Here is a 53,944-nt window from a genome sequence, read left to right on the forward strand (position 1 = left end):
TAAAGGGCAGTGAGAGGGATTAGGGCAACTCAGCCTTTCTACAAACAGAGGGCCTTTACAATAAACTTCCTTTTATCTTTATAAACTGTTTTCTTTCCCTAAATATGAGTGCCAATATAAGGTAGAAGTTTTTATCAACTATTTTCTTTCCCTAATATAAGTGCCAATATAAGCTAGAAGTTTTAAGCCATTTGGGGGGGGGAGGTTCTCATTTGTCTCCCTTTAGAAGATGCCCCATATACTTTCTGCTTTCCGTGGTGAGAAACTAAAATGCGTCATTTTGTGTGTTGTAACAGTTCAAGGCGCATAGTAAACAAACTCTGTGTACCTCCATGATTGTCATCTGTTCCAAGATATTATCAAGCCATTTCTTAAGGAAAACATTACTTATATCAGGGCAAGCTCCAGGACAAAGGTGGGCCTATAACAGAACATTTGGAGACATTGTGGGCTCAATTGTGCTATTGTATGCTTTTAGCTGTGTGCCATTGCCTTACGTTGCTAAAGATGTTTTTATCATAACATGATTGATCAGTGTGAGACGTTACACCCAGTTACAGGAATCATTTCACATTTGCAGAAAAACAACAACAACACCCTCAGGAGAATTCTATGAAACATCAGAGAGGTGACTGAGTGTCCATACAATGGGGTGAGGCAGCAATGAGGTGACCAGAGACATTCTGCCGGGCCTTGCCATGCAGCCAGAAACTCTTGGTAGCCTTGCTAACCGAGGAGCAGTGCTCATCACACACCCATGCCATCCGACCCAACAGCATGGCTCCCTGCAACTAGTCTTCTTGAAGCTAGAATTCACAGAGAACAATTTGTATGTTTAAAATGTATGATTGAAGGTTTTTGTCCATTGCACCTTAAATTTTACAAGTTTGGTGACATATGTATACATGTAATTTGCCATTTTTAAGTGTGCAGCTTGGTAGCATTATGTTTACAGTGCTATGCACCTAGCACCATTTCTTTTTATTATTTATTGCTTTTTAAAAGATTTATTTGTATTGGCAAAGCAGAGTTACAGAGAGAAGGAGAGATATAAAGAGAGGTTGTCCATTCACTGGTTCATGCTGCAAATTTCCACAACAGCCAGAGCTGTGCTGATTTGAAGCCAGGAGCCAGGCACTTCATCTTGGTCTCCCAAGTTGGTTCAAGGCACATCCGCTGCTTTCCGAGGCTATTAGTGTGGAGCTGGATCAAAAGTGGAGCATCTGGGGCATTAACTGACACCCATATGGGATGCTGGTGCTGCAAGATGGAGGTTTAACACACTGTGCCAGAACGCTTGCCCTCCCAGGCAACATCCTGACTGCTTGCCCAGATGTTCAGCTGCTGGCCCAAGACTGGAGGCATCTCTGGGACTCCATGGTGTGGCAGTGATGGTTGTGTCAGCAGAGCTTAAATTCCAGAACACTGCAATTTTTTTTAAAAAAGATTTATTTATTTTCATTGGAATGGCAGATTCACAGAGAAAAAGAGACAAAGATCTGCTATCTGCTGATTCACTCCATACATGGCCACAATGGCTGTAGCTGAGCCGATCCAAAGCCAGGAGCCAGGAGCTTCTTCCAAGTGTCCCACACGGTTACAGGGTCCCAAGGCTTTGGGCTGTCCTCCACTGCTTTTCCAGACCACAAGCAGGGAGCTGGATGGGAAGTGGAGCAGCCAGGACATGAGCTGGCACCTTATGGGATGCCATGCTTGGAGTGGAGGATTACCTAGTTGGGCTATTGCACCAGCCTCTGTCATTTCTTTAAATTTTCCCCCTAGGTACATCCTTGGACCTTTATTTGATGAGTTATTTTTAAATTGCGCAGGTAATACAGGAATTCAGTCTATACATGGAAAATAGAAACATAACAGATAAGATTCACCTCTCCGCTGACTACTGACCAGACCCAGAGCTGCCCCCATCACACCAAGGTCCTGCTGTGCTGGCAGTTTTGTGCTATGAGTGACACATACTACAGTGGGCCCGTAAGACTGGTCACCCGGTGAGTGACATGAAAAGGCATTTTAGTGTGCCTGAGTATATATGCTGTATTGCTTGCACAATGACAAAAATACCCAAAGACACCATTAAAGGAAATACCCCTGGAGCTGTGGCACCGCAAGTTAAGCTGCCACCTGGGATATCCGCAATCCAGGTCAATGCAGGTTCCAGTCCCGGCCGCTCCACTTCCAATCCAGCTCCTAGGAAATCAGCAGAGGGTGGCCCAAGCCCTGGGGCCCCTGCTTGCCCACATGGAAGACCCGGAAGAAGCTCTTGTCTTTCGGCTTTGGCCTGGTCCAGCCTCTGCTGTTGGGTAATGACCCAGAGGATGGAAGATCCTCTCGACTTCTCTCTCTTTCTTCCTTTCATCACATATATATGAATGACATATATAAATATATATTATATTATATACATAGAGAGAATGTGCCCCTCCCCCCTGCTGTGGGCAGCTGCCTCGGTGGCGTTGCACCTACGCCAGTGTTACACTGCTGGGAGACAAGCAGCTAATAACTGGAGGACATTCCAGACCTGGTTAATGCCAAATTTATGTTAACTATACCAGTGTGTCAGCATAGTTGCTTATTCTATTATTATTAAGATATGTGGTAGGGGGAGCAGATGTTGGCACACCAGCATGTTGACAGATGGGGCATGGGGACCCACACACAAGCATGTATAGGCCCTGGGCAGAAGGGCAGGACCCCAGGCTGGCACACCACACCACTGGAAGACTGGGCTCGGGGATCTGCATGCTCGTGGGTGGGGGCTGTGGATTGCTCAGGGAAAGGGGTAAGGGAAGGGGATGTGTGGGAGGGAGGAGTGCTGAGGGAGTAGTTACAGGCAAGGAATGACCTTCCACCAACCAGGCCTCTGCACTTGCAGATTAGAGAGGGTACAGAGACCACATGGTTTGGAGGAGGGAAACTGGAGGACCTTTGTAGGTTAGACCAAGGCACCCACCCACTCACATGGGAAACCTGAGCTGGGCTTGTTGGTATCAACTGCTTCCCACTGGTGCACACAAAAGCTAGGGCTGGGAGGCCTGCCTGGCAGGGCTAGCCCATAGTCGCCTCCAGTGAGTTTGGGGCAGGTGGGCACGTTAGGCTGGGCTGTGACACTAACTGGCGTGTGAGAGAACCGGATCTATGGGGCATATGTGGGCTCACCCCTGTGGGACTGCAGTACCCACAAGTTTGTTCAAGAGCTGGGGGTGGCGACATGCTGGTCTAGGCTGCATCACCCGTCAACATGAGCTGGGACTGGGGGCAGGCTGGGTGGAGACAAGCTGTAGCACTCACTGGTGAATGCCAAGGTGAAACAGGCCATGCTGAATTGAGCCACAACACGCACTGGTAATGATGTGGTTTGGTAGCTGGGAGCAGCCTTCCCTCCCCTTCTCTCCCCTGTTAGATATAGGAAAAAAGGAAAGAAAAAGAAAGTTTAAAGTATGTGTCCCACCCACTTTCCCCCACGCCTCAACCCTCCCCACCCTATTCAGTGGTCCTCATGGGTGTGTATTCTTGCCAACTACGTAAGCAACATCAGAAATAAAATTAAGGCAAACAAAGAATGTACCACTGTTGTTAGATGATGCCTGCCTTGATGAAATTTAGGGGCTTTTATCCATGTGTTTGCCTACACTTGCACACACACACACACACAAGAACACACAGAAGCACACACATACATACACAGGCAAACATATACACACAGACTCACACATACAGATAGACATGAGCACACACACACGAGACGCGAGCATACACACGCACATGCGCTCACACACACATGATGGACCCTCATGGAGTCCTTGGCAGACTGGGTGTGGCCGGGCTTCACTTCTGCTTTTGCTGAGTCCTTGGTGTCAGGCCCAGCGACCTTTCCACCATTCGGTGATATGCCTAAACTCGCCCCTTTTCTTATCAGGACACATTACCATGGCAGAAGGGCAGGTGCAGGGCTTGGTGAGGCCCTGCCCCAGGAAACCGTGCCCCTGGTGCCTTAACCCTATCCTTGGCCATCCTGTGCACTCCAGGGTCTGGGCAGGGTGCAGCCTCCCAGACCCAGGCCAAGGGCTGGATCTGAGTGAGTTTGGGGACCGTGATCCTGGCCATCAAGGTCCCTTCTCTTTACTGAGCTTGATGGCCAGCTCCAGAGAGCCCAGCCCAATCCCGATGTCCCCAGCCCCTGGTGAAGGACCTGCTGCCCTCTGCCCTCACTGTTCCCGCTCATGTCCATGCTGGTTGCCCAGTCCTCAGAGCCCCTCTCTTCTTTGCCCTGGGTCTTGGGTGGGAAACAGGCTTGTACGATCTGACTGGGGTCCCAGACTACACTGACCGCTCTCTGCCCCTGGTGCCTGCTGCCTCACAGTGCTCCTTGCGCTTCCTGGAGGGTTGGTGTGGCCCTTCACCCTGGAAGTTGGGAGCACAGAGCCCAGGGGTGTGTGGGTGGCGGGGGCATGGGAGGCACAGGGCTCCCCTGCACCTGAGTCCCCTCTCCTCATTACTCCCCACCTCACTATATCCGTGCACCTCAAGGTTGGCACTGAGCCAGGTTTCACCCATTCTGAGGCCAGCCCCAGCACCCCCTACCCACCCCAGGGTAGGACCAAACACCTGGCTTTGGGCCTTGGCCCCTGGTACAAGTCTTCCCAAGATCCTTGCTTGCCTTCAGAGCCCAGGAGGCTTGGCAGCGCTCTCTACTGGCTGTGTCTGGAAGTGCAACAGCCTTAGAGGGATTTTGGTTCTGGCCTGGGTGCCCCTGGGGCAGGTCAGGAGGTTATCCCACTCTCCAGATGCAGAAAGGCAAGCTCCAGGTGATGCCGGCATGGCATGTTTGCCCTGGGATCCCTTGATGCCCAGCTACAATGTCTCTTCTTTTCCCTACTTTTACTTCTAAGGCTCAGGCTTACCCCAGCTTACCTAGATGGAGTAAAGAGACCTGCCTGTGACCCCCCCATCCCAGGTCTGAGGTGCTGGCCTGCCTACTTTGCATTCTCTGCTGGCTCCCAGGCCCTCAGAGCTTCTGGCACTTCCTCTGAAACTCTCCTGGGCCAAATCTCTCTCTTCCCTTCCCACCCCCTCCCTCCTCATCACCCCTCTGCTGCCTGTGACTTCCACTGCTGGGCACCCAACTGGCCCGTGGCTAGATAATCAGATTACCAAGGATCCAGAATAATCTATTCCATATGGCCTGCCAGCTCTGTGGCTCCAAGGGCTAAAGGTGTATGTCTGTAGGGGTGGGGGTGACAGGCAGTGGGCGGTACTTGGAGCTCCTGTGGTTGAACTAGGGTGTCTGGATGTAGCCTGGTGTCAGGCCCAGAGGGCTGAGTACTGCGGAAGGCCCCTCTCCCATGCCGGGTGGGGGTCCTGCTTTGGAGTTCTGGGAGGTTTCCTGTTTACACCCAGATTTTCCCACTCCATGCTCTAGAGGTATCCTCTGGCCTCCAGTTGCATAGCCAGGCTCGGTGGGGCCCAAGAGGAGAAGAGGGACAGCTCAGGTCCTCCAAAGAAGATGGGCAGGGTAAGGTGGGCAGGTCCCCGACATTGGCCCCAGCTCTACTTCCACTAATTGCTCCATTCCTGCGTTCTCCGAGGGCACCATGGTGCCAACTCACTGCATGAGCTTAACCCTGCCAGGCCTCAGGACACCCTGTGCAGCCGGAAGACCCTGTGCAGAACTGGGATGGAGAGAGCTACCCAGGGGACATCAGTGGCATAGGCCAGGCTCCTGGCAGATGATAGTCGCTCCCAAGGAGGGGACCTGCTGATGCCGGGCAGACTGGCAGGAGGGCAAGTTGCTTCCTTCTCCTGGGGGCCACTGGCTCCAGCCAGGTGGGGGATCAGGGCTGAGGGGCATCCTTACTCACACCTTTGATTAGCACTCCTCTGTCAGAGGGGCTGGTGGGAAATGAGGGCACGGAGGCCAGAGAGGGGAGCAGTGCCTGGGACCCAGTGGGAAGGCTAGGCCTGAGCTGGCAGGGGCACCTGTCCTGCCTGCCCCCCACCCCGGCCCAGGCTTGAACTCTTGCCTCTGCTCTGCTGGGGCTGCCCCCCAGCCTCGCTTCCCAGCCTTACACATTGGCAGGCCAGGGATGGCTCAGGAGGGCAGCAGGGGAGCAGGAGCCACTGGCTCGGCACTTGTCAAAACACAGGCCCCATGTGTGAAGTCCTCATCCCAGCGGGAGCCTGCTGCCCGGAGAACTCATTAACTCCACAGCTTCCCCAATGAGCCAGCAGAGAAGGACTCTGATAATGATCAAAGCAGGAGATGCAGGCTTTGGGGGGCCAGGTCTGAGGCTGGGGTGCTCCTGTTTCTCCCACCCCCCATGCAGCCCTTGCACCAGCAGAATAATTGCAGGGCAGTGGGAGAGGAAGGGGTTCTGGCACGTTGGCCTTGGGGACTTGGGGGTACAGTCTCGGCGACACACCCAAGAGCTTCCCATCACGCACCATTCACGGGTCCCTGTCTGGTGCTCAGGCAGAGCTGGGCTGCAGGTTAGCTGTCAAGTCAGGGTCTGTGGTCTTCAGGGCTGTGTGTTCAGTGTGAACCATGTGCTTCCTACACACAGACAGCCTCTCATCCAAACATGCCTTGCTGCTTTTGTACAGAATAAGAGACATTCATTTAAAAAGCTATTGGTTTGATTTTTTAAAAATATTTATTTATTTTTATTGGAAAGTCAGATATAAACAGAGGAGGACAGAGAGGAAGATCTTTCATCTGATGATTCACTCCCCAAGTGAGCGCCAACAGCCAGAGCTGAGCTGATCCAAAGCCAGGAGCCAGGAGCTTCTTCTAGGTCTCCCCTGTGGGTGCAGGGTCCCAAGACTTTGGGCTATCCTCAACTGCTTTCCTAGACCACAAACAGGGAGCTGGATGGGAAGTGGGACCACTGGGACACAAAACAGTACCCATATAAAATTCTGGCACATGCAAGGCAAGGACTTTAGCCAGTAGGCTACCGTGCCAGGCCTCCCCACCCCCCAAATTCTACTTATTTGAAAGGTGAGTTCCAGAGAAAAGGAGACACAGAGATAGCAAGCAGAGACCTTCCACCTGCTGGTCCACTCCTTGAATGACCTCAACGGCCAAGGCTGGGCCAAGCCTAACACAGGAGCCTGGAGCTCCATCCGGGTCTCCCACATGGGTGACAGAAGCTCACATATACTGGCTTCCCGGGTGCGTAAGTGGAGAACTGAATGGGAAGTGGAACCAGGATTCAAATTGGGATTCATATAGGAAACTGGTGTTATTGGGGTTGGCTTAACCCAATGTACAACCATGAAGGTCTCACAGATTCATTTCAAAGAAGCCAGGAGTGCCATTATCCCCCCAGAGCAGGCAGCTGGAAGAGCGAGGGCAAGACAGTAAAAAGCCATGGATCCCTACTGTGCCTGCAGAGCTCTCTGGAGCTACATGCATGCTGTATATGTTTTTTCTTTTTCTTTTTTAAAAAAATGGGCTAGCACAATGGCTGAATTGGCTAATCTTCCACCTGCTACATCCAGCATCCCTTATGGGCACAGGTTTGTGTCTTGGCCGCTCCATTTCCCATCCAGCTCCCTGCTTGTGGAAAGCAGTCGAGGACAGCCCAAACCCTTGGGACCCTGCACTCATGTGGGAGACCCAGAAGAAGCTCCCGGCTTCTGGCTTTGGATCAGCTTAGCTCTAGCTATTGCAGCCATTTGGGGAGTGAACCAGCAGATGGAAGATCTTTCTCTAACTCTTCTTTTCTCTGTAGATCTGCTTTTTTCAATAAAAATAAATCCTTTGAAAGATTTTTGTCTGAAACTCAGATTTACAGAGAGAGGACAGAGAAAGAAGCATTTTTTTCATCTCCTGGTTCATTTCACATATAGCAATGGCTGGAGCTAGATTGATCCCAAGACAGGAACCCAGGGAATCGGGTCATCCTCTGCTACTTTTCCCAGGTGCAGGGAGTTGGATCAGAAGAGGAGCAGCTGGGACATGAACCGTGGCCCATTTGGGATCCCAGCATTTGCAAGGTGAGGATTTAGCCATTCCTATATTTTCAAGTGTAACACAAAAGTAGCACACTGCACCATGTGGATTTTCTCAACTGCTGGCTACCCTGTGAAATCGGAACCAGGCAGGAACTGGGAATTCCAACACTCAGAAAGTCAGAAGTACTGGGACAACAGGGACCCTGACCTCTCAGGCTGCTTCTCCTTGTTCCTGCCCCCTCCAGCGCACAGCCCACTTTGCCGAGTCCCAGCGTTTACTCTCCCGGTCCTCATGGCACTGAGGAGGCCCCAGCCCTGGGCCGCCAGGCTGGCTCTGTCTTGGACTTGGAGCTCCAGGAGCGCTTCTCACAGGGTCCAGCAGGGGTGGATTTCGCCGACAGCCGCAGGCTAAGAAAAGGTCTCTGGGCTTGGTGCTCCTGGCTGTGGTCCCCAGGGCTGGGTGGGCAGCCCTTCTCATGGAGGTGCTCCGGGGCTGCTGTGGCAGGTGCACAGAGCAGTGGCTTAGCAATCCCAAGAGCAGCAACACCAGGGCAACAGGTAGCAAGGCACGCGGCCTTCACTGCTTCCACTGGGCTCCCTGTTGGTCTCATAGGGCCAGAAGGTGTGGGAGGGCGCAAAACGTCAGACTCTAGGCACCCAAAGAAACTGAGAGAATGCAATGCCACACACAATGCCACACACCTTATCCTTCAATGAAGCCACCCCGGTGGGACAGGCTGCCAGTACCAGTGGACATCCATTTGTGGACGTGCAGGTGGACAAGGGCATTGTCTACAGGGAGTTTATGTCCTTCCTCGCCCTGCGCACGTGGGTCCCACCCCTGCGGTGTGTGCTGCCGAGGCCTGGGCCGGAGCTGACAACCCCGCCTTGCTCCTGTTGTTAGTCAAAAGCTCGTATTTTCTCCAGTTACTACCTGTCACCTGCCCTTCTTAGATTGTTTTCTTTCTTCTGCTTTTTAAAAAAGATTTATTCATTTTTAAAATATGTACTTATTTTTATTTGAAAGACAGATTTTACAATGAGAAGGAAAGACAGGGGGAAAGATTTTCCATCCATTGGGTCACTCCTTCAGTGGCCGCAATGGCCGAAGCTGAGCACATCCAAAGCTAGGAGCCAGGATCCAGGAGCCAGGAGCTTCTTCAGGGTCTCCCACTCAGGTGTGGGATCCCAAGGCCTTGGGCCGTCCTCCACTGCTTTCCCAGGCCACAAGCAGGGAGCTGGATGGGAAGTGGAGCACCTGGTACATGAACTAATGTCCACATGGGCTGCTGACCACAGGCACAGGTTGAACTTGCTGTGCCAAGGCCAAGGCTCAGGTCTCTCTTCCTGAGCTTTATGGGGCTTAGAAAGTTACTCTTTAACTTTCCTTTTGTGCAGAATTGTCAATGACCCCTTGGAGTTCTGCCAGAAGTTTTTTTTCTCTGGCTCCCTCACACTTTCATTGGGCAAAAACCTGTTAGCTTGTTTCAAGCTAACAGGAGTCTTAAAGGTCAGTTAGGCCTCAGAGCTCAGCTGGTGGCAATTGTGCCAACAGGCCTGAGTGCCCATCCTGCCAGGCTGGGGTGTCCCCCTGCCAGCGACCTGGCCAGCTTAGGAGGGCTTCCTCGGAGGAGCCATGAGCTCCTGTTTGACCATCTGAAGCAGTTGTCCTTGGCCCGAAGAGGAGCCTGTGCCCTGTTACAGGAGCTGGATGTCTCCTGACCCCACTTTCGTGGGCCTGCACCACGGGAGGGTTACAGGAGACCAGGTGGGCGCCTCAGCCCCCACGCACTTGGGTTCAAAGAGTCAGCCGGCCTCTGAGCCTGCTTTGAAGTGCAGAGGCTGAGGTCGACTGGAAGAGGCCACTTCACACCTCCGGCTCCGCATAAACAGGCTGCAGCCCCTGAGAGGAGCCCCGGTGCCCGGCACTCTGCCAATCCTGGGTCCTCTCGAGTGCCTGGAGCCTGGTTCGGCCGCCGCCCTCTGACTGCGGCAGCCCTGAGCCCGCCCGGGCAGCCCACAGGTTGGCGGTCAGGCCCGGCGGGAACGCGGCTGGACCCTGCATGGGAGCGGCTGGGAGTCTCCGCCCGCGTGTCTTAGGGCCTGTGCCAGGCCAGACACGCACCACCAGCCGGTGCTTGCCGTGCCTTGGTGTGGCATGTCCTGAGTGGCAGGCGATGGAGCTGAGACGCTCGCCCCGGGTTAGTCCCTGCTGCAAACCATGTGGCCCCTACTAGCTCTCAGAACGATGCAATGTGTGAAGGAGAATGGGGAGGTCATGCCGGGGCCCCTCGCCCCGTCAGTGGAGATCTTCTGAGGGCCCTGCATCCGCGCTGTGTGCAGATCTGTCCCCTCTCCCGGCAGCTCTTCCCCAGCAACGTGCTAGCCTTGCTGGAGACCTAGATGCCGATGTCGCCTCCAGATGGGCACCCCCAGGCCTGGGGAGTCCACGGACAGCGGACGCCTGGCCTCTGGGCTGTGAGCACCGGTGGCGCTGCAGGCCTGAGCGCCTTTGAAGCCGGCCCTCACACTTGGAGGAGGGCACCACAGAGCCCTTGGCACAGGCGGCCACAGAGCTGAAGGCCTGTCCTCTACCGGATGGCACTGTCCAGCCCCTGCCTCGGTGGTGAAAGGACTTAGGGGGCGCGCTGTGCACAGCCCCGAGGACACGGGCCTGGTTTGCCTGCAGCCTGGCTGGGAGCCTCTGAGCAACAGCCAGCTGGGAAGAAGGGGTGCGTGGGCGGCCTTCCAGGCGACTGCAGTTGGAGGCAGTCTGGTGGGGCGCTGGATACGCCCAAAACAGCATCTGGGTTGTTACACTGCGCTGAGGTTACAGGGAGTTCCTGCCCTTGGGTTTCTGCTGGCTCCCCTGCTACCAGGCACCAGCTCCAAGGGGCCCAGAGCCCTCTGTCCCTTGTGGTCCAGCTTCCTGGTCTCTTCCCGTGTGGCCCAGGGACATGAGTAACCTCAGGGAGCCCAGACCTGGCCAGGGAGAGCCCAGGGCCCCCTGGCTGACCTGCAGGTTGTTCCCGCTCCTCGGGTGTGTTGATGACACAGGCTTTGGTGTTTGTTTTCTGTGAGTGCTTTATCAAGATGCCACATAGCACAAAGTCACTCTCTCAGAGGCACCATTGGGGAGTGGGGGTACCACGGCTGCTTACTTCACAGCGTCTCTGTCAGCCCTCCCCCCCAAAGAGCCCCATTCCCCGCTCCTCCAGGAGCATCACTCCCTGCCCAGTCTCCTGTTTGGACGGTTCACCCCATGTGGCTAGTGGCTGGTGGCTGGCCACATCCAGCACGCCCCAGGCCTTCCCGTCTGCTGACCCACTTACACACTGTCCCCTCAGGAGCGACAGGACCCTGCTCCTGCAGACTGGGACCCCAGCAGGGCACACCCCGGCTGCTGCAGGGAATGGGTTAAGCTAAGCCCTGTGGGGCTGGGGGTCCTCTCACCTCCTCAGTCACCCTCTCCCCACCCCCACACTTCCTTCCATATCACGGTTCTCCCTCACCCACCCCAGAGCCCTAACTTGGGGGAAGTATCATCCTGGAGCTACCCAGCTAGGAAAGTCTATTTGCATGGCAAAGGTGGAGTTTAAGGATGGGGAATTAACGTTATTAGCAAGTCTTTTCACAGATAAGAGGGTTCATTGGCCTGACCTTCTCCCTGCCAGGCGCCCACTGTTTATTAGCACCTGGGTGTGAATTCTTATTAACGGGGTCCTGCTAATAGCGGAGGCGACCCAGGCTTGGGAACACCTCCCACTGCTCCAGCAGCCCCGCCCCGCCTTCCTATGACAGCGACAGTGACAGGAACACGCCATGGTGTCAGGGTTCGAGGAGCCTCCCTCGGAAGGCTAAGGGAGAAGCGACTGAATGAGACGCCAGCCTACTCGCCCAGCGGCAGCCGCGGGGTGGTGCCTGTCACAGCCCGGCGTCAGCTCTCTGCAGAATCAGGGTGACCGGCCACATCTCTGTGATTCCAGCTCGGGAGCGGCAAAGGGGCGGCCAGCTGAAGGGTGAGGGTGTTCGCAAAGGGCTTGGTTGGGGCAAGAGTCTGGCATGGCTGGGGTTCAGCCTGGGGCCCAAGGAAGGGTCCCATGGGTCCTGCCCACCCTGTGCTCCCCACAGCCTCCACGTCCTATTCTTCAGAGCAGGACACTGGCAGTCTTGGCTTTCACAGCTGGGTACCTAAGGCTCTGCCTTTGCAATCTATTTCCAAGCCCTTGCAAGGGGGGGTGGCTATGTGCTGTAAGGCCCATCTTACTGATGGGTTGAGGGATTTGTCCCAAAGCAGGTGCCTGGCTAAGGGGTGGGGACCACCAGGCTTTGAGCAGAGTCCTGGGAAGTGTGTGTGTGTGTGTGTGTGTGTGGGCAGGTGGCTCAGAGGGGACGCCATGCTAGTGTCATCCTGAAATAGCTGTGCTGGAGTCGCTGTAGATGCTGATGCAAATGAGGCTGCTAAAGTTAATTGCTGCTTTTTCAAGAATTAATGCAAGGGATCAGGGGAAGAGGGGGCCACCGTTGTCTATGGTAGCATGGTTAGGGAGCTGGGATGGGTTTCCAGCAAGTGAGTAACTGCTGTCCTCTGGTTGCACATGGTTGCCCCCTCCCCCGCCCCCTACCAGACTCTAAGGCCCAGATCCGGGAGTGCTCTGTCTGCACCCCCAAGTGCGGGCCCTGCACTTGCACAGCCCTGGGAACTGTGTCTTCTTAAGTCTTGTACCTGGCCACTCACTGGGCCCCACTGGTCCTCACTGTCCCAGTGGCTCTATCGCCCTGGGGCAGGTGTGGGGACCACTGACTTGGCCGTCTCACCTGGAGAGGAGAGCCTTGGCAGCACCCCATGTGGACCTCTCGTGCCTCTGGCGAGCTCTGGCTCACAGGGACGTGCAGAGGGGCCTGGTTTGGCAGCGAAGACTTTGAGTCCCCAGGCCAGCTCTGTTAGGAAAGACATGGACACCTTCCTCCAGGTGGCCCTGTCACTCTCTGTCAGTCCCTGGTTGCTGGCTGCTGGCTGCTGGCTGAGGTTTGGGGCTGTGAGCAGCACACTGAACTGCCGAGAAAGGGGCCTAAGGTGTAGGTGTAGCCAGTGGCCAGCACACAGGGCCAGGCTGGCAGGGGCAGCAGCCAGGAGGGAGACTCCGGTGTTACTACTACAAGGCTCATCTCCCTGACCCACCACATCTGTTGCTTGCAGAAGGTGGTTCTGACATGGAGTTAGGTAGCAGCAGTGAGCTTGTTTTTTGCCTGACAAAAAACTTCACTTGGGGGCATTTTCAGTGAGTCAGAGTTGATGCCATAGAGAGGTGTCATGTCCACGAGGAGGAGTGTGAAGGTGACCCAGGGGAGGAGGTGGTCCACCTCGGGCACTAACCAAGCCCTCATCCTCAGCCCCAGGCCTCACCTGGAAGCCCAGCTTAGGAAGCTCTTCCAGGAAGCCAACATGGAGCAGGGAAGAGTGAGGAGACAGCCCAGGCAGCAGGCCAGGAGTGTGACTCACTAAGAAGCAGGAAAGTGGCTCTCCTAGGTCCATGACACAAATGGTCCCCCAAGATTGAAACCGTTAACTGGAGGAGGGCTGGCGTTATGGCACAGTGGGTTGTGCTGCTGCCTGTAACACCCACATCATGTGAGAATGCCAGTAGCTGCACTTCCTATCTGAGTCCCTGCTGATACATCTAGGAAAGTAGCACAAGATGGTCCAGGCCCTTGGGTCCCTGCACCCATGTGGATGCTGTGGATGGAATTCCAGGGTCCTGACTTTGGCCTGACCTGCCCCCCAGCATTGTAGCCTGTTAGGTAAGATTTTCTCTTTGTTTCACCCTTTCTCTTTGTTTCTGCTTTTCAAATATAAAAAAGTTACTATTATCATTTTTTTTAAAGATTCATTTATTTTTATTGGAAAGGCAGATTTACAGGGAAAAAGAGAGACAGAGAGAAAGATCTTTCATCTGCTGATTCACTCTCCAAGTACCTGCAACGGTCAGAGCTAAGCCAATCTGAAGCCAGGAGCCAAGAGCCAGGAGCTTTTTCTGGGTCCCACACAGGTGCAGGGATCTAAATGGGAAGTGGAGCAGCTGGGATACGAATTGGCGTCCATATGGGATCCTAGCATGTCCGAGGCGAGGATTTTAGCAACTAGGCTACGGCACCAGGCCCCATTATCATTATTTTTAAGAAACCATTAGATGGGCCCTGCTAGGGTCTGGACGATCAGCACGATGGATACACACCACAGCAACACTAGAGTTCGTAAGCAAAGCCGCCGTTTATTTAGGTGATGCATCTGCTCAACCAGGGCCCTGAGTGGGACCTCCGCCACCTCTGGTTCTGTGAGTGGCTTGAGCTGCGGCTGTTCGTCACAGGGTCTCTCTTGTTCCCGGTCACTTTCGGTTGTCCCGCTGCAGAAGCAAGGAATACCTCCGCAGACGGCTCCAGTGTTCGTGCTCCTGGATCTGCTTCTGTTTCTTCTCCAGCATCTGGAAGCTGAGGCCACAGAGCCAGGCATGAGGCACCTGCCACACCTCCCAGCCCCCAGCACGCAGGCTCCCAGTGCAGGGCACAGTCCTGCCTGCGTGTGCAGGCCAGGCCGGGCCAGAGCAGGAACATGGCCAGCTTTCACTGACGGAGTCGCAGGGCGGGGTGAGAGTGAACTGAGGACCTTAAAGTCTGTGTGCAAGCGAAGTGTGGTAGCTGCATGCCAGGGAGCATTGTGGGGCCTCGCACAGGAAACCCTGACGCCTTAGTGTAGCATGGTTGGATGCGGAGGACACCATGCCGAGTCACAAAGAGGCAAGTCTGCTTTTCTGACCACATTTCAGCGAGATTTTTGCAAAATGTAAGTTTTGGGTGATTTGGCATCTGCTTTCTAACCATCCAGTGGGGAAGATGATGGTAACAGGAAACAAGAGGATGGCCACGGAGCACCCGGCAGATGTCCAGTAAAGGCTGCTGCAGGTTAGTAAGCAGCAGTGAGGCTGCTGGGATGGGAGCCCTGCTTAGCAGGTGGCCGTGTGGGAGGCAGTCGAACAGTCAGGACCAGGACAAAGTCTCAAAGACCAAAGCAGTGGCTTTGCCCAGGATGCTTCAGTGTCCTGCAGTCTTAGCCTGGCTTGCCCAGTCACGCCACCAGGGGGCGCAAGAGTCAGCTTCTGGTGTCAGCCTGCACCTCAATGTGATGAGGCTCTTCCCGGAACACGGACAAGGCCAGCATCCCACACTTCACACCCCCTTTTAGCTAAACAAGCAATCATCAGAGAAGAACATAGGATGGGGCACAGCACTGGTGTGGCTACTTAAACTGGAGTCTGGAGGCCCGTGCAACCAGTTTCAGACAGATTTATAGCTGGCCTTTAAAAATATTATTTAAGGAGTGGGAAAGAGCAGAGAGTTGCAAGCGAGTGCATGAGAGAGGCAAAGAATGAGCACAGGCACTCTTATCTGGCAGTTCTTTCCTAAGATACCTGTCAGGGCCCATGGCCGGGAGCTGGTCTCTCCCATGGGTGGCAGGGACCCCGTCACTGCACTCTTTATGACTGCCTGCCACGGTTGAAATCACCAGGAAATTGGAGCCAGGAGCTGGCCGTGGGACCCAGGCACTCCAAGATGGGAGACAGGTCCCTTACCCACTAGGTCCACCCTTTCCCCTATTTGGCTCTGAACTTGCTGCCTGCACTTGGGCGCTGGAGCTGACCACGCCCTGACTTTTGGGAGCCTCAAGTTCCAAGACTGAGAATCTGCCCAGCCCCTTTTATTATGACACAGGGGTGTCAGTACTGCTGTGCAGTGGTGGGCAGTGGGCTGGCCTACTGAGCTGGAAGTCTTCACTAACTTAGTATTTAATTCAGCCTTCCTGGGATGCTTTTTGTAGCATCCAGGACCTAAAAAAGGGTGTGTGTGTGCCATGAGAACACGGATTCTGAGCTGCAAGTGCAACTTGTGGAGGGGCCAGGAAATTCCCAGGTGGCTTCATACCTGCGGAAGCACTGCCCCCTACCTTCATACAGGTACCACGTCAGGAGAGGAGTACACTTACGCTTCCTCGCTCACAGAGCATGGCTGGAGCCTGCTCAGAGCCTGCCTATGGGAACATCAGGGGAAATGCATCCAAACAGCATGAAAGGTGGGTGGGGGAGTGGCTGCCTGAGAACACAGGGTGAAATGTGCAGCAAGGCTCCCGGGATGGTGCCTGCTTGCCTGTTTGCTGACATGGGAACAAGCTGACATTGGCCCCCAGGGAGCAGAAGCTGGCGGGTGGAAGCGCCCTGCCAGGGGAGAGCAGTTGGAGCCCAGGGTGCCACTGCCAGCCAGGACAGAGGTGGTAGGCGACGGCTGCCATGTGCAAGGCAGTCCCACTTGGGCCCAGCCACCCCTGCGGGTGCAGCATTGAAGAAGAAGGGGACAGTGCCCTGTTCATGGGCAGCTGGTCCTGCCGGGAAGCCCACTGAGTACTTGAAATGCCTTCTTGTCAGTATGGAGCACAGGGGGCCCTGGGAGTTCCCCATCAGAAGCAGGGGGCACAGGAGAAACAGGGGGCCCTGGGACTGCTCCCTGATACTCTGGGAGAACACACTATCCAGAAGAACCTGGCGCGAAGTGGACTAGGTGTGAGGCCACTGCAGGCTAACAGCCTAGACCTGTGCACACCTGTGGCTGTCCAATCTCTAAGTGATTCCAGGAGAGGGCCATGCTGCGAGAGGCAATGGGATCTGGACAGGCCCACCTTTGGGGGCCCAGGGATGATACTCAAGGGGGTCAGAATGTCACCCCAGAACTTCATTAAAAGGTCAGCTGATGTCACACAGGGTCAGCGCAGAAGCCCATCTGGTGGGTGGAGGCGTCCCATTCTGCAGGGAACGTGGAGAAGGAGCCTGCATCCCTTGGTGTCATGAATGTTCTGCCTTGTCATGATGAGAGGTCTGGCTGGCCAGAGCCCACAAGGCCAAGGCCTTGGGGCGCTGGGAGCAGTGCCCAGGAGGCCAGATGCAGAGCAGCGGCCTACAGCAGGCGCCTGGCCACCCTGGCTGGTAACCTTCCGTCCATTGCCACAGGCCCTGTGCCTGGCAGTTTCACCCAGTTTGGGAGCCAAGGACACTATTTTGGATACAAGAAGTAAACAGGGGGAAAGAACTCAATGGGGAGCAGGTCCCTTGGGACACCCTGCCTCCGGATGGCCAAATGGCCATGAGGTCTGGGCTGTGGGTGGACAGGGCCCCCCAATGCCCTCTCAAAATACAGCAACTGGGAGTGTTTCCACTGCTGGGGGTCCCTCTGGGGAGGCCTGGTCACTGCCTCTAGAGCAGGCAGAACGGCAGAGCCCCAGGTCATCCTGGGGGGTGCCACAGGCAAGGGACTGGAGTCTCACAATCAAGGCCAAGCAGATGTCAGGGCCAACCTAAGGCAACCAGGAACCTGGCCAGCACCTACCACCACTGTGGGCCTCTCTTCACTCCCCAAAGCTACCCCACAACCTCCTGGGCTCATTCAGCCCCTAGCCTGCCCTATGGATCGGGTCAGTTGGGCTGACTAGCAGAGGCTCCTGCGGGGGTCAGGGACCAGCTCTCTGCACCCCACCCTTCCTAGGCAGGGGCTGGCACTGGGATCCAGGATGAAGCTGGGAGGGAGACAGACATGGCAAGGGACCCATGTCCCAGACTGGGAGATGTTCTTGTCCATCCCTCAGGGTTCCACAGAGAAGGAAGTGGGTTGGCACAAATAGCATATTTGTAAATGGAGTTTTCTCAAAATTAAAAAAGAAATCATTCCGTTAATACTTTGCAGTGACCCAAAGCCAGATTCTACAATGTGAACGTGAGGGTGGGTGTTTGGTGTGGGGGTCCAGGCATCAGGTTAGACCCTGAGGTCTGATAGCACAGTGCCCAGCTTTGCTTCTGCTTTCGTACCTGCAGACATGTTCCCAGGGAGGCATCAAGTGACGGTCCCTGTTCCCCACGTGGGAGACCTGGATGGAAATTCTGACCCAGCCCTGGCTGCTGTGAACACTGGTGGTGTGTGTGTGTGTGTGTGTGAGAGAGAGAGAGAGAGAGAGAGAGAGAGAGAGAGAGAGAGAGAGAGAGAACCAGTAAATGGAACATCTCTTTCTTCTTTCAAATAAAGCGAAAACAAGTACTTTTTAAAAATTCACTTTCCATGTGCTTTCGGAAGGCCCCTCATGTTAATGGCAGGGCTGACAACTTCTGGCTGGCTTATGCACATTTTCATTTTTGTATTTTCCTGTTTTCCCAAATGTCTGCAAGTTCTTATGGAACTCACAAACAACAAACACCTTTCTCAACAAGAGATCATTATTCTGATGTGGTACTTCTATGTTTGAAGAGTAAGCTATGGGCTAAACAGTTAGGAGCTTGCCTCCTGGCTCAGTTGCCTTGGGTGAGGGTAAGCCTGCGGCCAGGTGTTGGCCATGGTGCGTCCCAGCAAAGCAGCCTGCTGGCCCAGGGGTGAGGCGAGGCTTTCCAGGCCAGAGTGGACAGAAGTAGAAGCAAGTTCAATAAACAAGGTCTCGGGCTTCCATCAAGAGCACCAGGAAGCTGCAGGCCAAGGCTTCCCCAGGAGAATTCCTCACAGCCACGACCCAACAGCATGCCAGAGTTGACATTTCCACCCGTTGGAAAGGTTTATTGATTTACTTCCATTCATTTAAAAAGGGGAGAGAGAGAGAGATCGATTCCATCCACTGCTTCATTGCCTGAATGTCCACAGCAGCAGGGGCTGGCCCAGTGCAAAGCCAGAGGCCAAGAACACCTGGGTCTCCCATGTGGGTGCCAGGAACCCAGCACTGGAGCCATCACTACTGCCTCCCAGGGTGCGCATGAGCAGGGAGCTGGATTGGCAATGCAGGTGCAACTCAACACAAGCACTCTGATACAGGACGTGGGAATCCCGGCCTCACATCTATACGAGCACCTGCCCTCTCCCTCCTCATGCACGCTGTAGAAAAGTTGCAAACACGGAGAACACGCAGAAAACCGCCTCTCCTTCCATCCCCTGGGCAGAACCAGTGTTGCTACTGGTGGACATACTTTCACAAACTCAATCAGGACGCTCAACGTCTTACAAACACTTCTCAACTTTCTATTTTGAAAAACTTCAAACCCAGAAAACAGCACTGTACTCCCCCCTCAGCCTCTCAGCAGCCTATAGCCCTCCAGCTGGGTGTCTGCATGGTCTCCTGAGCCACTTGCAAGTAAGTGTGGGCATCATGGCACGCTGCCCACTGGGGCTGGGGAACCTTTATCTGCCCACAGCCACCTGGGTCTTTATAACATTATCTGCAGACCACACAAAATGATTAACTTAAAACATAGCCTGCTGCAGACTTACAAACTTTCAAGTCCTGCTTGCAGGCGCTCTGGCAGGGCCAGACCACATGAGTTCCCAGGCTTTATCCGGCTCCCAGGCAGGACGCTGCCAGTCCTGCACCTTCCAGGACCTCTCCAGCCAGGGGGCAGCAGGTGCAATTTGCCGTGAGGAAGGGCTTATGCCCACCAACCTCAGCTCGGTGTCCACTCTCCCTGGGGGCTACTGTCCTGTCCCGAGGAGTGGGCATGCTTCTGTGAGATACCGAGAGCCATGCAACCAAACCACGCAACACAGCAGGGACATGATGGGAGCAGGTAGCACGAGTGGAGATGGACAGCAGAGAGGTGATGCCACCTGGTGGTGACATTTTGGCTGCAAGCAGGGGACACAGCAGCATCCAGACCGGGCCACTTTAAGTATGTCACACCTCCCGTCGTCACAGACAAAGCACGGACACTCTCGGGGTACTAGCACGTCCTCCCAGGCGCTCAGTCCACTGCAGTGATGTTTTGGAGCGAGTGAGCAAGCTGATCCCTGAGAGGTCACGTGCAAGAGAATTCAAACCAGAAGCTCTAACCATTCCCCTTTGCTTCACCGGGGGGACGGGGCTAGTGGAAGGAGGGGGCATGACGGTGACTCGGAGGTCACATGACACGAGGACACTTGCCACAGTCATCCTGCTCTATAGTGGCGGTGTAGGACAAGGATCCAGGGCTCCCCGCACAACCCCATTCCAGCCCAAGCGTGCAGTGGATCATCGTGGGAGTCATCCACAAAGATGGACTTAAAATGGATCGAACGGTTTGGTCTGGAGACCAACACCCCCATTAGGATACCCACGGCCCAGGTACCCGGGTGTGAGTCCCAGCTGCACCCCTGATCCCACCCTCCTGCTAAGGTGAGGTGTGGACAGGGACCTGGATTGAGTCCTTGGCTCCAAGGCTTCTGCCTGTCCCTTTTGCTGCTGTCATGGACATCTGGGGAGTGAACCAGCAGATGAGAACTCTCTCTTTCCTGTCTGTCAAACAAATAAATATATGCCTAAATGCAAATCGTTTTGACAATTGAAAAGATGGTCTGGACAGGAAGATGCCATCTTTTCCACCAGCCGGAACTGTTGACCCGTGGCCACCCGCCCAACGGCCAGTCCCTCAAGTGCGGCTCCTGGGCTGGGGCAGGTGGCGCCCGCCCGCTGCTCTTACCTCTTCCGCAGCAGCAGCTCACACCTGCGCTCCAGCGGCAGCGCCTCGGGAAAGGCCAAGGTCTCGCTCAGATCCTCTGGAGGGGTGACGGAAGTTTTGGAAAGATTTTCCAGGAGTGGGTAGGCCTCAAAGTTAAAGTAGAACACAGAATTTCGGGTGTCGCCCGCCTCCTCCACGGATTTGGATTTCGTTACATCTGAACAGTCTCCTGCAGTGAAACCAGCACAGCACACACTCTGTGAAGTGGCTGCTCCCCCAGTGGGGACCCCGGCTGAGCTGGGAGGGTCAGAAGGAGCCCAGAGGGGAGAGTTTGTTGGTATTTCCGCAGGTCCCCAAGGTGTGTGTTTCGACCTGGAGGGGAGCCAGAGTGGGGAGGGGGCAGGATGGGGTCATTCTGTGTGGGGCTGGAGAAATCGGGGGGGAAATGGTGGCAGCCCCCAGGTCTGGGCCCTTGTGTACCTTGCAGCAGGAAAAACGGAAGCTGTAGAGACACGAGAAACGTGGGCTTCCAGGGCCCCGTCACGTGAGGGGGTCTGGGCGGGGCAAAGGCACAGACGATCTCTGGCTTGGCCACGTTCATAAGGGATATGGAGCCGTTCCTGGTGAAGATGAGCACCTGGAGGGAGAGTGATGCGAGCCGGGATGGCGCCAGACTTGGCCTCCAGCAAGACAGGGGAGCAGGACACCCAGTGAGGTTCAGATAGCGCTCCACTGTCTCTGGTTAACCCCACCCCGCGAGAGTTGCTGTGGGAGCTGCAGAGACAGGTGCCAACATCCTGCACCTCACACACCCCTCCCCTGCATTGCTTCCCCTTGGCTTTCTTTTTCTTTATTTTCTGGTTCTCTGCAGCACCACGCCGCCCAGGGCACCTTGCTCAATTCCACAGCTTCCCCCAGCTCCTGGTTCCCAGGAGGGATTCCAGCCTGAATTCTTCCTCTGGACCAACCACGTGTCCTTGGAAAGCCTTCCTCCACCTCCAGCCTCCTCCAGGGGCCTATGTACCCTCACCGCTGTCTACAGGTGAGGTGGGAGGGCTTTCAGGGGGCTGGGTGGTCTCCCGCATTGGCTGCAGGGCCTCGCTCTCCTCGACCTCCCCACCTCCCCTGGGTGTCCCCCCTGGTGAGTGCTCCTCCCCAGGTGAATGGTGGGAGTTGCGCCCTGGGGAGTGTGCCAGAAATATGGCTTCAGCACCAGATTCTCTCAGAGCCCTTCACTGGAGGTGGGGGGCAGGGTCTTGCAACCCCCTCTCCCAGGAACCCCAGCCTTTCTCTCCAGGGCTGTGATCTGCTCATCAGCAAGCTTGGTGGGGATGAGGAAGTCTCCACTCGCCAGCCCTTCTCAGTAGAATGGAGGAGGATGCCCACCCACCTCACTGCATCCTTGGCTTCAAGCCCCAGCAGGAGCAGAGGGCGTCTGCCCTGTGCACCCAGCCCTGTCCAAGCAACCCCCAGCCTGTCACTGCGCCCACAGTGTTCCGCTCGGCTGCCACCTGCTCCCCGCCCCTCACAGTCTACAGGGATAGTCAGCAGTCGCTCTCTGCTCCACACATAGATTGCTAACAGCATCTCAGCTATTCCCACATTGTAGGGAAGCTGCTGTTCCCAGGGGAACTGTGAGCTCCATGAAGACGGCTGGCACTTGCTTTTTTACATCTGTCCACCTCAAAGCTAACTTGACACGGAAGTGTTACAGCAAAGGTGACCCCTTGCACAGAAGCAAATGAGAGGCCCACAGTACCTACCATGCCAGGCAGGGCTCGGACCGGGGCCACGGCACAGATGGCTTCATCCAGGTGCTTTTCAGGCCTGTAAGACACAAAGCACAGAGATCTTCCAACCTCACGGAGTTTTCCAGAAGTTCTGTGCCTCTTCCCATACCCTGAGGAACTCCTGAGTGTGCCTACTAGAAATCCCTTGATGGGACAGCTACCAGCAACTGTGGAGAACTGTACAAATAAACACAACACAGCAAAGGGAACAGAAGCTGGAGCCATAGGCATCAACAGCCTGACTCACATAACAATGTTGCAAAGCAAGTTACAGAACAAACAGCACTGAAAAGCAAGATGGAGAATATGGAGGACTTCTCATTTTTAAGTTTGTTTTTTTTTTTTTTTTGGCAGAGTTATAGAAAGTGAGAGGGAGATAAAGACATTAATTTTCCATCCCCAAATGGCTGCAAAGGACAGGGTTGATCCAGGTCGAAGCTAAGAGTCAGGAGATTCTTCCATGTCTCCCATGTAGGTGCAGGGGCCCAATCACTTGGGCCATCCTCTGTTGCTTTCCCAGGCACCCTAACAGGGAGCTGGATCAGAAATGGAGCAGCCAGGACTCAAGCCAGTGCCCATATGGGATGCCACGATCACATGCAACAACTTTATCCACTGTGCCAAAGTGCTAACCCGTCATATACAAGTTTTCTAAATACACAAGCTGAAATGTATCATTTCTGAAAATGTATCAGAAAGCTCATGGAAATGTAAAACTAAAGGGCTATTTTTCTTGCAGTAATATCTAAACTTCAAGTGTAGTGTTTTTTTTTTCATAATATACATTTCCATGAACTTTTTGAAGACTCCTGGTAAATGTGATTTTTTATTTAATTAACTTGCTTTAATTTTTATTGTTTTTAAAGATCTATTTATTTGGGGCCCAGCGGCATGGCCTTGCGGCTAAAGTCCTCGCCTTGAAAGTCCCGGGATCCCATATGGGCGCTGGTTCTAATCCTGGCAGCTCCACTTCCCATCCAGCTCCCTGCTTGTGGCCTGGGAAAGCAGTCGAGGACGGCCCAAAGCTTTGGGACCCTGCACCTGCATGGGAGACCCGGAAGAGGTTCCTGGTCCTGGCATCGGATTGGCGCATACCAGCCCGTTGTGGCTCACTTGGGGAGTGAAACATCGGATGGAAGATCTTCCTCTCTGTCTCTCCTCCTCTCTGTATATCCGGCTTTCCAATAATAATAAAATCCTTAAAAAAAAAAAAAAGATCTATTTATTTGAAAGGCACCATGCCAGAGAGGGAGAGACAGAGAGAGAGAAGCATCTTCTCACTGCTGTTTCCCTCCCCAGATGGCCACAACAGCCAGGGCTGGACCAGTCTTCCGCCTGGAGGTCTGCGAGCAGGAGCCCAGGTACTTGGGCCGTCATCATCATCAGCCACCTTCCCTGATACAGTAGCAGGAAGCAGAAGAGCAGCTGGGTCTGGCTCCAGTGCTCTGACACGGGATGCTGGCATTGCAAGGGCAGCTTCACCTACTGTGCCACGATGCCAGCCTCAACTTTAAGAATTTTGGGGCCGAGTATGTGATGAGCAGAACCAGGATGGACTGCAACACCCATGGGTTCCAGTGGAAGTCGAGGCTCAAGACGGAACCAACCCAGCAATTGCAACCACCAGCTGAACAGGGAGATGGACTGTGCCAGGTCCTGTACTTGCTAGTACATATAGGATTCTGGTCTGGGAACACCTCAGAGTTTCTTTGGGGATCCCCTCAACCGAAATGGCTGACTTAGAACCTTAACCAAGAAAAGATGGAAGTCAACCACCACAGCTATATGTTGGCAGCGAAACACTGGACAAAGGAAGACTCTATGATGGACTATGTCAATCAGTAGATTATCCAACAGTGGCAAGACTGGCAGCAATGCATAACTGGTGAACTACCGGGACCACTTGAGCAAGGATCTCAGAGCATGCCCTACATCCGGGACCTGGGGTGGGTGGGAGACTGGGTGGGGCTTCTCCTCAATATTCCCTGTAGCCCTTGTAACTTTTTACCCTAATCAACAATGTAAAGATTGCCAAAATACAATAAAAATAGAAAAAAAAGAATTTTTGAAGATTATTCACGTATTTGAAAGGCAGAGTGAAAGAGAGAGGGAGAGACAGAGCTCTTCGCCTGCTGGTTCACTCCCTCAAATGGCTGCAACAACCAGGACTGGGTCAGTTTGAGGTCATGAACCAGGAATTCCATCCAGTCCTTCCAAGTGGGTGGCAGGACCCCAAGTCCTTAGGCCATTATTCACTTCCTCCTGGGCAGGTTAGCAGGGAGCTGGATGGGAAATGTAGCTGAGACTCAAACCAGGCACTGCCATATGGGATGCAGGACACCTTGATACCTTAAGTGACAGTGTAACCCACAGTGCCACAGCACTCAACCTCTTGGTAGTTAGTCCTTATAGGAAGACCTGGGGAAATGGGAGGTGGGAAGATGGCTGCCATGGTGTTTGCCAGGGAATGCCATCATACGCTGGTCTCTCCTGCCACAGTTGTCATGGTCACAGGTGTGCTCTGCCCAAAGGGATGTTTGCAAAGGTACAGACCGGAAAAGCATCCTTTATGCTAGGGACCCCAGGGCCGTCTTGTCCTAACCTGGCCTTATTGCAAGGAGGTGCCCCAGCCAACGGCTGCCAGGCATGGGGGAGGCCATCTTAGCTCTCTGTTGCCTGGGCACCCATCATTGCTGACTTGCAAAATGCAGAATTGAGTTACATGGGGGATGGGGTTTGCTGTGTGGCAGTAACTAACGAGGTGGTTCTCAGTGGGATGGAATGAGAGGGTGCAGCCAGGAAAAGGTGTGTGTGTGTGGGCGGGAGCCTTGGTGGAACTGGAGTGGACCTCATTCCTGTTTGTCATACCTAAGAGGGAAGTTCAAAATACTTGTGGTAAAAAGCTCATGATTTTGGTGCAAAAAAAATTTGACAGCCACGTAAGCAGGGAGAGGGGAAGTCATCTTCAGAACTGTTTGGCATCCCCCAGGAACAAAAAGAAATAGCAAATTTGGGAGCAATGAGTTCACCCAGTTTTCCCGAAATCTTGATCCTTCCTACCCTGATCAATCATGTAATCATTATTTAAAAATAAAATTTATATATAAAAAAATACCTTGTACTGGGGCTGGCACTGTGGCGTAGCCAGTAAATCTGCTGTCTGCAGTGCCAATATCCCATGCGGGTCCTGGTTTGAGTCCCGGCTGCTCCCCTTCTGACCCAGATTCCTGCTAATGTCCCAGGAAACAGCCAGAGCACCCAGTGTTTGGGACCCTGCACCCATTTGGGGGATCCAGAGGAAACTCTTGGCTCCTGGCTTAGGACTTTTGGGGGAGTGAACCAATAGATGGAAGATTTCTTTCTTTTTGTCTCTCCTCTCTCTGTAACTAATTTTCAAATAAATAAATAAAGTGTAAAAAAGTTTGGCATCAAAAAATAATTATTAATCAACTTATTGAATTCCCTATGCATGCATAAATCTTTAAACATTTTTACAAAAGAAAGTGCTGTCCTTGGGGGAAATGGAGAAGGTACTGCTGCAGGAATGAGACTCTTCTTAGTCCTCCAGGATGTACAAGACGTCACTGGAGCATCACACAGTCGGTAGAAAGATCTGGTCCAATCGATGAAGTTGTGACCTTGGGATGCTTGTGAGGGGAGGTGGGCAGTGATGGTGACCAGGCCAGGGCAGCCAGCTCTCCCGGCACACCCTGACTGCCTGCTGCCGCCAAGCCACCCACCTCTCGACGAGCACACGGACGGTGGGTCCCTGGGTCCCTTTGGCGGACACTAGGTAGAGGGACGCGTCTGTGCACAGCACCACACATGACATTTGGGACTTCACTGGAGTCTTGGGGTACACGTTCTGTCCTTCATGGACCAGGAAGTACTTGAGGAAATACACGCTTTCGCAGACAGATCCCTCAGGAAGAGCAACGACCCCAAAGCAGAATCCTGGAGGAAGTGACCACATGAGCAGGTCAGAAAGGGGTTGGGGAGGGGCCTGTGGGCAGCAAGCTGCCCGGCAGAGTGGAAGCAACCAGGAGGGGCCCCTCATGGGGAGTCTGCTGCATGTGGAGTGAAGCTGGGGATGGGAGAGTCAGGGCCACAGCCGAGGGCCAGGTCAGCCAGACACTGAACTGCAACTGACCCCGAAGGCAAGGGCATGCATGCATGTGCAGCCAGACAGGAGGGTCCCAGGATCCCAGAAAGTAAGGAGAGATGTTGTTGAGGGCTTGGGGAGCTCTGGCCATTCTGCTGGCCCAATGGCACAAGGCCCGGTGCCAGAGGCACCTATGTGCTTGGCAGGGTGCTCCCTGAGAACCATAATCTCTGGTCCGCTCCCTGGGAAGGAGTCCAGGGAAGGCGGCCACTTCTACTTGTCTCAGACGGCAAACCGCTAAGGTCTGGGACTTCCTTTCTAAAGACACCACTGATTTCTGCACCTGTCAGGCTGAGTCCGGGGACCCCACCAGGGTGCCGCCCACCTGGTCTCTCAGTTGTTGCCAGCTGCAGTGAAAGTGGCAATAGCGGGAAAGAACTGCCTACTTTGAGAGTGTGGAGGCTTGGAGGAGCAGCTGGAGCCAGGCTGGAGGACGCCTCAGCACTACACGTGAGTGTGATGGCACTGTTCGCCCTTCCAGGACCCAGCTGGGGACCAGACACACAACATGTACTTAGTGAATGCATGGGCAAGGGGAACTGCCGGGATATGGTGGCCAATACATACTGATAAGTTGGAAGGAGGGAAGGAAGGAGGGAGGAGGGAGAGAAATTAGGGAACACAGGGCGAACTCCCCAGGGTGGCTCTAAGAACACAGAGGATTGGGGCTGGCAGAAATTCTGGAGTTCATGACCAGCCAGGAGTGAGGCAGACGCTGGCAGGGCTGTGGGGAACTGGTGGGGGTGTTGCGGAGAGCTTACCTACAGCCAGGTCCCAGAGTGAGAGCACGCCATCCTCGCAGGCCAGCACCAGGTAGGAGGAGGAGCAGCTGAGCTGGGAGACTGTGATGGGGGCAGCGCAGGGCCACACGCCCTCATGGTCTAGGAGGAAGACACACTCACCAGGCCTGCCCTGACCCCCAGACATCTGCTCAGCAAGTCTCTGCGACTCCTAGTAGCCTGTGCAGGGCTCCGCTCCTGCCTGGCTGCACCACCACCCACTTTGCATAATCTCAGCTCCTCCCCTGGGAAGACACAGGTAAGTCGCAATGCACCTGTGCCAGTATTAACCAGGACTTCCTGGGTGCTGGAAGCTTTGCCAGGCACTTGACAGAACTCATAAGGGGTCCGGGAAGGAGGTCTTGCCAGTTTGCTCCCATGGGGCTCCTGGGGAGTAAATGATTTTTTTTTTTTTTTTTTTTTTGCCCAAGCCACACAGCCAGCCAGTACAGAGTAGAAACTAGAAAGAAGGAGGCTGCTGTGGATGGGTGGAAGGAAAAGAGCTAATCCCTGGTGACCCCTGTGTCACTTCTGAAGTTTAAACCAAACCAAGTGTGTAGCCTTGGATAGCCTTGGAGGGAGCCTGCCCATGCCACCCACTCCATGAGTCTGTAAAACTATAACCTGCTCAGTGCTGTGCACTGAGCCAGTCAGAGATGCTCTGGGTTTAGCTAGTCACAGCAAACACAGGCAACAGGAGTGCTCGACCAGGTAGTTCCTTCAGATGAGAGCCGGGGGTTGGGGCGGAAAGCGGGGGCCCTGACCTTGCACAGTCTACAGACCCACAGGGTGGGCACCAAGGTTGCTAGCATCCTTTTTCTTCTTGCTACTGAAGAAGTTCCACAGACGTGACCCTGGGCTGTGGCTCCATCAGACCTGCTGTCCTTCAGAAATGTGACAGACCTCTGAGGTCATGCCACAGCCACAGAGCCCCTGCTTGGGCCTGCATAGCTCTGCTCCCCTACAGCGACGCTGGCGTGTCAGCCCCATGCTCTCAGGGAGAGCCCCCTCAGCAGCAGAGTACCCGTTTTATCCTTCAGAGTTCTGTTCAGTGAGTAGAGGAAGAAATTGTGACTTCCAGTCCAGTGCACGCCAAGGACACAGGCTACTCCTGGGGAAAGGGAAGACATGGGTGTCAGGTAACAAGTACAGGGGTCCAGGAAGCAGCTGCTCTGTAGTCTGACGTGGCCTGTACTAACAGACAATAGCTTGTTCTGATGGGTGAGCTTTCCAACAAGGACTGGGCACCAGCAGGAGGGCAGGTGCCCTCTGGCTGCCTCCACATCTTCTAAAAAATTTATGTCCATTTGGCTGTCCATGTTTTCAATAGCAGCCTGTATGGAGGTTTCGCCCTGAAGACGAGACCAGACTCCATGGGTCAGGGTGTTGATGTTGGGGGACCACAGATGCAAACAGAGACCCAGAAGTTGTGGCTCTGTCCCCTCCCACCAGGCAAGTGCACATGCCAGGGAAAGGTCTCTATGCTGGGTACCCAGGCAACCCCTCACCCCACCCGGCACACTCATTTACCTGAGGCAAAGGAGCTCCTGGCTTCCATGGGCACAGCAAATATGGGGCTGGGAAGGAAGAAGTGGAATGTAGCCAGACTGGGAAGGAAAAGAGAGAGGAGTGAGAGTCAAAGCTGAGACTTGGGGCTCAGCCCAGAAATGGGCAGTTAGTAAGGACTCCCCTGGAGCTCCAGGCCAGTAGGGTGGGACGTGTAGGCCTCAGATGTCAGGGTGGGCAGGGTGCAAGAACAAGCAGTGCCCCCAAGCAGGAGGGGCTGGGCAGGGGGCCCCGCCTCCTAGGGAAGACCGCTAAGAGCTCACTTGGATGATCAACACCACTAACGCTCTCATCACATGGGCAACCCAACCAGTGCTGCGTTTAAAAAAAAAAAAAAAAAGCCATGGTGTAGCAGGCTAAAGCCTCTGCGTTCAGCTCTGGCATCCTATAAGGGCACTAGTTCAAGTCCTGAGTGTTCCACTTCCAATCCAGCTCCCTGCTCATGGCCTAGGAAACCAGCAGAAGATGATCCAAGTGTTTGGGCTCCTGCACCCACATGGGAGACCAAGAAGCTCCTAGGTCCTGGTTCACGGCTTCAGATCAGCCCAGCTTTGACCGTTGTGGCCATTTGAGGAGTGAATCAGCAGATGGAAGATTCTCTCTTTTTCTCTCTCTCCTTCTCTCTCTCCTCTTTCCTTTCAAATAAAAATAAATAAATATTTTTTAAAAATAAGTTATGTGTAGTGTCTGCCAATTTTTCAGGTTAACAGTTCTCCCACAATGGACAATTCACAGATTTTGAATAACTGACTTGCACACTCCCTCCACGCTGCTCACTTTAGGACTGGCAGCTGCGGTCACTGCTTAGCCACGGCTGTAGTGTCTGGAAGTGAGCTGTCTCAGCCCACTGGAGAGCAAGACAGGGGTTGTCACTTCCTGGAGAAACAAGAGCTGTGAGGAGAGCCCTTCCCACACAGCAGCTCCATTGAGGACCCTGCAAAGACAGGGGTGTGGGTGGCTCTGTTTTTTTTTTTTTTTTTTTTTTTTTAATTTTAAGCACTTGTTTTTTGTTTTTTTTTTAAAGATTTATTATTTTATTTTTATTACAAAGTCAGATACACTGAGAGGAGGAGAGACAGAGAGGAAGTGGAGCTGCCGGGACTAGAACCAGTGGCCATATGGGATCAAGGTGAGGGCCTTAGCCACTAGGCCACGCCGCCAAGCCCAGCTCTGTTGTTTTTAAAAAATATTTATTTATTCTATTTGAAAGAGTTACAGAGAAGGGCCTGGTACAGAAGCCCAGTAGCTAAAGTCGTCTTGTATGTGACAGGATCCCATATGGGTGTCAGTTCTAATCCTGGCAGCCTTGCTTCCCATCCAGTTCCCGGCTTGTGGCCTGGAAAAGCAGTAGAGGACGGTCCAAAACCCTGCACCCATATGGGAGACCTGGAGGAAGCAGATGGAAGATCTTCCTCTCTGTCTCTCCTCTCTGTAAATCTGACTTTCCAGTAATAAATAAATCTTTTTTTTTTTAAGTTACAGAGAAAGAAGGAGAGACAGAAAAAAGAGTGAGAGATTTTCTGTCCGCTGGTTCACTCCCGGTTAGCCTCAATGGCCGAAACTATGCCAATCCAAAGCCAGGAGCCAGAAACTTCTTCCATATCTCCAAGGCAGGGTCAGGGACCTACGGACTTGAGCTATCCTCTACTGTTTTTCCAGACCACAAGCAGGGAGCTGGATGGGAAGTGGAGCAGCCAGGACACGGGTCAGCATCCACACAGGATTCCGGCAGTTGCAAGGAAAGGAGTTAGCCACTGAGTCATCATGCCGGGCCCAAGAATGAGCTTTTAGACCATGCATGAACTCAGGTGCTGGGAAAAGAGCAGAGCTGGGGCTGCCTGACTTCCTGGTCAGGGACGGGGGCGGGGGATTGGGGGCTCACCTGAGAGGCTGCTCCTCTTCCCCCTCTGTGTCCAGGAACTTCCTGTAGAATGTGTGAAAGATGTCTGACTGCTGCTCCCACTGACTGTCCTTGATGAAGTGGTTCTGCCCGGAGCCCAGCCCGTGGCAATCCTCAATCTTTGCAAAAGCTTCCAGAGGGCTTTTAAATGGTGTACCTGGGTTGAGAATGATCTAAATTTAGCCAAACCACCTGGATCCCTATTTGGCTTTTCCCATGGTCTGCCCATGCTTCTGAGCCAGAAGCCCTCATGGACACCCTTCAGCTGTTGCATGTCTATGTCCGAGTGTCCACGTTCTTCCAGGCCTTGCCCCTAGCCCAGCTGCCCACAGGCCTGGCAGAGAGCAGCCGCCCTCTTTCCTCCTGCAGCTTTACTCCTCAGCTTCTAATTGCAGGCTCTGTGTCAGTGGAAACTCAAATGCTGCAGAGAGCTTGCCCTACTGCTGCTGCCTGCACCACTGTGCATGGTCACTCTGCTTCTTAGCTACTACTGCAAACCCACATTAGCAGTCAGCCCCAGCTTCCTCCTCTGCATCAGTTCATCCAACGGCCTCCCCTTCAGAGAACCTCCTTTCTTTCACAATTTTCCTAAACATTGCCCTTTCCAATAACCTTTCTGTTCTCCTAAATCCACAGTGAGACTGGGTGATTCATGGAATTTCTGGACTCACATCCCACGTTTCAAAATTGAGTTCCCTTTGGAAGGTACCTCATTTTCCTTTCTTTTTTTTTTTTAAGATTTATTTATTTTATTGGAAAGTCAGATATACAGATAGGAGGAGAGACAGAGAGGAAAATCTTCTATCTGTTGGTTCACTCCCTAAGCAGCCACAACTGCCAGAGCTAAGCTGATCCAAACCCAGGAGCCAGGAGCCTCTTTCACATCTCCCACACAGGTTGTAGAATCCCATGCCTTTGGGCCATCCTTGACTGCTTTCCCGGGCTACAAGCAAGGAGCTGGATGGGAAGCAGGACTGCTGGGATTAGAACCAGTGCCCATAGGGGATCCCAGTGTATGCAAGGTGAGGATTTTAACTGCTAGGCTACCACACTGAAAGGCCCCAAATGTGCCTTTCTAATAAAGATAAACAAATCTTTAGAAGAGATAGAAAGAGTCCAGCTGTAGGTATCCATAGGTTTGCAAGGGACATGGGACCAGGGACAGAACTGATCAGGCAGCTGCAATCTGCAATGTGTGTGTAGGCTGATATGGGTGACAGACTGAACCAGACCCCATACTGCTAGCACAGGCAAGAGTAAGGTCTGGAGTCACTCCCAGGTAAGATTTCTTGGGGACTCCCTAACCGGACCACTGGACTCAAGGTTCTGGCCACAGGGAAGCTGTTTGTGTTCAAACCTTGGACCACATGCATGTGTCAAGAGTGAGTCTCCTCGGGCCCGGCGGCGTGGCCTAGCGGCTAAAGTCCTCGCCTTGAAAGCCCCGGGATCCCATATGGGCGCTGGTTCTTATCCCAGCAGCTCCACTTCCCACCCAGCTCCCTGCTTGTGGCCTGGGAAAGCAGTCGAGGACGGCCCAAAGCTTTGGGACCCTGCACCTGCGTGGGAGAACCGGAAGAGGTTCCTGGTTCCCAGCATCGGATTGGTGCGTACCGGCCCGTTGCGGCTCATTAGGGGAGTGAATCATTGGAATGAAGATCTTCCTCTCTGTCTCTCCTCCTCTCTGTATATCCGGCTTTCCAATAATAATAAAATCTTTAAAAAAAAAAAAAAGAGTGAGTCTCCTCGATTGCTCGTGCCTGTGCAGAGGATAGTGTCCCTAGGTGCATATGGGGACAGGACAGTCAACTCATCTGGGCCTGCAGAGGACGTTGAGTGCCATGTTAAAAGATGGAGCACAGAATGGACAACTCTCATGGCCAAGCTGAGGCAGTAGTGTTTGGGTAGATGCACTGGGAAGGACTCTGCCAGCCAATGGACCTTGGAAGGATTTTCTCAACCTTGGAGCAATGAGGCCAATGGTATCTTGGAATTATCAAGATCATTCAAGCAATAACCTACATATTCTCCATATTGGGGTTTCCAAGATAACATCAAATAGACATCCTCTACCCCTAGGTACTGATATAGTTTGGCATCTGGGAGCAGCCACCTCCCCTCCCACCCTCTCTACCCCCATGGAGGAGAAAAGGAAAGAAAAAGAAAATTGGAAGTATTTGTCCCACCCACCTTCCCCCATGCCTTTACGCTTCCCACCCTAATCAGTGGTCCTCATGGGCATGCATCCTTGTCGTAAACAACATCAAAATAAAATTATTTAAAAAGAGAAAGAAGTTCTTAACTTGAAGGTAGTCAAAATCATCCACATTTTCTTTTGCTGTAAGTTCTTTTTGTGTTTTATTTTAAAAGTCTATTCCTATCTAGAGGTCATAAAAATATTGTTTAAATTACTTTCTAGTAATTTTACTGTTTTCCTGCGAGTATCTGGAATTTCGTTCCATGTCTGCTGTGTGGCAGGGTCAAGCTTCATTCTCATCTCCCAGTGGACAAGCAGCAGCTCTGATGGAAAGAACCGGCCTGCCTCCACTGCCCTGTGGTCTTACCTGTCAGGCAATAAGTTTCCGTTTCTGGCCTCTGCAGACTAGTTCCTGCATCCATTTTTTCTATCTATATTTCTCTGTTGCATCCATGTCTCTCTCATTTGTTCATTTTTTATCTTGTTTCATTTACTGCAACTTTGCAATAAATCCCAGTGGAGCAAGTCCCACCACCGTGTTCTTCAACAGAAGTCAACAGGCTGTTCTTTTGCTAGCCTTTTGCATTTTTCTCATTTTTAAAAAAGACCTATTTATTTTCATTGGAAACACAGATTTGCAGAGAGAAGGAGAGACAGAGAAGAAGATCTTCCACCTGCTAATTCACTCCCCAAATGATCATAATGGGTGGAGCCGAGCCAATCTGAAACCAGGAGCCATGAGCCAGGAGCTTCCTCTGGTTCTCCAATACAGATGCAGGGTCTCAAGGCTTTGAGTCACTTCTACTGCTTTCTCAGGTCACAAGCAGGGAGCTAGATCAGAAGTAGAGCAGCCAGGACACAAACCAGCACCCATATGAGATCCTGATACATGCAAGGCAAGGATTCAACCACTGAGCCACTGGGCTCTCATTTTGCTTTTCAGTGGTTACAAAGTATTCCCTTATATGAGTGTTGCATATTTTATGTGACTAACCTTACACCTCTGTAAATCATGCTACAGAGAACATCTTTTAGCTATATCTCTGAGATTGTGTGCAATGGCTGTGAGATACACCCTGTATTCTCTACCTATAGTCGTTGTCCCCTCTGCTTTCATTTTTTTTTTTTCTAAATTAAAGGGAGTTGTTCATTTTAGAGACAGAGAGAGAAAGCTTCCACTCCTTGGGTCCATCCCACAAATGCCTAAAATGGGCTGCAAGTGGCCAGCACACAGCTGGAGCCAAGAGTACAATCAGAGACTACAGGGGCAGCAGGACCCCAATGTTTGCTGCCTCCCAGGGTCCACGTTAGCAGAAGGCTAGAATTGGGAGCTGGGCTTGGTTGTCAAATTCAGATAAGGGATGTCATATCCATTAGGCTTAGCATCTTCCCTCTTGACTTCACTCCCACTTCTTTAAAACCTTGCCTAAATGTCGCCTCTTCTGATAAAGCCTTTGCTGACTACTTGGGCAGAATTAGGTCCTACTTACTCTGTGTTCCAAAGTCCAACATGTTCTCCAATGCTGTACTTGTCATATCCTACTCCGATGACTTCCTCACACCCTTCCCTGGTAAACCATCAGCTTCCACAGCACAGGGGATGTGACAGATAGCTCTTTGTATTTGGACATTGTGGACACTTAGAAAACACTCATGAATGAATTAACACAGGTACAAGGGTATAGTTAACTGCACCCTGCTAACGTTTTTGTTACAACACCCTAGAATTTGCAAGTTATTAAAAAGTCCCTCTTTGGAACTAAGCTTACAATTTAAATATTGCTGCAGTTAAGCAGGGGGAAATGGGAAATATGGAGAAAGACAAAGAAGGAAAAATCAGGAAAGTCAATTGCAAAGGGAAAGTGTATATTAACAGAATAATACTTACCTGTGAGAGGCTTAGGTGGCTTGATCTTCATTATGTGAACAGGAAAACTCAGTTTAATGTCTGCTTTAAAACACACATTCATATCCTAAAATAAGGAAAATACATAAATAATAAGGCAACAAACGAGATGAAATAAAATCATTAAAACTACCAATTCTTTTTTTAAAGATTTATTTTTATTACAAAATCAGATATACAGAGAGGAGGAGAGACAGAGGGGAAGATCTTCTGTCTGATGATTCACTCCCCAAGTGAGCGCAACGGCTGGTGCTGTGCCAACCTGAAGCCGGGAACCTGGAACCTCTTCCAGGTCTCCCACATGGGTACTGTGGTGCAGCAGACAGGACACACATGGGTAAGTCAAGGAACCCAAAAACATTTTACTAGCTATTTTATGATTTGTAAAACAAACTTCAAATAAAGATGAAAATCTCTAAAAGGCAGCTTACATCTCTCTGAAAATTTTTCTGTTCAAATTTCTTACCGTTTCTAGATTATCTGGAGTAATGCGACCGAGCATGCTCTGGGAAGAAACATGAGAAATTAATTCACAGATATTAAGCAGTGGATATGTGCTCCCTCCTCCCTTCAGTCCTCCATGATGCTTGCTCTGCCCCCTCCTCTCCTCTACACACCCCACCTTCCTCTTGCAAGCGGCAAGTCCACACGTTAGACATGGCAGGTTTGCTGGATTTTAACACTGAGTTCCTGAATTCCAGCAGCAGCAGCAGCCAGGCTGCCCTGCTTTGCTTTCGGCACAACCCCCTTTCCTCCAAGATGGCCAGAAAGAGGATCAGCTTGGCCAAGGGAACAGGGAGGAAGAGGCCCAGAGGACACAGGTGAGGTTGGGTTGTCTGCTCAACCTGCTGTCCAGAAATGGAAACAGCCAAAACAAACAGCGGGGAAGGATGTCACAGGACAAAATACACAAACAAAAGAGAAAAACGTGCCAAGGATTCTTTAAAGAGGTGGCTTCATTTGTCAGTTGTTTGTTTTCTGATACAGCCAAGAAGCAGTAGGGTACCGTAACATTGACAATGCCTCGGTGGAGTGGTTCTCGCAGTCTACAACATGAAGGAATCTAAGTAGCTTTGTGGACGCCCAGCTGTGCATTTAGTGCATCTTAAACATTTTCAATTACTTGTTGTTGAGTAGAATTATCTCCTACAGAAAACCACTGCTCAATGGTTGCGTCATCTACCCCATACACACTCTCTAAATTCTTTGGTCATGGCCTCTCATGCAGATTATAAACCAGTGCACGAAAAAAAGATCTGCTGGGTCCAGCACAGCAGCCTAGTGGCTGAAGTTCTCGCCTCTCATGCACTGGAATCCCATATGGCCGCTGGTTCTAATTCAGGCAACCCTACTTCCCATCCAGCTCCCTGCTTGTGGCCTGGGAAAGCAGTTGAGGACAGCCCAAAACCTTGGGACCCTGCACCCACATGGGAGACCTGGAAGAGGTTCCAGGCTTCTGGCTTTGGATCGGTGCAGCTCTGGTCATCGCAGCCACTTGGGGAATGGATGGATCTTCCTCTCTGTCTCTCCTCCTGTCTATATATCTGACTTTACAATAAAAACAAATACATCTTTTTTAAAAAATGGATCTGCTTGGCACAGAGTCTGACTCTTTGGGATTGGCTGGTTGGAAAGAAGCATAAGATATTGGTTTTAACAACCCAGAAATTTATTATCTACTGAAGAGAAAAGGACTTTCAGGTGTAAATATAACAAAAACCCAAGGTAGTGTGCAAGAAGTGTCACAAAATAGGTACAAAGAAATCCTGTGAGAGTTCAGGGAGGGAGTTCTCTGTGCTGATAGCTCCCGGGAACTCAGGGCCCTACTCCACTCACCAGACACCAGTGCTCAGCGCACACCAGTCTATATTCAGAATCCTGCTCCATCTCCAGCATCTAATAGCATGGGTTTTAAAGGGTTACTGAACTAGTTAGTGTTAGTTGTCAGAAAGGAAAATAGTAAGACTTCCAAGCTGTCTGTTCTGGGGAGAACTATATTTTAAAGACTTGGCACAACGCTCAGGCACCTCTATGCCATTCAGCTGAAATGGCAGAGCTCCTGCCTTCTAAGAATAATATGAAGAACACAAACATACTCCTGTACACAGAGAACAACTCCCTTATTCTACGGTCCGAGAATTGCAGGGCCATCTGAGGTGTCAGGAGGCAGTGACCTCGGACCAGGACTAACAACCCCCAGAGGAGGCCATTCCCAGCGGAGACACTGAGATTCCAGTACTTTTTATCACTGTGCTTTAACCACAGCATATGGATCTGCAAGGCTTTGGACAGTGTTCCTGCTGTCTTCTCAAGAGACTTCATTCATCTTGAAATTCTAGGGAAAATTCAGACGTGAATGTAGCAGGGAAAGGGCCAGTGCAGATGTTTCCTACCAGTTGCAGCTGTCCGACTTTTTTCTTTGAGTTTTGAGCGAGTTGGTAGTGTTCCACTTCCTTCAGCCAAGAGTCCTTGGGCAATTTATACACATCCAGCCAAACGTCTCCACCTCCTGCATTGGGAAACCAAGGAATCGTTGAGCAACAGCAAGAAGGTAACATGTTTTTTCTGATTTCTCAGAAACATCATGCACTCCTGCCGCAGGCACCAGTGGAAGGGCAGCTTAGACAAACTGCAGGAGACGGGGCTCAGCAGGGGTTACTGTGAGTCCTCCTGCCCCTGTATGCCTCCTACAGCACAAGGGAATAGGCGCTTCTCAGAGCACTCATGCAACACAGCTGCCCACCAGGCTGCCTGCTTTGCCCTGCCTCCTAGGCTACAGACGGCAAGCTCCTCTGATCTGCCATACCCTGGTCCTCCCCCGTCTGGAGAGGAAGGCGGTACAGTTCAGCAGTAGAGAGGAAGGGGCTAGGGAGGGTCGGAGTAGGGAAAGCCATGCCCAGGTCATTCTGCCCGGCTGGTATCTGAGGAGATGACAACCTCCTCCTCTTGTTACAGAGACAGGCTCAGTGTTTGTCCTGAATACCTGTCGGTTGGGGGAAGGTGTTTGCCCACGAGCTGGCTCTCCACCAAATATTTCCTTAAGAGCTCTCATCTTCACACCTAATGCCAGATTTCTGCCTCCCAAACTGTGAGAGTAAATGGGCTTCGTTTTTTGGTTGTGTGCTTTGTGGGTACTTGGGTATTAGCAACCTTGGAAAACAAACAGAGCTGGCACAGAAGTGTTCTTGGACTCATGAAGCATTATCAAATCTCACATCTCTCTTTCTCAAGCATCTAGCTCTTTTGAGAGGTCATGGGCAAGGGTGAACATGGAGGCCCATGTACTATTTGTCCAAATAGTTAAGAGTTAACTGTCAAGATAAACATCTGTGGCAACGTCTGTCCCCACAGTAATTGCAGAAGGCAAGGTCCAGCGGTAAGTGTGTAAATTTCTTTTTTAAAAAGATTTATTTTATTTTTATTGGAAAGTTAAATATACATAGAGGAGAGACAGAGAGAAATATCTTCCATCTGATGATTCACTCCCTAAGTAGCCACAACGGCCGGTGCTACGCCGATCTGAAGCCAGGATCCAGGAGTTTCTTCCGGGTCTCAAACATGGATGCAGGGTCCCAAGGCTTTGGGCCATCCTCTGCTGCTTTCCCAGGCCACAAGCAGGGAGCTGGATGGGAAGTGGAGCTGCCGGGATTAGAACCGGCGCCCATATGAGATCCCAGGGCGTTCAAGATGAGGACTTTAGCTGCTAGGCCACGGCGCCGGCCCAAGTGTGGAAATTTCAAAGGAGAAAACAGACATGTGCACAGTCTGTAAGTATCTCCCCAACATGATCACTAGTTCCTGGGACAGACATCCGTTCTCTCACCTACCTCTGCAGGTGAGGCCACGGCCATCCCTCCCTGGGTGGGGTGAGGACTCAGGGACCTGCTCTTCGAGAGTGTGGCACGGGAACCTAGCAGGCGCCACTTGATCAACCAGATGAGGTTCCTTGCAAGTGAGGCACGCTGCCGGTACACACCCCTCAGAGTGACCTAACACGAGGCACAGAAAACCCCAGCTGGATCATGAGAGAACCGTCAGACAAATGGAAACTTGAGGGACATTCCACAAAGTCTGAGTGGTACCCTTCAAAATATCAAGGTCATGACAAAGGAGAAGACCCGGAAACTGAGACAGACAGGAGATATGAGGTGTCCTAAACTGAACCCTGGAGCACACACACACACAAAAAGAGTGGAGACCCAGTGAGAATCTGTAGTCACTGGTACTGAACTAACATTTCCTACTCTGGCAAACAAACCACAGTCCCACTGGGTGTTGGGGTCAGGGAAGCTGGTGGAAGGGCATGGGGAAGGGTTTCTCTGTGCTTCTTTTGCAATTCATCTGCGCACCTGAAATTCTTCCTAATAAAAGGTCTGGGGTGGTGGGGTTTTTTAATCGACTAGAGGAGACTGCAGGTCTAACAGCCTCTGGCTAATCTTGCCTTGTATGAGGAAGGCAGCAAAGTCCCCTCCTTGAGCGAGCTCCATCTTTATGCAGGTGGTTTGCTTGCTGGAGTCCTCCTGAAGAGCAAAGAGGAGTGGATACAGAGAGTCAGCCGGGGGGCAGTGAGCATGGCCAGCCAGGTGCGCAGGGGCCTTCTGCGGGTCAAACCCAGAGCAGAGAACTTCTAAAGCCTGGGACGTGAAAAGATGCCTGACTGCTTTGGCCCTCCTACGCTGGGACATCTCTGGACAGGATGGTACATGAACAAGCTGCACTTACATGACTGCCTGGAGGGTTTTGGACTTCTTTCCTGGTTTCTTAAACACTCAGAAGATTTGTAGCATGCTATTGGATCTCCTGGTCAGATATGCAGGTCTCAAAGCCTGTGCTGGTCCTCTGTCAGTCAGATGAACTGAAATGATTGCTATGGAACACTGAGATTCTGGTGGTTCCTGGACAGGAAGCTCTAGCTAGACCACACTCAACACTGAATGGAAGCCCAGGATGAACAAATACTAAGGCAAATGTGTGCCTGCAAAACTTCCAAGCAAGATGACAACGACTAGAGGCTGGCATTGTGCGGTACAGGAGGTTAAGCTGCTGCCTGGGATGCTGGCATCCCATATGGTCATGTTTGAATCCTGGCTGCTCTACTTCCAATCCAGCTCCCTGCTAATGCACCTGGGAAAGCACTGAAAGACGGCCTAAGTGTCTGGGTGCCTGCCACCTGTGTGGGAGATTAGATGGAGTCCCAGGCTCCTGGTTTCAGCCCGGCCTACCCTTGGCCACTGTGGCCATTTTGGGAATGAACCAGTGGGTAGAGGATCTCTCTCTCTGTCACTCTGCATTTCAAAAATTAAATAAATCTATGTTTTTTTTTTTAAAAGGCTGAGAGAGATAAACTCTATATAGTTTATGCTACCTTTAAAGAGCCTGGAAACTACTAGAAAATAAGCTAGACTCTTTAAGCTGGTAAGATCCCTAAATTTAAAGAGATCTTGTTGAGGACCTGGCACAATGACTCAGTGGCTAAATCCTTGCCTTGTAAGCGCCAGAATACCATGCGGACACCGGTTCATGTCTCAGCTGATTCATTTCTCATCCAGCTCCCTGCTTGTGCCCTGGGAAAGCAGTCGAGGATGGCCCAAAGCCTTGGGGCCCTGCAGCTGTGTGGGAGACCCAGAAGATGCTACTGCTCCTGGTTTCAGATCGGTTCAGCTTTGGCAGTTGCAGCCACTTGGGGAGTGAACCAGTGGATGAAGATCTTTCTGTCTCTCCTTTTCTCAGTAAATCTGCCTTTCCAATAACAATAAACAAATCTTTTTTAAAAAGGAGAGCTTGTTGAAAAATTTTTAAATATACAAATTTGTTGTCATGAAAATTAAATTGTTGTTATGGAATTTTCAAACGTACAAAAACAGAAAGTAGCATTATAATTTCAACAATTATCAACAGATGATAACTCTTATTAACCCCCAAGCCTGCTAAAATTATGTTTTAAACTTAAAAGATTAACAATATTCCTAAATGCCATCCAATATCCAGTCTATTTTTAAAGTTCCTTAAGTGTATCATAAATACCATAAATGCTAAACATCATAAATATTTTTGTGAAAAGGTTAGTCTTTTCACATTTAAAGATTTATTTTTTTTTATTGGAAAGGCAAATATACAGAGAGAAGGAGAGACAAAGATCTTCCATCAGCTGGTTCACTCCCCAAATGATTGCAATGATTGGAGCCAAGCCAATTTGAAACCAGGAACCAGAAGCTTCTTCTGGTTCTCCCATGCAGGTGCAGGGTCCCAAGGACTTGGGCTATTTTCCATTGATTTTCCAGGTCCTAAGTAGGGAGCTGGATCAAAAGTGGAGTAGTTGGAACACAAACCATATGGGATGCTTGTGCTTGCAGGCAGAGGATTAGCTAGCTGAGCCATCATACCAGTCCAGTCTTCTTACTATTTTAAAAAACAGATTTTTTTTTTTTATTGGAAAGTCAGATATATAGAGAGGAGGAGAGACAGGGAGGAAGAGCTTCCATCCAATGATTTACTCTGCAAGTGGCCACAAAAGTTGGAGCTGCGTTGAACCGAAACCAAAGCCAGGAGCTTCCTCCGGGTTTCTCACATGAGTGCAGGGTCCCAAGGCTTTGGGCTGTCCTCGACTGCTTTCCCAGACCACAAGCAGAGAGCTGGATGGGAAGTAGGGTTGCTGGGATTAGAACTGGCAGCCATATGAGGAGCAGTTTGACCTTTGGTCCTTTTCCCTGCTCTCACTCTACTGTGGATTTTGCGGGATCAGCCTTGCCAGCTGTGTGCATGGTGTTTGCGTTGGAGCTCGTGGGGACTATGGGGGCAGGGTGTCTACTGCCTGGCACTGGAGTGCTGCTAGGCCCTGTGATGGGCTGCCTCTGCACCCTTCCCCACAGCTTCAAACTCCTCATGTACTTCCTGTATCATGAGGGCCCTTCCTGGGTTACTTTTCTGTGGCTTTCTGCTGCCCAAGTGCTGTTGAGAAACCTTATTTGTTCCTTACTGCTTACACTCTTTTCCTCATCATAGGTGGTGCTGATTTGTGGTCCGTGCTGCAGCTGTGGGCAATGCCGAGCCAGGCTGCTGCTAGGTCTCGGCCTCCTTGGGCAGGGCTGCAGTGACGGCGACCAGGGCCAGTCCTCCTGGGAATCACTCCAGCCAGGTATGCCAGGACTACTGTTGGCTCCCCAGAGCCCATTTTCTGCTCCGGCTCCCCTTGAACACTACTGGTATCTTTTGATGAGCAGAAGCTTTACATTTTTAACAGCCTCACATATATTAGAACTGTCATGATATAATAAACTGTACATCTTTTCTTTAAAAATGTTATTTTCGATGTATTTGAAAGGCTGCGTGGTGGGGGAAAGAAGTAAGAAAGAGTAAGAGTCACTTGTTCACTCCCCAAATGCTCACAGCAGTCAGGGCCAGGTCATGCCAAGCCAGCAACCTAGATCTCAGTCAAGGCTCCCATAAGGGTGGCAGGAACTCAAGTTTTTGAGCCATCATATGCTGCCCCCCCAAGGTGTGCATCAGCAGTAAGCTAGGGTCTGGAGCAGAGCAGCTGAGCTGTGAACCTACACGCTGTTGATATGGATGTGGCCATCTGAGACTACATCTTAAACTGCTACACCAAACGCCCGCTCAAAGCCACACATGCAACATGTATGGTGGGGTGCTGGGGTCCATGCAGTGGGTGTGGATGACATGAAGCTGTGAGGAGAACAGCTCCCCTGTTGGCAGGCCTTTAACAATGTATGCTGTCTCGGCCGCGAAAGCTCAAGAATGTTTATACCAACATTGTAAAACATGCTTCCAAACTAATTTAGGGTTGTTAAACCCATGGTTGTAGTGGGAATTTATGTTTAAGGCTTTTTAAAAAAAGATTTATTTATTTTTATTGGAAAGGCAGATATACAGAGAGGAGGAGACAGAGAAGAAGTTCCTCTGTCCAATGATTCACTCCCTAGTGGCTGCAATGGCTGGAGCTGAGCCAAACCGAAGCCAGGAGCCAGGAGCTCTTCCGGGTCTCCCATGTGGGTACAGGGTCCCAAGGCTTTGGGCCATCCTCGACTGCTTTCTCAGGCCACAAGCAGGGAGCTGGATGGGAAGCAGGGCTGCCGGGATTAGAACCAGCAACGATATGGGATCCCGGCGTGTGCAAGGCAAGGACTTAAACCACTACGCTATCGTGCCGGGCCCTGTTTCTGATCTTTATGTTTTTCCTTCTGTGATATGTTTTCTCCTTTAACTGATTAAGATAGTTTGTAAAATGAGGAATGTGGTAGCAATGTATTACTGATTAATATGTCCTGTGAACTGAGAAACTCCTGGCTTCAGAGTCAGATGGATAATGCCCTGCTTTAAGGTGAAACAATTTGCAGAATTATCTTTGGAAACACCCACTTGACCATGATATAAAAAGTCTGTGAGAATTTGTGACTGCTTCTGTATAAAGGGGACAGCTCTCTTGCATTGTCCATTACAATCCTGAAATTGTAGTGGTCCATCTTTTTAATCTCTTTCAAAGCGCCGACTCCACACACCCTTCTTGAGCTCTGAACTCGGCTGGAGCTGGCCTCCAGCAGTGGGGTAAGTTTTGACACATGTGCACCTCTTTGAGAGCACCGCAGTCACCACAGTCAAAACTGTGAATGTATCCTTCATCCCCAAATTTCCTCATGTTCCTTTATGTAGTCCAGGGTGACAACAGATGTTTTCTGTTACTGTTAGTTTGCATGTTCTAGAATTTTATATAAATAGAATCATACAAGATGCTTTCTTTCTGCTGGATTTCTACTTGGCATAATGCCTTTGAGATCTGTCGGTGTGGCTACGCACCCTAACGGCTCATCCCTTTCATGAAGAGCAGTATCCAGGCACTGTTTATGTGGCTTCTGGCTTGGGGCCGAGACAAACAAAGCTGCTCATGTCACTATAGTGACCCATGTTGTAATTTCTCCTCAGTAAGCTCACTGGAGTAGAAATCACTGCATTGGATGCTAAGTGTATATTCAGCTTAAAGCTTCATTTATTTACTTGAATGTCAGAATTACAGAAAGAGAGAGAGAAGCAGAGAAAGAGACCTTCCATCCCCTTAATCACTCCCCAAGTGCCCATCCTGGCCAGAGCTGGGCTGGTCTGAAGCCAGGAGCTTCTTCCAGGTCTCTCACACGGGTGTAGAATCCCAAGGCTTTGGAACTTCCTCCACTGCTTTCCCAGGCTACAAACAGGGAGCTGGATGAGAAATGGAACATCTGGGACATGAACTGGCACCCATATGGGATGCCAGCACCGAAAATGGAGATTAGCTTAATATACTACTGCACCAAATTGAATATTCAGTCTTTTCAGAAGCTACTTCAGTAGCTGTATCAAATAGAATAAGTAGTGTGTTAAAGTTCCATTTACTCCACATCTTGGTTAGCCCTTGGTACTTGTATCCTATATATCTTCTTCGATGAATTGTTTCTCAAATCCTTTATCCATTTAAAAAAAAATGCTATTTCATTAGTTTTGAATTTTGAGGGTCCTAGTCTCCTTATTCTTTTATCAGTACTTTTTGTGGAACAAGATTTCTGAATTTTCAGTATTTTCTCTTGTAAGTTGTGCTTTTGACATTGTAGCTAAAAAGAAAAAAAAATTGCCTAATATGAAGTCACAAAGACTTTTTCCTGTTTTGTTCTATAAATTCTATAGCTTTAATTTTACCTACAGGTGTCACTCATTTTGAGTTGAGCTTCATGTATGATACAAAGAATGGGTTTTTATTTCTGATGAATACAATATTGGTATTTTCTTTTATGCTTAGCACTTTCCATTGCCCAAAGGCTGAAAAGACATTTTTTTGTTTTGTTTTTTAAAGAAGAATGATATTTCAGCCTTTTTATTTAGGTCTAAGATCCAACTTAGTTAATTTATATATATGGTATAGAGTAAGATTGATTCATTTTGTTCATTCTCTATTTCTAATACCATTTATTTAAAATATCTTCTTTATCAAATTGCCTTGGTAGCCAATTAAAGTTTTTAACAAGGCAATATGTAGTTAAAAAATAGTCCAAACAATATCTTCTTTTTTGAAATTAATTCAAACACCACTTTTGGGGGTAGGTGGGGATAGCAGTTAAGATGGCTCTTAGGTTCCTGCAGCCCCTGTGCTCAGATCCCAGCTGCTCTGCTTCTGATCCAGCTTCCCGCTGAGGCATACTCTGGGAGGCCGCAGGTCATGGCTCAAACACCTGGGTCCCTGTCACCCATGTGGGAGACCCGGATTGAGCTCCCAGCTCCTGGAAGCGTCAGGCCCAGTGGTTGCAGACAACTGGAGAGTGAACCAGTGGATCTTGATCTATTTCTGTCCTTCTCTGCCTCTCAAACAAACAAATAATGAGAACCTTCACTGCAGTCCGCCAGGCAGGTGTTAGGATTAAGAGATACAAAAAGACCTGTACTCTGACCCGAGGGGCTTACATCCCAGAGAAGTAGCTGTCATGCAGACCAGCAGGGAGGGTGCAGAATTTGTGACTAAATGCTCTTCTGCTTGCACAGCACAAAGGAAGCCAAGATCAGCTCCTTTTAGGTTGAGAAACACGTGTTACAAAAGGAGATGTCTGATGGGCCAGACTGGAAACCATAATGCTAAGGGAAATGAGCCAATCCCAAAAGGTTAAATACCACATGTTTGCCTTAATTTAAGATGATATGATGTTATGTATAACATGTTATGTTATGAATGTTATATGTTGTGTATAAACTAAAATTGAAGTGTAGGTGAGGTGGTCACAGAAGGTGGCTGGGAACTCGCATTTACTTTTAACATATTGGTTACTCATTACTATGTCAATTAATTCCATAATGATGTAAATTTTTGCTGATGGTATGTTGGAGCTTTCAATTGACTGGGATGATACTGTGCTGGCTCTGTCTTCAGACCAGAGAGGGTATACCTAAGAAGCCGTTGAACTTGACTGGACAATAAGATGCTGGACTCTATGTTTGGTATACACTTGCAATGGGGGAATCTCAACTGAACTTGAGCTGTGGTTATGCAACAAGGTGGAGGAATCCACCATGGTGGGAGGGTTTGGGGAGGGGTGGGGAGAACCCAAGTACCTATGTAACTGTGTCACATAATACAATGTATTATTTTGAACAGTGAGAAATTTGATGGCTAGAGTGGGTCTGGAGACTAGGAGACTGTCCCAAGCAACAGACCACCACAGACAAGTGAACGGGAATGGGATACAGACTGGGGAATATGGGAACTTTTTAAAATCACGTATTAGACATGTTGGTCTCAAGAGAAAAAGTCTGAACTGGAGTTCCATAGTAACTAGCTTTTCCTGACAACAAGATGAACAAATTGGAGGCCTTCATGTGTACCCTCTAATGGGGAGAGATGCTGGATTCGCCATTTGGGAAGAGGCTCCCTGGCAGGGAGGTCTTGATATCTTCCTAAGCCAGCACTGCTGTCACTGTCTCCTGATGAACTTTGTTTGGCTTCTGGCTCAGCTAAAGGTCAGAGAACAGACACTCACCGCTTCATTGATGGCTTTGATCAGGAAAAGGCAATCCTTATACAAGTAGAAGAGCCTAACGATGCCTGAAACAGAGAAATAGGTGGGAATGTAAGACAGACAAGTGAGCCAAGGAAGAGCTGCAATTTTCTTTCTTTCTTTTGCTTAATTACTGTAGAGACCACGAACCCCCAACCACTGGTTCATTCTCCAAAGGCTGGCAGGGCCACTGGCTGGGGCCAGAGCTGGGAGCCAGGAACTCAACCCATGTGTCCCACCTGGGCAGCTGGGACCCAGTTACTTGGGCTCTCACTGCCTCCCAGGGTTTGCACCGAACAGGAAGCCAGGGGCAGGAGCTGGCCCCATGTACTCTCATATGGGTATCTAAAAGCTCAGCCACATGCCTCCACAAAGCAGAAGTGACCATCATGAGTTCACACGTTCTTGGGCCTCTACTGGGCCATAGACTGCCCATGTCCATTGCTCTCCCTGGTCTCCTCTTCTTCATTTGGTATGCTTCACCTTTTCCTCCTTCCTGGGCTCCTGTCCACCCAGGCCCACCTGCTCCTCCTGGTAGTCTTGTGAGGCACGTCAGCCACACCAGTCCATGCCCCAGGTCAGCAATGGTGCCCACTCTGTTTCTCACTGTCTCCTATGTGCAGTGCCTTCCTCCTGCCAGCTCTGGGATCCTTTGAGGAAAAAGAGCACAACTTACTTCACAACTCCAACAAGCTCCTCATGCACCTGATTGTCTTAATAATTCTGTCATTCTCTCTTTTAACCTACTGTATGACTCATGACTGAGACATTCTTCCTGTAAGGTATTTCTCCCACATATTTATACCTGCTTCTAAATGTGTATTATAGATCTTGAAAAGGCATCTGGCTCATTATTTGTGAAAAGTCAAACTCAATCCAATAAAGATTCATGGGCATGTGCTCTAGAACAATGAATGTGACACCAAGACAGTATGCCTTCTAAATCATTGTGTTGAAGGTTACACAAAGCAAAATGCAGCATCACAAATATGTGTGATCCTAGGTGGACACTGAATACAGCAGTTAAGATATTCATCAGAAGGACCTGATGTGATGGCTCAATGGTTTAATACTCCACCTCTAAGCACCAGAATCCCATATGGGCACTGGTTTATATCCTGGTTGCTCCACTTCCCATCCAGCTCACTGCTTGTGGCCTAAGGAAAGCCGTGGATCATGGCCCAAAGCTTTGGGAACCTGCACCCACATGGAAGACTGGGAAAAAGCTCTTGGCTCCTGGCTTCAGATCAACTCAGCTCAGGCTGTTGTGGCCATTTGGGGAGTGGACCAGTGGATAAAAGATCTTTCTGTTTTTCCCTCTCCATAAATCTGCCTCTACAAAAAAAATAATAAATCTTTTTCTTTTTAAGAAAAGACATTCATCAGGAGACATCTGGGTCCCAGACTGGAGTGCTTGTTCCCCATTTCAGCAGCCTGCCAGTGCAGACCCTGGAGGGAGCAGATGATGGCCCTAGGGGCTGGGCACTAACTCCCTGTGTGGAAGACCTGGATTGAGTTCCTGCTTCCTGTCATTTGGGGAGTGACCCAGCAGATGGCAACATGGTCTCTCTGCTTCTCAAGTAAATACATTTTTTTAGATAGATGCAAGATCCTATCTTTAGACAAAACTTCAAAATATCAGCATTCCCACAGATGAGCTCCATGTACCTCTGCACAGGTTTAAATGGGATTCTTCACCCCACAGAGCCCTGAAATCCATTTTCCTGTCCTTGTGAGCAGGGAATGGAACTGTCACTCACCAGCCATCCCAGGCAGGAGGAACCTTCTTCCCTGCCCTGCAGCAGGCCTGTCCATTCCACTGGCGTGGTCCATCCCTCACTAAGGTTCCCCATTATATTGCCCCTTTTCATTAGCAAGGTTTTTTAGCTTGAGCTAATCTTAGACTGACAAAAACATGATCAAAAATTATTATAAAGAGTTTCTTACTAATATCCCTCTTCTAGTTTCCCCTAACAATAACATCTTACATAACCACAGGATAATTTTTTTATTACATTTTAACAGACCCTGCTTTGATTCAGACTTTCATAATTTGCCTTCTTAATGAACACAACAATCCTGTTAAGCTCTCTGCCTCTTGTCTGAAGCTTTTTCATACTCTTGTCAGGGCATCTGCTCTCTGATCTCTGGCATTCTTCGGTGTGCCTGTGCTGGGTGACCATGGCTTGCCACTAAGAACTGCACATTTCCACAGATAATCTCAAGATAAAAGCAGGTGATTTCTGCTCCACCAGGTCTGGTGTCACAGGGTCAGCTCCCTGATTTCCTGGACGATGCTGACCCTTGACGGGCCATCTCCTACAAAGCAGGGAAACTCCCCATACTGAGGAGCATTAGTTTACATCATTCAAACATAAGTACAGGGTCTAGTGTGGTAACGCCTAGTGTCTACAGTCTGCACCTTGCATACTCTGGAAACATATGGGTGCCGGTTCTATTCCCGGTTGCTCCATTTCCCATCCAACTTCCTGCTTGTAGCTTGGGAAAGCAGTAAAGGATGGCCCAAGGCATTGGAACCCTGCACCCACATGGGAGACTTAGGAGGAGCCCCTGGTTCCTGGCTTTGGATCGGCTTAACTCCAGCCATTGTAGCTACTTGGGGAGTGAACCAGAGGGTAGAAAATCTTTCCCTCTGTTTCTCCTTCTCTCTGTAAATCTGCCTTTCCAATAAAAATAAATATATTTTTTAAAGTACTTATTTAAAAGAAAAACCCATAAGGACAAGATTTTAAGGGGCCAGCCAAGAGTGATCATCCACCTCCCCAGGACACTGTCTACACCATAGCTCCTCAAGAAGGCCTGGCTCATCCTCAGGCTAAGGGAGAAAAGCTCTGGCTCATCTGGGGGGGCAGGCCTGCTAGGTACTGGCAGGGTGTGGACCCCGGGTCCACCATGCCTGACCTGAAGTTTCACTGTGTTACTTCCTTTCCACATTAACTCAGTCAGTAATTTAATGAACATGCCTACTGGCGCTTCTGAACAGGGATGAAAACCTGCACTTTCCTCCAGGAACTCCTGTGAGAACTAAATGGGTCCATGGATACACAATGTTCAATACTGCCCAGGGCACCACACCAGGCACTAGTTATTTCTTCAGAAGTCTGGAGAACTCCCACGCCAGACCCACCCACACCTGAAAAGGAGATTAAAGTGAACAACAGTTCCAGGGCAAGTGCATATCAGGCTTAACAAGAAGAACAAATACCCAGTTCATCCACAGGAGCAATGAGCATTTCATTCCCCAAATCCATGGCCCAGATGGAAGTGACATCAACCTTAAATTTCTCCCAAACAAATATTCGTTTAGCATTGTACAGATTATAGATGGAGAATCCTTTGGCTCCTCCAATGAACAGATAGTCTTGGGAAATAGCCATACAATTGGGTGTTTTGTTGAGCTGGGAAAATAAAAACAGGAAAGAAAACGAATTATTGTCAGTTCTCATAGTGTTCAAGTAATGAAGCTAACTTTTCCAAATGGATGTGGTGGTGGTGAGAGCTCTTCCTACACACATAACCCCCAACCACAGCGCCCATCTAAAACTCCACCCCAACAACTGGGAAATTCACAGCATCCCGCTTTTAGGAGAAAGAGGACAGAAAAAGAAATGAGTTGAGGATAAATGCACATTCACAACACTTACACATGACGACAGGCCCTGTCTGTCTGTTCTAAAGTGTTCTGTGGAAAGAATTTCACTCAAGCCCAGTCAACAAGCCACAGAGTGCATTAATAACCAAGGAAGACTTATCAATATCCACAGTCAAGCAAAGAAGACCTTCTGTACAACCCTCAGTTAACCAGAGTAGGCAGTGTGCCTTAGTCTTGTTGAACCATGGCTCCTGGCAGCAAGTCTTGCCAAGGATCAGGTGTTTTCAATTACTAACGTTCTACAGAGAGGCTGGGACTTAGAGGTAGCCACCAGCTCCTTACCTGAATTTCTGCAACAGGAGGGTAGACAGTGGGCTGCACCCGGTTCCTCTCGGCTTCCCTCAGAGCCTCCCTCTCTTCAATAGCTTCCCAGGTCTGGTCAAACACAAGGTTCACCAGCTTGTCGATCATTCGGTACGGCTGAGGCAGAGATTCCAGCTCCTGACAGGGGTCCTTGAAGACGTAATCTGCATCGTTGTCCTCAGGCCAGTCCTTCTCTGCTGGGAACGGTACCTCCAGTGGTCCCTTTAGCGGCCTACTCTTCGCCGTCCAACTTCCTTTGTGGGCTGCCATCATCCCTGAAGGCAGCACCGGAAACTTCAGGGAAGCTCTGTTAGGCTGCTTAGGGGAAACAAGCCAAGGAGTTGTGACAGTAAAAGGACTTGGGGAGAGCAACAAGAAGCCAGTGTGCTCCTCTTTCCCAACACAACAGTCGACAGGATGGTTCCAGAGACTGGCATTTTCCTCGCTTATCACAAGATTAGTATAGTCTTTCTAGGACTGGACTTTCATGTTGGTAAGGATATCAGGACAGCACCTCCCAGGCCAATGGCAGTGACATGTGCTGTGATGGGGGAGAGAAGACTGATGTCCTTATCTTGCCTTTCTCGATCTCTGAATAGGAGTAGACAGCTGAAGAAGCTACTGTCCACCCTCCTTTTACCCTCTGCCTCCTTCACCTATGCCTTCTCTTGGCTCTGTCTCTACACATGTCTGCACTCCTGCCAGCTGGGCCACAAGCCGCACTTCTCCCTCATCCCCAGGCAGGTGCAGTCCATGCCCTCCCGATCCTTACTGATTTGTCGCCTACTCTCCCATTGCTACCATCACGAGTTTCACAGGTACAGTGTTCAGAGCCACCAGAACTGTTCAAGAAATTAAAAAAAAAAATGTGGACTTTTAAAAATCCCACAATTATTATCCTGTAAATAATTAGTTAGAAAATATTTACAACTGTGCTTAAGAAATCCAACAGTGTATATAAAAAGGATTTAAGATTCTATAGCTTAAGGGCTTGGCAGCGTGGCCTAGTGGCTAAGTTCCACGCTTAAAAAAAATTTTAATGAGGGACTTAGGGCTCAGCTGAAGATGGCGGGTACAGAATGGTGCAGAGTCTTGCACTGCTAGAGGTCGCAGGCATTGCACGGCACCCTTCCCTTCAACTGCTGAGGTCATTTGTGGTGTGGCCACTGCATGAGTTTGACCAGGTGAGATGACAGTGGGAGAAGCAGCACCTGAAGGGATAATAGCGGTTCCCTGAGGCCACCCAGATCCAGGAATAATGCCTGTTTCCACCAGGGACACGGGAAAGCCTCCTAATTTTACAGTGCAGGCAGAGGACTCAGAAGGATCTTGCCTTGGTAGACAGATGTATGATTCCTATCATCAATGCTGCTCTGAAAGCTCACCAAATTTTTGAAGTTATAACATCAAATTGTTTCAAAGTAAATGTATCCTAGAATAAAATCCAAGGCTATTTGTAAGAACATACAATCAAGCATTATTTACTGAAGTAATATTCACACTGTCCAGGGTCCTTGGAGGTAGAAAGGCAAGAAAATATTCACCAAAGTAAAAAGGAAAGCCAACTGGCCCTGGTGTGGTGGTCCAGTGGCTGAAATTTTCACCTTGCATGTGCTGGGATCCCAAATGGACGCCGGTTCTAATCCCAGCAGCCCCGCTTCCCATCCAGTTCCCTGCTTGTGGCCTGGGAAAGCAGTTGAGGACAGCCCAAAGCCTTGGGACCCTGCACCCACACGGGAGACCTGGAGGAGGCTCCAGGCTTCTGGCTTCAGATCAGGACAACCTTGGCCATTGCAGCCGTGAGGGGGGAGTGAATCACTGGATGCAAGATTTTCCTTTCTGTCTCTCCTCTCTGTATATCTGATTTCCAATAAAAATAAAATAAATCTTTTTTTTTAAGATTTATTTTATTTTTATTACAAAGTCAGATATACTGAGAGGAGGAGAGATAGAGAGGAAGTGGAGCTGCCGGGATTAGAACCAGCGGCCATATGGGATCAAGGCGAGGACCTTAGCCACTAGGCCACGCTGCCGAGCCCAAATAAAATAAATCTTAAAAAAAAAAAAAAAAGAAAAGAAACAGATGAAAGTCCGAAGTCAGGGGCCTGCCTGGCTGGCCTCAGAGTAGATGACCATGGGAATGCATGTGACAGTGCTCACGGTTAAAGACAGGATGCCAGAAAGCTCATGGTCAGGCTTGCTCTAATTGTAACAATCTGTTCTCAAGGTCAGTAAGCAGAGGCACAAGGAGAACTCCATTAATCCCTGCCAAGGGTAGCACCCTGATGATCTAACCACCTTCCACCAGGCCCCGCCTCTTAAAGGTTCTACCACCTCAACTGCTAAACTGGGCACCAAGCCTCCAACATACGAACTTTTGAGAGACACAGCAAATCACAGTATTGGGGATGAAGACTAAGTCTAGAAGCAGCCATGGGAAAAAGACATGCTATGTACAGAGGGACAGAACTAAGGGCAACAGATCTCTTGAAGGAAACCATCCATGCAAGCCAGAAGAGAATATTTTTTTTGGTACCAAAAGAGAATTTCTTGGTACCAAAGGGAAAAATAAAAAGTTTTTCACTTCTACAATTCCATATCTCTAAGACATAGCTTCCAAAAAAAATGAAGATGAAGTAAATGCTTTTTGGATATGCAAAAACTGAAAGAATGAACTACAGCGAATCAGCACTAAATTATGTTAAAGAAAGGCCTTCAGGAAGAAGGTCATGATACAGTTAGAAGCATGAGTCTACACAAAGGAATGCACGCCCTGGATGCATGCGGGTAAACATGATGTTTTTCTTCTTTAAATCTCTTTTAAAAGGCTAAAACACTTAAACAAAAATACCAATGTGGTATGAGCTTAATAACATATGTGGGGAAAATATGATAATAATATACAAAGACCAGGAGGAGAGAAATGGAAATGCGCTAATATCTGAGGACAGATGACAGATTAAGGATGCACACTGCAAACTCGAAACCAATCACTAAAGTAACAAAACAGTTACAGCTAATAGGCCAACAAGAGATCAACAAAACCATAAATATAACTAAAATGGGAGAAAAAGACTAAAAAGGAATAGAAAAAAACTCAAAGAACAGAAAACAGCCAGATCTCACCATATCAATAATACATTAAATTTCAAGCTTCCAATTGAATGGTAGGAATTCTCAGATAAGAGAACAAGACAATATGTGCTGTGGACCAAAATATCACTTAAATATAAAGACATATGGACCTGGAAAAATGGCTCAATGGTTAAATCCTCACTTTACAAATGTTGGGATCCCATATGGGCACTGGTTCATGTCCCAGCTGCTCCACCTCCCATCCAGCTCCCTGCTTGTGGCCTGGGAAAGCAGTAGATGATGACTCAAAGCCTTAGGACCCTGTATCTGCATGGAAGACCCAGAAGAAGCTCCTGGCTCCCGGCTTTGGATTGGATCAGCTCAGCTCTGGCCGTTACAGCCATTTGGGGAATGAACCAGCAAATGGAAGATCTTTCTGTGACTCTTTGTCTTCATAAATCTGATCTGACTTTCCAATAAAAACAAATATATAACTCTTTTTTAAAAAGAAAGAAAGCTGAGTGGCTATAGCAAACCTTGCATATGTCAGAGCAAAGACTACCTCCAGGGATCAGGTTCATCTCATAATGGAGA

The 53,944-nt window shown here is 50.4% G+C and overlaps 1 protein-coding gene across 1 annotated transcript; it reads right to left on the minus strand.

Moving 5' to 3' along the window:
• Positions 1-14,301: 14,301 nt before the first annotated feature.
• On the minus strand, positions 14,302-51,065 carry WDR93 (WD repeat domain 93). Its single transcript, XM_004578315.2, has 16 exons — positions 50,255-51,065; positions 49,526-49,718; positions 46,282-46,346; positions 39,216-39,294; positions 37,168-37,283; positions 35,241-35,279; positions 34,757-34,841; positions 30,657-30,831; positions 28,739-28,815; positions 28,233-28,319; positions 27,191-27,310; positions 26,008-26,221; positions 22,241-22,304; positions 20,958-21,114; positions 20,499-20,706; positions 14,302-14,463 (listed from the first exon to the last, which is right to left on the minus strand). Exons 1-16 carry the CDS (start codon positions 50,546-50,548, stop codon positions 14,361-14,363), a joined length of 2,076 nt encoding a protein of 691 aa, XP_004578372.2. The 5' UTR covers positions 50,549-51,065; the 3' UTR covers positions 14,302-14,360.
• Positions 51,066-53,944: the final 2,879 nt, after the last annotated feature.

Source organism: Ochotona princeps, chromosome 6, assembly GCF_030435755.1.
Source record: "Ochotona princeps isolate mOchPri1 chromosome 6, mOchPri1.hap1, whole genome shotgun sequence".
NCBI classification, from domain to species: domain Eukaryota; kingdom Metazoa; phylum Chordata; class Mammalia; order Lagomorpha; family Ochotonidae; genus Ochotona; species Ochotona princeps.

What these genes read in the sequence shown, in the direction of transcription:
- WDR93 (XM_004578315.2), bottom strand. Translation starts at nt 50,548, where the DNA reads ATGATGGCAGCCCACAAAGGAAGTTGGACGGCGAAGAGTAGGCCGCTA. An exon ending in TGCTGCCTTCCTCATACAAG is followed by an intron (nt 37,284 to 39,215) that starts GCAAGATTAGCC and finishes TTCCCAATGCAG; the next exon opens with GAGGTGGAGACGTTTGGCTG. An exon ending in AACTCTGAAGGATAAAACGG is followed by an intron (nt 27,311 to 28,232) that starts GTACTCTGCTGC and finishes TCTTCCTCCTAG; the next exon opens with ACCATGAGGGCGTGTGGCCC.